The 70,939-nt window shown below is 51.7% G+C and overlaps 1 protein-coding gene across 1 annotated transcript; it reads left to right on the top strand.

Moving 5' to 3' along the window:
• The first annotated feature begins 18,608 nt into the window (after positions 1–18,608).
• On the top strand, positions 18,609–51,998 carry Angpt4 (angiopoietin 4). The gene is made up of 9 exons (XM_041670437.1): positions 18,609–18,917; positions 34,487–34,630; positions 36,151–36,263; positions 37,916–38,154; positions 41,648–41,763; positions 44,057–44,158; positions 46,486–46,652; positions 50,592–50,722; positions 51,755–51,998. The coding sequence occupies exons 1-9, from the start codon at positions 18,609–18,611 to the stop codon at positions 51,913–51,915; spliced, it is 1,482 nt and encodes a 493-aa protein (XP_041526371.1). The 3' UTR covers positions 51,916–51,998.
• Positions 51,999–70,939: the final 18,941 nt, after the last annotated feature.

Here is a 70,939-nt window from a genome sequence, read left to right as displayed (position 1 = left end):
GATAGGATGGAGGCAGGGACACAACCGGTAATTAAATCAAAGACTGTTTGTTGATGCTATGCTCTGGCAAAGACCTTGCCAGAATTTTGCCCATATCCTGAGATTGGGATGATAGGTTAAACATGGCAGAGGATATTTCAAGGTGGCCTAGTGTGGTGGTTTAGATGAAACTGCCCCCCCATTGAGTTGCATGTTTGAATGCTTGGCCCCTAACTGATGGCACTGTTCAGGAGGCTAAGGAGGTAAGGTCTTACTAGAGGAAGTTTGTCAGTGGGGGCAGGCTTTGATGCTTCAAAGCTTCACGCCACTCCAAGTGCTTTCTCGCTCTGCTTCCTGCTGCAGATCAAGATGTGAGCTCTCAGCTTGCTGCTCCAGTTTCTGTTCCCACCTGCTGCCGTGTTTCCCCACCCGGATGGTGACAGACTCTTAGCCCTCCGTAATCATAAGTCCAATTAAACCCTTCGTTCTAAAAACTACCTTGCCCATAATGTTTTATCACAGCAATAGAAAAGTAACTTGAACTCAGCATTCAAACTATGGCATTGTGATTATTGCCTACACTGAACCAAATTCACAGTGAGGATCAACAGTAAAGAGCAAAGGAAGAAGCCGGGCAGTGGTGGCGCACGCCTTTAATCCCAGCATTCGGGAGACAGAGGCAGGCGGGTCTCTGTGAGTTTGAGGCCAGCCTGGTCTACAAGAGCTAGTTCCGGGACAGGCTCCAAAGCTACAGAGAAACCCTGTCTCAAAAACAAACAAACAAACAAAAAAATAAGAGCAATGGAAGAAAGACTGAAAATTTGACAGCTTTGTCAGAAAAGATGGTATAAGACTAGACCTAATTTCACAAGAAATTAGCACCACTAAAGAAAGAAGTCAGGAGAGCTGGAGAGGTGGCTCAGTGGTTAAGAGCACTGGTTGCTCTTCCAGAGGACCTGGTTTGATTCCTAGCACCCACATAGTGGCTCATTGACCAACTGTAACTCCAGATCTAGGGGATCCAATACCCTAGCTTCTAAAGGCTCCAGGTACACACATGGTGCACAGACTTACATGCAGGAGAAAACACACAAAATAGGAGAATAGGGGTAGAGGGACACCTTCAAAGAGTTCTGTCAAGACAGCAAGGGACAGCATAGGCTCAAGCGTACGAACGAGTGCTCACTGTGTATTTCCTTACATGTGTATGAAACACACCTGGGGAGATTCACAGGGAACTGGCCACAGAATGGCCTCCGGGAACAGGGATGAGGTCTGGAGGGCAGAGTCGGGGACATGAGCTTTTCACAATGTCCTTTGTAACACTGAGATGTCCTGCTATGGCTGGAGAGTGCACCCTCTGAAAACAAATAGGAAATGGAAACAGAGGATGTTGCTTCCCCAGAGGCGGCTGTTGGGGGAGGCCCTCTGCCTTTGAGAGCTTCCCCTCCTCCTTCCCAAGATGCATCCATTGGGCAGGCAGCTTGACGCAGAATGCTTTCTCAACTGGGGAAATTGAGCCTCTAAGCAAGATCACTGGGGTTGAACCAAGGTTCTGGGTCAGGTAGCCTCTAAGATCAGAAGGACTGAAAGCTAGTGAGGGGCCCTTAGTTCATCCTGCCCCTGAGGAGACCCTGACAGAGTCACTTGAGGGCCAGCTCAGAGGCCAGCCCATCTGGAAGCTATCCGTGCCCTGGGCAGAGAGGACAGTGGAAGAGGGTGGTGGAAAGGGCAGGAGGGGGGCAGGAGGACCTGGGGTGCGTGCACACATCTGTTCCTCATCAAGCTTGAACTGTGGAGTGCGCCCCAGCCCTGGAAATCTCGTGTACCAGTTACCCTCAGACTAGCCACCCTCCCCATAGGACAGAGCAGCCTCACATGAGATCCGTGGGGGTTTGGAGCAGGCAGCCTGGCTGTAGCCCCATGCCTCACGGCTTCCCAAGTTCCCCTCCTGGGAAGGATTCCATAAGCCAGGCAGACCAGAGGTCCCTGAAGGTCTTACAGCAAGCATCCCCCACCTCCCTCCTGACCACAGGGCAGGTGACCACACTGGAAGCTGAAGCCTCCAATGCAGATCCAAACAATGCGTGCTCAGTCACCCACATTGCACAAAGCCACTGAACCAGGCGTCCCTACTATCTCGGTTCTTCTGATAATTCCACCAAGGCTCTGAGATGTTGAGTAACTTGCCCGGAGTCACACAGCCTGCAGATGGCAGAGGCTGGATATGAACCTGAGTATCTGACTCCAGAGCTCCTACATCAAAGCACTTCTTAACCATCCTAGCCGCCCAGGAACCCGGGTTCTGTGGGTACTTACAGCACTGTGTGGGGATAAAACCTGGTGCCCCTACCGGTGCTGGTTGTCAAGGCCACAGAGGAACGGCCACTTCTAGCAATTGGAAGAGAGCAGGAAGGTGAGAGAGGACTGGAGGTTGGGGAAGGCCAGGTGATGGCTCGTTTTTATTGTCGGCCTTGTTTGGGGATCATGTAGGAGCCAGGGTTCCAAGGAGGACCAAGTAAGGGGAAGACGCACTCTGAATACAGGCAGCCCCGCCCCCACGAGCTAGGCTCTCATAAAGATGAAAAGAAGAGGACTTGAGCAAGCACGAGGTCATGAGTTCAGATCCCCTGGACCTATACTTAAAAAGAGAGAAAGAGAGAGCTGAGCACAGCAGTCTGCATCTATAATCTAGTCCAGTCCAGTTGAAGCTCCAGGCTCAGTGAAAGACTCTAACTCAGAAAATGGGCAGAGATTGAAGAAGATATCTAAAGTTAACCTCTGTTCTCTCTCTCTCTCTCTCTCTCTCTCTCTCTCTCTCTCTCTCGTGTGTATGTACACCAGCACACACACACGTTCACGCTCAACAACACACACAAGTGTTCACACACATGTGCACATATATTTATACACAAAAATGAAACAAAGGAGGAGATGGATGGATTGCACAGCAGTGATCACTTGGCTCTGCTCTCTGATGGTGGAGGCATTGTGACTTCATGCTTCTGCAGTCAGGGATGCTCTGCAGTCAGGGATGCCCTGCAGTCATGGACTGTATCTTGGAGCTGTGCGCCAAAATAAACCCTCACCCCTGTAAGCCACCTCTAGTCTCATGTCTGATCACAGCAGTAAGAAAAGTAACTTATAGGAGCAGGGTGGTGGGGAAGGGTGGGAACCCTACCCTGGGGCACAGTCTGGACCATTCTGCTGGTAGGGTTGATGGAATGTGGCTGACCCCCCCATTAAAGAACGTGGTGTCCACTGCCCTCCTGTCTAGGATGCTCCCTTGGAGAAGCAGGCTTGTGTGGACTAAGTGGCACCAGCAAGGACTTCCCGATTGCCCTGATAGTAACAGGATATTAGCCCCAGATCAGTTGCCCAGCAACGGCAGCCGTGTGGCCTAGCCACACTGTGGCAAACCATGCAGTGATGAAAAAGCTGTGGCCGAGCCCCTGTGCTGACAGGCTCTGTGCAGAACCCATTGTTTCAGGGACAAAGGAAGCTGCTGGCCCATGTGTGCCGTGTGGCTCCTGGGGAACTGTCTGCGTAAGGAGCTGGGAACAAGCAGCAAGAGGGGCCAGGAGTGGCTGCGTGGAAAGAGTCACCACCTTACACCCTTCCAGAGCTTTCCTCACCAAATCAGCAACGGTTATATCAGAATGTTTTCTCAATGGGCGTGTGATAGTGCACAGCTTAAGTCTCTGATGAGGGTGTTTGGGGCCCTTGTAACTATGTGGAAGTACAGCTGCTGGCCAGTGTGTACAGTGAGCATCCTGGGGAACTGGGATCCGGGAATGAAAGAAAGTGGTCCAGGAATAGGTAGATGTATGCACAGAGTTTTAAAGTTTGACTGGAGCTCCTTCCCCAGAGTTCCAGGTATCTGGCGGGTGGTAGTAGCAGGAAGAGGGGGAGCTGGGAAGGAGAGAAGGGGAGTTGGAAGACTGGAGACTGCCAGTGAGTATACTGAATGTTGATGGTGGGCCAGAGTCACTCTCCCGAGAAAGCTTTTCCATCCCATCTTCCAGATGGGGAAGCTGATCCTAGAGCACTTACCTCCCTCGCAGCCAGCCAACAGCGGCAGCTCAAGCCACACAGGCTGGCTGCCACCATAGCCTGTGCTCTCAACTGCTCGGCTCTACCCATGAGCCATGGACCAACTGCCCTCAACTCACAGGCCAAGAGCCCGAAGCCTGACTCCAAGTCCACACTGGCCCCTTCCAGTGGAGGATGAGGGCAGCCAGCAGCCCATGGCCACTCCGCCAAGACGCCTGGGAGTGATTAGGACCAAGCCCAGCGCTCTGGCCAGAGGCGCCTTCTGCATTTTAATTACATTTTAATGGAGCTCCCAGCCACAAAGCCCACAGGCAGGGCCAGCCTTCAGGAACGTGAAGAGAAAGTGTCTCCCTGTGAGAGAAGAGGGTAGGCGCCCAGGTAAAAAGACTTCAGGACAAATAAGAATACTCAGTCCCAAAGGAATGATCTGTCCCCGTCCCCCCACCACTTGAACCGTTCTCCTAACAACACACTGACTACTGAGCCACCTACCCCCATTGAAGCCAGAAGGGACCCAGGTCAGGGTCTGAATGATTATCCTGATGACAGGCCTAGTAACAATGATAAAGAGGCAAAAAATGGGAAGTCCCCACAGTGACTGATCAGCTACCTTGTGGTGACCTTGGGACCGGGCCATCCTCATTCCACAGATGAGATGGGTGTTGAAAAGCTACTCAGAGACAGACAGCGGCCAAATGCAACACCACTCTAGCCCCTGACCAGGGAGGAGGCTGGCCCAAAGAGGGCACAGAGCAGCCGCAGGTCACAAGGCGAGCCAGGGCAGGACTCTCAGACTCTCCCCTTACATACCAGGCTCTTTGGGAAGGTGGGACTGTGGGCTGTGTTCCGGGGGCCTGGATTCAGGCCTGAGTCTCTCTCCTGGGGGGCTCAACCTTTACTTGCCAAGGGCCCAGAGTCACAGAGTGCAAACAAGAGAAAAGGCGGGGAGGGAGGGACCAGCTGGTCACCTGGAGGGGAAGAAGACATCCCTGTCTCTCCAGTGATTCTTCTTCCCTCACCCCCACAGCTGGCCTTCAGGTAAAACCTTCCACTACCACCCACCAGAGCTGTCCTTTGTCACAGCTCAGGGCTGGCGGTCATACACACTCCTGCCTCCTCCACTTGATCACATTGCCCTTCCTTCCATCCCGTGATAAGCTGTCCAACCCCAAGACCTTTGCCCTGGCTATCCCCTCTGCCCAGAGCATCCTCCTCATCAGTCTCCCTGGGGTTCCCTCTGCCGTAATGTCTAGGCTCCAGGACCACATGTGGACCCCAATGTGGAGATTCCCAGACCCCTCCTGTCTTATGTCTTAGGGTCTTCATGACATTCACACCCCCCCCCAAACTCCTAAGGTTCATTTACTTGCCTACATGCTCTGCCCTACCTTCCCCTACTGGACCATGTGCCTGGGGGGAGGTCCAGGGTTCCCTCACATCTTCTCCATACTGTGAGTGTGGCTGCAAAGGTACCCAGTGCTATCCCACAGAGCATGCTGATGGCCTGGCCGTGGGGGTGGGGGTGGGGGGGGGTGGAGAGGTGGGAGAGCAAGGGCAGGAAGCTCAGGGAAGGCTCCACCTACCCAGGGCCTTAAGCTCTCATCTGTGAAATTGGCTGACCTCAGTGCTGTCTTCCTTCTGCCTCAGCCAGGATTGGATGGCCTCCGCCTGCCAGCCCTGGCCCCTCGATGCCCTTGGATGCTGCAGTAGCTCTGTGATTACTACCCTTGTTATGGCTAGTGTCCTGTCTTGTCGCCAGACCCTCTGCCTGCCTGGGCGCCGTCTGGCAGTCCAGGCGGGGGAAAGGCTCTAGAAACATCTGGCCTGGGCTTCACAGAGCGGTCACCAAGGTTCTTGGGGGTGCCTCTTGCCTGCCTGCCCCATTGCTGCCAGTAAGGAGATGCTGGGATGGGCTACTATTGTTCTGCAAACCTTTGAGGGCTCCAGGAAGAGGATAAGGGGTGACACGAGGAAACCTGTGCCAAACTTGCCAGTACTCAGCCCAGCAAGCCCTGGAGAAAGAATTGGCAGCCCTGACAGACCCTAGCCCAAGCCCCAAACTCCAGCACCTCAGGATCCCCCATCTTTCCATGAGCTCCAGGAACAGGATGTGTCTTGGTTAGGGTTTCTATTGCTGTGATAAAAAAATACCATGACCAAAAGCAATTTGGGGGAGCAAAGGGTTTATTTGGCTTACACTTTCCCATCCCTGTCGATCACAGAAGGAATTCAGAACAGGAACTCAAGTGGGGCAGGAATTTGGAGCCAGGAGCTGATGCAGACGCCATGGAGGAGGGCTGCTTATTTGCTCACTCCCCCACAGCTTGCTCAGTCAGCTTTTTATTGTAGAACCCAGGACCACCAGCCCAGGGATGACCCCACCCACAATGGGCTGGACCCCTCCCCATCAATTACCAATTGAGAAAATGCCCTACAGGTTTGCCTACAGCCCAATCTTGTGGAGGCGTTTTTTTCTCACTTGGAGTTCCCTCCTCTCAGCTGATCCTAGCTTGTGTCAAGTTGACATAAAATTAGCCAGCACAGAAAGGGAGACCTGGGGACGGGAGCTCAGTCAGAGAAGCCTCCTCAGCAAGGCAGGCTAGGGATGAATGCCAGGGAGACCTGGGTGGAGTGTTGCTTCTCTAGATTCTTCCAGCACCAGTCCTAGAGCCATAGAGCAGGTTGCTGGGCAGAGTTCAGAGACCTAATACCCTCAGTGCAGCTGTCCTGGGACCTGTAGGGCAGGCACCCGTGTAAACAGGTGTATGGCACAAAAACTGCCCACCTGCATGGAATGGGGGCAGGTTTGAACTCAGGTCCACTTGGCCTGAGAACTATAGGGATGGTGGATTAGAGGGGTGCAAGAAGGGGGTTAGGGAAGGGGAGAAAGATGGGGGGAGTTCAGAGAAGAGATCCTCAGCCTTCAGTATCTCAAAGGCTGAAAAAAAAACCACAAACAAACAACAGCAACAACAACAACAACAACAAAAAACCAGTATGACTCCATGACCAAGCAAGGCAAAACCGAGCCTGGAGGCCAGAACACTGTGCATCTGATTCATGCTATATGGCTCAAACTTTCTTCCCAGGGAAATTCCACCCACAGGAAAAGCCTGGTGGAGCCTGAAGCTAGAGCCTCCACATTCCAGGGTCTGCCATGGAACTGGCAGCCAGGAACAAGGTGCTAACCATCCTGATGACCCAGGACTGGAAGAATGGCCCCCACATCACTACTCTGTGGGAAGATCCTCCCTGATTCTATCCTGGGGACTGTCCACACACACTCATCTCCTCGGCGAGGGTGGCCACTCAGAGTCAGGTGTATTTGCCTCTCTGCAGGTCACATGACCCACTGTCCCACAGAGGAAGGAAATCCCTTTGTTGTAGTGGTGGTGGTTTGCTGTTTTGAGCTAGGCTGGCCTTGAACTTGCTGAGGACAACCTCTACATTTCTAACCTTTCCACCCTCCACCTTCACCTTTGGGATCTAAGACCCCAGGCATGCACCACCATTGTGGAACTGGGGCTCGAACCCAGGACTTCACACTCTACCAAATGAGCCGCATCCAATCTCCCGAAGGACTCACTTGAATAGCACAGGAGGTCAGCATGAGAAAGAGTGGCTGCTGGAACCAATTAGTGTCTTTCTAGGGTTTCAGAGGATTTGAGACAGGAGGAGAATCCCTTGGAATGCTTTCTGTTATCCCCAAGAGGAATCCTGTGTGGTATTGCAAAGACGAGTTCAGTTTTCTCTTAGCTGAGAGTGTGAACTTAGGGTCCAGCAGGTTTTTGGTTTTTTTTATTTTTTATGTGCCCTCACCCCCCCCCCACACACACATATACAACCACTGCCACCGACCCTGCTTTCTGTCAGGGTTGCACGACGGTGTGCAATCCAGGCTGCACGCTCACCTTCAAAGCAAGAGGAAGCAGGAAGGCACAGACACATCTGCTCCTTGGATCTGAGCAGCAAATATCTTCCCTGCAGGTGATGCTCGCCCACATGTCCCAAGCTGACTTGTCATATAGACGACAGAAAAAGGCACATTTGACTGCACAGCCCCCGGAGGAGGAGTGTGCTCTGAGTTAGCCAAGCCTGGGTCCCACTCCAGGGTGCAGGTCTCTGGGCATTCAAGAAGACCTCTCAAAGAGCACACGAGGAGCCTGGGTAGAGGAGCAGGAGAAACGCAGGACCATGATGAGCATAGCCAATGGCAAGCCCAGTCTGGTGTCAGTAGCCTGAGGTGGAAGAAGATGGACCAGGGAGCAGAGCTCGGCAGCAGCTGATGCTCAGCCATGGGGAAACAGACGAAAACAGGCAGCTGGAGCAACTCAGGAGTCCACAAGATTTTGCCTTCTGTTTCAGAAAACCACAGATGCCACGGAGGTGAGCCTTAGATAAACATTTGTCTGTCTGAACTTCTAGCCCATGGGGCTTGATTCTGCCTTCCAAGAGCTTATGGTGCCCCTGTCCTGCACGGCTGCTGCACCTGCCTGCGGATTGTGGGGCCAGCCACAGTCTGTAGCAGGCAGAGACGAGTGTGGGAGATGGGGTGACTTCCCTGGGTTTACTAATCTGGGGGGCGGATGATGAGCCAGGGTGCGTGAATCCAGAGCCTGAAGTACGCCATTATTGGCAGTTGACATGGCGTGTAGAGGTGTGGACCAGCTCGGTAGTGCACACAGAGTCCGTGGTGTGGACAGATTTGGCAATGAGACTTAGTCTGCAGTGTAGACCACGTGAGTCAGTGATGTGGACTGAGCGAGTGCTACCCCTTGGGCCCATTAGGACTCCATCAGTCACTGCATTGTCCTCAGCCACAGAGACCCTAGCCCATGGGAAGTCCTTGGTAAATGTTCTGGCAGCCAAATGACAATGATAACAATGCCCACAGTGTGAATCTGGCCAACCCTTGTTCCAAGAACTGATGGTGTTGAATGCAGATCTAGTATCATCCCTCTGTAATAATATGTGGTTGGTGAGTACAGAACTAGACCCATTTTGCAGGTGAGGAAACTGAGGGTCATGGACACCAAACCTTTCACTGTCTCCCTGTCAGTCTTGTTGTCAGTGTCCGTCACTGACTGTGGGAGTATGGTAAACACCAGCCTCAAGTGTCTACACCCAGATTGTCATCTGAGGGCCAGGAGCTGGAAGATGTCAGTGTCTCTCAGCCTCTTGGCACTGCTACCCTGGCCCCAAGAGCTAAGCAACAGCCTTTGAGTGAGAAAATGGTCTGTGAAGAGGCAGTGAGGGCAGAGCACACAGTACAGGGCCCTGGGCAGATGCAGGAGGCTCCGGGGCTTGGAAGCAGGACAGTTGTAGGGCTTGCAGGGGCCTAGACCACAGCCACTGGCTCACTGGGCCAACCAGAGCCCAGGATAGATTTCTAAAAGTCTCAATAGTTTGGGTTTTGGTTTTTTGAGACAACAGTTTCTCTGGGTAGCTCTGGGGCTGTACTTGCTCTGTAGACCAGGTTGGCCTAGAACTCACAGAGATCCCAAGTGCTGGGATTAAAGGTGTGTGACGCCACCACCCGGCTTGCCTGTTTTAATGGGTTTTTCTATTATTGGATTTGGATGCCTCTTCACAAGTATCTAACTCTCCCATCAGAGACATATTTTTGCAAAATTTTCTGTGGTTTTCCTTTTTATTATCTTACACTAATAATTTTTAAAATGTAAAATGACTAAATTTGCTGAAGTTCAACTCATGAGCCTCTTGTCTTGAGTCACAGGTCCTGTGACTTGATTTTGCGACTCTGAGATCACACCTGACAGAAACTACTTACGGTCAGACAGACATTCCCGCCACCCTCATGACCTGCCTCCACCAGAGAGGCCACGTCGCCTAAAGCCCTGCAGCCAACATAGCACAGCTGCGTTCAAAGCCTGAGCCGGTGGGGCACTTTACAAACTAGGATATGTGATCTGAATTGTTGTTGGTTATGGTTTGTTTAAGATACACACACACACACACTACAGCCCGGGCCGTCCTGGGATTTACTGTGTAAACCACACTGGCCTTGAACTCACAGAGATCTACCTGCCTCTGCCTCCCAAGTGCTGGGATTAAACAATGAGGTTTTTAATTGTGTGATCGATCCACTTGGAGTCTTCCTCTGGGTTACTGAAGGCTCTGGGTTTGCTCCAGTTCCCTATCCCACTGGGAAGAGTAGGCTCCAGGCAGACAACAACCAATCCCCACAGGCATGGGCGGGGTAGTGGTGGGGGTGGGGGGACCCCTTTAGATTCAGGTGACAGCTGAAGAGTCTCCCTGGGGCCATCCACCACACAGGTGTCTCTCAGTGCCTGCCCCTCCCATCTGTGTAGAGTGGGCACTGCCTGGAGAGAGGGCTGGGCACAAATCAGACAGAAACAGGAACAAATGGATATGACAAACCGAGCATGTGCCCAGTGCCCAGAAAGCCTCCCTTGGTAGCCATATTAGTCAGTGGATTTTAGTAAGTCCCTTTCCCAGGCTACCTGACGTGACTGGAGTGCTACCTGAAATGATAAAAGTGGGCTCGCCCAGAGCTTCGGGACCAGAATCCTGTCATCACTCTACGTCTCCCTCTGGGACTCAGCCGGTTCCTCCCTGCATCTTCCCAGCCTCTGGTGGTGGCCATGGTCCTGGTTGCCAATAGCTTGCAGTCATATTGCTCCATCTTTGGTGACATCTTCACAGGGAGCCCTGCCTAATGTCCTCTGTAAGGACACCAGGTGAAGGGTTAGGGAGCTTTTCTGCAGTAGGGGCTGTTCAGCTGGAGGATTTGTCACATTCAGTCTTACAGTCCCATATCCACATCTTCCGAATACTCCGTCAGACTAGAGAGATCAGAATAGAGCAATCAAGAAGAATCAGAGAGGTCACTGGTCATGTCTGAGACCCGACAGTGGCAGGAACTGTGGGGATTGAGTCCTCCCTGCGCGGCACCCACACACACGGCTCATTCCATCCCAGTGACAGTTGGACACATACTCGTGTTCACCCATCTAGACTCTGAGGCTCACAGCCTGTGGACTGGCTGACCAGAGCTGCTTTGGCTCCTGTTTCCTCACAAACCCCCAGTATGGATGTCTTGAAGAACCAGTGTCCTCCTCTGTGACTCACGTGGGCTCCAGAATCCAGGATGATCCAGTCTGTCGGTCTAAGGTGGAGTGACAGGAAGACTTACTTGGTCATATGTCTTGTCCTCTAGCGGGTTAGCTCAGTCTCACTCATGAGGTGGCCACAGGGTTCCAAGGAAGTAGAAGAACAAACCCCAGGCCAGGCCAAATCTCTGTAGGCCTCTGTTTGAAAGTGTCCCTCTGGCCAATGCAGGTCACAGGGCCAAAAGCAGACTCAAGGGCTGTGGAAGAGAGCTTACTTCTTCATAGGTTGAGCTGAGGGCATGGGGACATGGGAGAGGAACTCGTTCCTGGGCTTGTGGGGAGGCCTATCACAGAAATAACCCACTGTCCAACAATAGGGGACACATAGAGAACTCCCCCTGGAGGCGAGGAGGCCTAGGCCACTACAAACACAATGACAGAAGATTGTGCTGAGGAAAGTGTGTCATCCTTGTGTGTCATCAAGTAGGAAGAGAGAGTTAGAAATGTGCACAGGTCCTTTCCCAACCCCCAGATAGTCACAAAAGTAAAACTGGACAATACCAGCGGCAGGTGGAGTGGTGACCCAGATGAATGGGAAGTAGCCTGTAAAGCCACATCTCAGCAGGGACACCCTTCACTCAGTCCCTTAGACACTGGACACTTGCTCTGGGCCAAAAGGCTCTGGAGAGGGAGAGACACAAATTCACTAGGAAAAGCAAACGCTCCTGAATGGAGCCAGCATCCCTCTGCAGGGCTGAAGGAACAGGGGGTATAATTACAGGACACAGCACCTCCCAGCAGGAGGGAAAATGACCTAGGCTTGAGGCCAAGCCAGGATATGCAATCTAGACAGACCTGGAAAGAGTGAGCTGGAAACAGCAGGCAGTAAAGCACATCCCACCGAAGACTGCCTGCCTGCATTCAGAAAATACAAAAGTGCCTGTATCAATTGTTCATATCCATAGGAACCGAGCAGCCTGTGAAGGTGCATGCCTGCATTGCCTTGGCTACTGCAGTCCTCTCAAAGCTGAAGACAAATTTAAAAACTCTTGATCTAAGTGAAGGGTGTGTGCACTGCGGGGTGGTTTGCTACGACGTTTTTCCAAAAGAAATCTGAGATAAGTAAAATAAAATTTAAAAATGGTTTAGAGACTAGCCCTCATGGGTGTGTGTGTGTGTGTGTGTGTGTGTGTGTGTGTGTGTGTATGTGTGTGTATGCATTTTAGGAAAACATCACTGAAAGCCTATGTACATGTAGAAATTGCTCAGGGAAATGCCTGTGGAGCTGACCGTGGACTCTGCCCCAGCTGGGGAGCACTTTCCACCAGGGACATACTGTGCTTGTTAAATGAAAATAAACAGAATCCAGAAGGGGCTGTTGGTTCTCTGGGTCACAGGCTCCTCCAGGCCTCTGCAGGGTCCCAGGTTCCAAAATAGATCTACACCCCCACCACCACCCCGACCTGGCAGGCCTGGTCCCCTCATCCTGGAGGGGAGCCAGAGGCAAGCTGGGCTAAGCTCCTGGCCTGAGAAAGGACAGGCATGGGCTGTGGCCCAGGCTATCCAGGGCCTAAAGGACACACATCTTCCACTGTGGTCCTCAGGGTCCCTGGTTTAACAGGACCGAGGTAACACAATGGCTCAGGAGCTCAGAAGGGAAGGCAGAGGCCAGGAGGACCTTACAAGGAGCTCGTGTGTCTGACCACAGAGGTAGCTGTGTTTGAAGCTCATCTTCCTGGGATGGGGCTGACACACTGGGTGACTTGGGGCAGAGTCAGTGCAGTCTCTGGACCAGTTTCTCCAGCAGCATGCATGGAAAGAATCCTACCTTCTATCACACCTTCAATGTCATGGGGACAATCTGATGCAAAGAGACGCTGGCTCTTCCCGACATCAACACAGGTGACAATAGGCCACCTGGAGTTCTCTGGTGCTAACACTTAAGTTGCACTGCCTCACACCACCCTGTGGTGGCCAACACATCACCCAGGTGCAGTACCTCACATCTTGCTCCTCACTAAGGGGGGGGGGGGGATCTCTTCAGCCTGTCCTTGCCTACAATGCTGAAGGTTCGGGCCTGAGGGACTTGGGTGCTCTCTCTGTCCCACTTTGGGATTCTCTGCCTTGGGAACCAAAGTGTTGCCATGTATATGGAGCCCAAGCCTCTGCATGACTGGACTGTCTCAACCAATAGTCAGAGCTAAGGCTGCATGTAGTGAGGGAGGGAAATGCTGCTTCTTTTCTCTCTTTCTGGTGTGTGGTGTGGTGTGGTGTGTGTGTGTGTGTGTGTGTGTGTGTGTGTGTGTGTGATGTACTGTGTTCTGCATCCCTGAGTGCCGGGCACTAGAGTAGAAAGCCTGTGACATATTGTTGTCTTGGGTGAAGGATTGTTAAGCACAACATGGTGGCTGCTGCAGGAAACTTGGCCCCTGACTTCCTGGGGACACTGACAGACCATCCTCCAGGGTTGTCACTATCCCCTGAGCTTCCTGCCAAGACCTCACCATGCTCACCAGTGCCGTGGGAAGTGCCCAGGTAATGACCTCTGGGAGGTGAGTAGCACTGTGAGGCCAGGTTGGTGGCAGCCCTCACTCGCTACCCAAAGGATGAAAAGCAAGAATCTGGGGGATGTCATCTGGAAGGTGCAGGGTGACCATCAGTAGGGATATAAATGGGTGATATTTATCTCCTTCATGCTCCAGATATTTAAGGAGACCAAATTAGCAAGCGATTTAACAGGAATGGCTCATTTCTCACCTGAGTTCCCGAGAGCGGAAAAATCAGCTATTTTGGACAACTCAGGCCCGCGTTTGACTTTGGTGGTGACTTTCCTCTCCAGCACTGTGTCGGTTCCCTGTGAGATAAGTGCCAGGCAAGGCCCAGGACCCCACAGGCTCACCAGGGAAGCACAATGGCTCACTTAGATGTCTGAGTTCCAGCAGAGGTGGACAGGTGGGACAAGGACTTTGTGCCCCCTTGGGTTTCCTGGAAGACTACCAGGGTCCAGAGACCAGACCCTGTTCCACTGTTCCAGGCTTTAGCATGCAGGGCAGTGTGACTAGCCCATTCAGTCCTCCAGCTATAGCAACTGGGCCAGGAATAGCTATGTGCCCTGAGCTGGGATGTTTCCAAAGCAATTGGAAAAGTGGCTTTCTATTTCTGAGGGATGCTGAACTGATAGAAGACAGTAGTGTCAGTGGCGGGAACTGTCAGAGGATGAATCCAAAAGACAAAATCATCCTGGAGAAAAGGGAAAAAAATCCCTACTACTGTCTAAGCTCCGAGACCCAACCATCTCTAATGCTAGACCCTAATTTCTCAGCTGTATTGCTTACCAAACTCTCTCTTTGACAAACTATTTGAGCAAAAGTTGAAGTGCTAAATATCAAAAGTGCATTCTCCAAGCTCTACCCCTATGCTGGCAAAATGAAAATTCACCTAGAAGTCAGTTAGTCTTCTACACTTGGAGGCCAGACACTTAGAATGGCCGAAATGGAATCTTCCTCCACCCCAGCCCTGAAGGAGAAAGCTGACACTCAAGGTCCTCTTTGGGACTGTACTGAGCCAGCTCCTACCCAACGGTGGGAGTTATTTGTTCAATAACCTCTTATGCGTGCTTCTGTGAAGCTGACCTTGGACAGGCACCAGGCACTAAGGCAGAAAGAACGGCCACAGCCAGAGGGTGCTGAGCCTGGGTCCAAGCACAAGCCTTTACGAGGCAGGGGAGTGCTTTGGTAGGGACACTGTGGCCGGGGCCATTGGAGCAGTAATAAGAGGGGTGGACAAAGCAGGGAAGTGGCACTGCAGGACGTACATGGGGTGACTTCCGTACAACTTCATACAGAAATGTGAGCCTCAGGCCTCAGGCGGCAGAGCACACACAGAGGACCCCATCAGGTGTCAGACCGTCCCACAGGGGTCTGTGAGCCACCAGTCTGGACTTGAGAAGAGAGGGTGGGCCCATGAGTGCACAGGAGAGAGCACTTGGTTACCACACTGGAAACAGACTGGCATGCCTTCCCAGCAAGAGACAGGCCTCCCTCTGTGACAGTCACAGCAGCTTTCTGGTTCACACGGGCTGAGAAGGAGCAAAAATCATTGAGCTGCAGTTCTGGAATTCTTTCAGGAAACCCAAAGCAAGAGGCTAGCCGGAAAGCCATCTGAGAACAACGTTCTGCACTTCAGCAACACCAACTGTCACTCAAAATCAATACACCTCTCTCCTCAGCAATTCCCCCCACCACCACCAAGAACCAAACCCTAAGCTTACAATGCCCTTCTGGACCTCTTTCCAAGGGTGTTAATCCTGTCCATGGGGCCCTGCCCTGTCCTCTCCTCCCTTAGCCTCCTTCCCAAGGCCTTTCCAGTTGATACATAGACTTGAATAGGTGCCTACCTACAAACCCTGGGGACAGTCCATCTCCAGACCACAGGGAGGAGTGACAGCTGGTCATTTATCATGCACTGTGCACTGACATTATCAGGCAATGGTGGCTATTAGCCCCATAAGACAAGAGAAAGAGTCAGAGAGGTAACTTCACTTGGCCATGGCCACAGTCAGAGACATACAGGCCATTTAGAATTGCATACAAGCCAGACCAGTCAGTGGGCTCAGGACACGCAGAACTAGAACAGGGCAAAGCAAAGCGGGCTGGATGTGGGACCGTGCAGAGACACAGAGGGAGATCATGGCTCCTGAGCAAGCCCAGCTACACAGCCCAGGCTCCCACATGGAACCCAAGCCAAGCTCTTTGTGCATCCATTGAGAACTTTTAGACATCATATGGTGTTATGCTCAGCTTGATGGAAACACTTGAAATCATCTCTGAAGCCCAATGGTGAGAAGTAGTTCGGCCTTTCACCTGGCTCTCTGGAGCTGTGTGCCTCTGTATCCCTCAGTGGCCTCGTGAGAAACCTGCATACCTGAAGCCACTATGCTGGTGACGACTCTGAAGAGACCCGGAAGGTCAGCTGCTGACAGATGAGAGAGGAAGCCTTCAAATAAAACCTGACCAACCGTCAGTATGCTGTGGGGAGGACTGGAGCAGAAGGCCTCAGGGAACACCCACACTCCTGACCTGACAGATGAAAGTAGTTATTGTGGTTAAAGCCACCAAGCACTCGGGCCCCCTGTAGGTGCTGTGATGAATGGAGAGGCAGAGTAGGTGGGCAGCAGCGTTCTGGACAGAGAATGTTCCTTGTGCACATGTGCAAAGGCCCTCAGAGAAGACAGGATGTGTCACAGGTAGTGGGGCCGACAGGTAGCCACCCCAGCACAGGCACTGGAGACCTAGCTCTTCGTCTGGTCTTACCAATGCTCTTTTGTGAAGTATGACGGTCACCTCTTTCTGCTGAGAGAGGGCTGTTAGCATAGCCCTGGGTCTGTTGGGCAAACCCTGCGCAGGGAGTGAAGCTGTGTTTCTTTCATTCCCTCGTTCATTTGTTCTCTCCATCACCAAAGGCGTCTCCTGTGCAGGAGACTTTCCACTGTCGTCTGGAGTCCACATCACAACCCACAGTGTGATGAGTATTCACACTGTGAATATTTCCCAAGTCGATCGCAGACAGGCTGGGGTGGCAGAGGGTCTTGCCTACTGCCAGGGCAAAGAGGCAGAGAACAGTGGGACTGGTGAGGGGCGGGGGTAGAGGGGAAGGTAATGGCTGCCGAGCCTGACCTCCTCTCCCTCCCTACCCCCATCCAGCGCAAGGCCTTTCAGACTATGTGTCTTTGAACAAATAACTCAATTGCTCTGGGCCGGGCTTTGTTTTCTCTGTGGTAAAATGGAGAGGAATCCTGCAGGCCTCATTGGGGTCAAGAAGCGTGTCAATCAAGAGTCATGATGACGGCTGCCCTTTAGTCTACATTCCTGTGTATCCGGCACACGCATGAGGCTGTGCTCCTAGTCTGAATTCATAGGTTTCCTCCTCCACGGCCCCATCTGCAGTCAAGGCGAGCAAGGCAGAGGTGGCCCACTAAGCAGGCATCTTGAAAGCTGAACACTGTCCTCATCTACAGCTCTTTTTCCTACCAGAGCCTCACACCTGGCCCAGGGTCCAGGCCCCAATAAGCTCTTGTTCGTCCGTCCGTCCATCCATCCATACATCCATCCATCCATTCAGTCAGTCATTCATCCATCCATTCATTCATTTACCAGGAGTTCACAATACAAAAGAGAAGAAACACTACCATGAAGGTACACTAACTGCACCCTGAGGGGCAGGACCCAAGGACAGCCCATAAGCACAGCTATCAGTCCCCAGTGGCCATGGCCCCAGGGACAAAGCTCTGCATTCTCAGACTTTGACTGCAATATCCGTAGGAGGGAGAAACACAAGCATGTGGCGACACCACGCCTCCCTAGTGTGTCCCTGCACAGCATGGCCTGACTCGATTGCTTTCACGCTCTGTAAAGTGGGTACTGGCATTTTCTTGCTCAAGAAGAAGCCAAGGCACAGAGGTTAAGCGACTTGGTGACAGTCACACAGCTGGTAAACGGTAGGGCTAGATTTTGAACTGTAAACTGAAAATTTCCTTAGTGAGCCAGGACTTACAGCATTCTTCAAACAAGAGCTGGGCTTTGCTCTGTTTTGCAGCAGGAGTGTGAGATTTAGGGTCAGCCACCTCTGATTCTAGGGGTACTGGCCAGGATACTCCCCAGTCCAAGACTTACCACCCAGAACAGGAAGTCCTGGGACAACCTACCCAGGAGACTTCTGATTCCTGGCGCCACCACGAAGCCAGAGTCACCACAGGGCAGAATGCCCCCGCCCCAGGCCCCAAGGGAGAAGGGAGGCCAGGAGCCAATCGTGTTGGGCACCCACAGGACTCTCCTCCAGGCTTGGAAGGCTTTCTGTCTCCAGGCTGCTTCCCCAGCCTCGCCTTGCTCCCTCCTTCTCCAGGCTGCTCTGGGGGTCACTGCCTGTGTTCCAAGCCTAACTTGGAATCAGAAGGGGAAGGTGGTGGAGGGGCCGAAACTTGAGAACCAGTCTTTGGGGGACAAGGATGGGGGTGGAGGGAAGGAAAAACTGGGGAGAGGAGAGGAAGAAGATTCAGACGCTTCCCACTGGGGAGGGAGCCTTGCAAGAGCTGTGGTCCAGTGTGTGCATGTGTGTGCGTGCGTGTGTGTGTGTGTGTGTGTGTATGGGCAGCCTTGAGTCTGGCCAGGGAGGACAGGCCCCACTGAACAATCAAAGCCTCAGAAGCAGAAAGGGACAGAGAGAGGACAGAGGTGCCTAAGGGGTTGGGGGGGGGAGAAGGAGGCGAGGCCTCACAGGGGAAGCCAGCAGCTGTGGCTGCCCTGAGTATAAATAGCCCAGAAGAGCTGGCCCTCAGGACTTATAGCAGTAGGAATCTGCAGCCACAGTCTGTCTTCACAGGCCCCAGCTGCCCAGCTGCACAGCACATCTGGGCAAGTGCTGGCTGTGGGTGGGTGCCCACCCTGGTACCTCTGACAAGATCTTCTCATCACCATTTGTTCTGAGATGCTCTGCCAACCAACCATGCTGCTAGGTGGCCTCCTCCTGCTGGCCACCATGACCACAGCCCGGCAGAGAGGGTCAGCCGGTGGGCGCCGCAATATTTACCGGGTCCAGCACGGCCAGTGCAGTTACACCTTTGTGTTGCCGGAGCCTGATCTCTGCCAGCTGGTGCCTGTGGCACCTGAGACCAACAGCCTCCAGGGGGACTTGCCTGCCTCCAGGCTGCCCCCAGCAGACTTGAGAGCCCAGCGGGCCCAGCGTGTGAGCCAGCTGGAGAAGATACTAGCGAATAACACGCAGTGGCTGCTGAAGGTACAGCTGGGGTTGTGTGGCGGGCTAGTGGGCGGCTAGGAGACTGCCCTGTTATCAGGTGGAACATCAATAGGTGTTCATCCTAAGCCAGAGGGGCTAGGGCTTTATGTTGCATAGAGCCTCTGAGATGTGGGGTTCAGAGAGGACGTGGGATGAGGATGGCTATCAGGCCTCATATGCAAGGCTGAGCACCATGTGGCCGGGAAGCCAGATGTTCGTTCATTCATCTAAGAGGAATTTGCTGAATATGAGTCAGGACCATTCTAAGTGCCGGGCATCCCCACAGGAACAGGACAGTACATTCTTATCTAATGGGCTGAGGAAAGGGCGCAAAAAAGTTGTCTGCTTCTGTGGGGCCTCACACAAGCAGAGATAGGAAGAAGGCACAGGTTGGCTTTCCCAGTCAGATCCTTGGAGAATCTCTGAGGAAGTGAAGAGAGCAAATGGGTACCTGGAGGGCATCCTAGCAGAGGTGAGGCTAGAAGAGCACTTAAGTTGGGGTGGGGGAAGGGACATTCATGGAGGGATGATGGGGCCGCAAAGGCCCTTTGGGATTTTGGTGTCTAAGTGACTTGGCTACCACAGTGTTGTGAGCAGGCTGAGACTAGTAGATTTGGTTTAAGTAAAAGTCATACTGGGTAGAGTGGCCTCTGGGAGGTGTGAGGTCTCCATGGATACTGCAAGCTCCGTACATGACGTTCTAAAGTCTATAGAATGGTTATCTGGTTCTGATTCATGCTGAGGCTCCTTGATAAACTGAAACTAAAGAACCAAGAACCAAAAGGTGAGTACATCGCTGCAGTTTGGGCCAGGACCAGAAGGGTACCTGACAGTCCTCTTGCACTTCCAGATGGTGCGAGTGGTGTCAGTCTAGGTAAGCACTGGGTACAGAGTCGAAGACAAACTGGTCTACGAGCGTGTGGGCAGGATCCTGTCCTGTGGGACCTGGATGTTGTCACCCACTAAGAAAGAGAAGGAGACCTAGAACCACTGGGGGCGGGGAGAGTGGACTGAACCAATCCATGGAGGTTTAAAACAAGGCAGACCATAGACATGCCTGGTAGACAATGAGCCAAACAGAACAATGGCCATCCAGAACGCCTCTCTCACCCCTGTGGTTTCCAGACTGTTGGTTCTTTTTACATTGTTATTACATGTGTTAACTTATCTGTGTGTACATGCACATGTCACCTATGTGAAGGTCAAGGGACACTTGTGGGAGTCACGTCTCTCCTTCCACCACCTGGGTCCCAGAGTTCAAAGTTGGGTCATCAGGCATATTAGCGAGTACCTTTATCTGCTGAGCTGTCTTGCTAGACCCTGAACTTCTTAAATCATACACTCGGTAGGAAAGGTTTGCTCTCATGTAGAAGATGCACATTTGGGATTTACACACACAAGCCTATATCAGTATAATGCACCTGGATGACCCCCCTGTAATGAGCAGGCTATGCTACATGTACTGAAGCCCTGTCCCCACATGCTTTTACACGCCCACCCACATCACACATGCAGCCTCCGGTCCCTGCTGCATCCCAGATGCTGCTTCTTGCCTCCTGCCCCTCAGCATCGCTAGCCCACCCCCATCCTGTGTCCCTGTCCCCATGGAAGGCTTTCTCAACTTCCCACACTGGCTGCTCCCATGCTGCTCGAAGCCTGGTTCTGTGGGCAGCTGTCCCCAAGTTCTATGAGATGTCTGAGTCAAGCCTTCCTCTCTAACCTTTCCCTCCCCCTCCCCATCCACCTCGCACCAGATGTGTCCCCTGTTCTAATAAACCGTAGAAGCTATGGGGATTGTCCCATGCCTCCCAGTCCCTAGGCCTTCCTCAGGCTCAGAGGGAATAGAGGCCCTCAACCTCCTCATCTCCACCCCCCATGTCCCTAGGGACTTTCCTCTCTCTGTTGGTCTGCTCCTCAGTGTTTAATCATCCCCAAAGCATCCCCCATGCTCAGGAAATTGGAGGTATTGGGAACAGCAGCAGCTATAACCCATACTCTGCCTCCTCTTCCTCCTCAAGTCACTTCCCAGGTCCCAAATCCTATGCCCACAACTCAGCTCAACTTCCTAGACTTCAGGGCAGTGTTGGCAGCCAGCATCATCCTCTCGCTCAGGTCTGCCCAGAAGCACTCTCCCTATACCCAGTCTATCCCTCCTGGCTCCACCTGTACCAGCTGTTGGCTTCTCTGTGCTCACTTACACAGGACTTGCCATCTCTCCTTTAAACACCGCCTTTACTTCCTGCTAGCTCCCTACCCCAAGTCCCAATCTCTCGTATCTTGAACCCACTAGTACTAGCGTCTGGGAAATAGTGGAGTCAGTAGAAGATTTTGATTTGATGATCACTGAGACCCGTCACTTGACCCAGGTAGAGGATCCTACCTGGGTGTCACCCACCTAGATTCATAATCCAGGGAGTCCTGTGGGACTGAGGAATGATGGGAGAGTCCTCCAGCCTGGCCTCTCATTGGTGGGCCAGGAATCCCTGATTAGTTGTAGGTGAACAAGCTTATTTCCTTATCTCACAGTAGGTCAGGGGGCCCTGAGAACACCATGAGACTCTCAGGCACCCTTTCTGCTGTGTCCCAGTGGCAGGAACGACACCAGCACCATGCAGTTGGTGCAGCGGCAGTGGGTTGATGGGTTTGTAGTCTTTCAGCACAGTCCACACCTGAGTCACCCCAACTCTGACCTCAGTCATGGTCCCTCTTATCCACATGGAACCAAGGGCGGTGAGCATCCCTTCAGGCAAGGAATGTCACCCACCCATGCTGGATTCTCAACAGGTTCCCAGCCTGGACCAGTCTCTGGTCTCTTGTCATCTTCTGGGTGAGGGGCCTGTTGGGTCGAGCACATTCTTTCACAGCACTTAGCATTCACACCCGGTCACCCAACCCCTGTAAAACCTGCTACGTGTCAGACCCATGGACCTACACCTGCCTAGAAGTTTCTTGGCTTGAATGTGTTACCTCCTTGGGTGGCAGCAGAGCCCAGAGAGGAGAACTTTGACTCTGGAGTTTCAGTTATTCCTTCCCTTCGTGACTGAGAGAAGAGGCCTTGCCTCCCCAGGCTTCACCAAGTAATAGCACTGCCCTCTTCTAGGAAGATTTAGTCTGACAATGCCCAGGGCATTCTCTTCTCAGTGGGTCCTAGGTGAGTCCAGGGTATTTGCTCCAGGGTCCTCTGCAAACAGACGTGAACCCTGAGCCTTTCATTGCCCCCAGTTGAGATGTGTACCCCTCCCTTGAATAATCACACACACACACACACACACACACACAACATTGTCCCACACACATTCATATCCCTTGAACATGCTTCTCATCCCAGGCAGGGAAGTTGTGCCTTCTGTGGCTGCAAGCTGGGACTTTCTTTCGGCTCCTGTCCCTTCCTGGCATTGTCTTGGGGCCATCAAAACTCCAAGTTTCCTTTTTGGGTTTTTTTTTTTAAGAGTTTGGAAACACTCCCTGATCATGTCTTCACAAAGTGCTGCTAAGCCTGCCCAAGTGCTCCACCACAAGGTCCTTCTCTTGAGCTGCAAGGGAGCCCCTCCCTGGTGTAGGCTTAAGCAGCCAGCACCGACCTGCATATCTCTAACTCCCTGTGTGTTCCTGCAGTTTATCTATGAGGAACCTGAGGCAGGAGGGGTCGGCAAGTGCACGTCCAACTGCCCTATGTCTTCTCCTGACTGTGGAAGCTGGACGCTGGAGGGCAATGCTGAAGGGAGCCTGTAGCCACCACCTCCCCACTGTGTGGCTGCTGGGGTCCTACCACCCAGTCGTGTGAGCCCCAGCCTCACCTTCCTTCTTGCACTCTTCCTCCCTGCACCCCTCCTTTGCCTTTCTTTACCCTACTCACCCCACCCCTCTCTCCTCCCAGAAAGCTTCTGTTCAGTGGCTCGTGACCCACAATGCCTATCGTGGGCTGGACAATGCTCACTTCAGCTCCGTGCCTCTACCTGGATGAACTGCTGTGACCAGGAGGGATGGGGGGGGGGGCATGGACAGTGAATGAAAGGAGTTCCTGCTGAGTAGTGTGGCACAATGGTTAGCCACAGACCTACCAGAATGACCAGGACCTTTGCTTGGGACAGCAGATATGAAGAGCAGGAAAGGTCTCCTCGCCTGAGACCTGGCAGGAGAACGCCTGACCATAGCTGATACCCCATAGCCCTGCCTTTCCTTATTGGGGTTCTCCGTTACTTCTCACGGTGTTTACCAGTCTTGGGTCTTCCAGCCATAGAGTGCCTTCCTTGGCTTCTCTCTGTCCCCTCATCTCTTGTCTGTGGATGAGGAACACCCACTCCAGACCCCAGTGCTGGGCCCTAGCCAGTGTCCACTGTCAGGGAGCAGCATGTCTTCCCTAGTCTCTAAGGCCACAGGGGAAGAACAGACATCACCCATAGAACTCAGGTCCTGTGCTTCCTCGTCTGCTCTGTGTGAGCACTGCCATAGGGTTCTGAGGCCTACCCCACGATCTGTCTCTGCCTCCCTGTTCCTAGCTTTCTTTCTGTCTCTGTTTCTGTCTCTGTCTGTCTGGTCTGTCTCTGCCTGTCTATCTGTCTCTCTTTCTCTATGTCTCTCTGTCTCTTTCCCTCCATCCCTCCTTTCTTCCTCCCTGTCACCCTGCGCTTCTCTCTCCTTCTCCCTGTCACTTTCTGTCTCCTTCAGGCTCTCCCCCAAAGTTCCTAAGCCATCTCTCCTGCCTCTACCTCTCTGGATGTCCATTCTGGAGAGTTGGACCCAGGACCCCAAGGTGCCCACCCTCAGCCCAGCTGCTTGGCTTGAGTCCCTCTGCCCCCTCTGTCCTCAGCCACAGGAAGAGGAGCTGGCTCCACCGGTGTGCAGGCTCCTGGCAGCAAACAGATTATCTGGGCCCCTCAGCCCGGTGGCCTGGCCTGCAGGCCCAGGGTCAGGAGGGCATTCAGCAGGAACCTAGTGTGGGGTCCTGGCCCCACCCAAGACCCTCCCAGGCTGACAGGGGCTCCCAGAAGCCCTGGCCTCCCCAGGCTGCCTGTAAATTCTTGGCATTTTCAGCCTTCGGTTATGCAAACAAGAGATAAATCTCAGTTGCCACAAGAAATAAATCTTGGTTCCCGAATGAAATAGCTTGGGGTTGGTTTCCTAACCTCTCCACTGGCTTTCTGGGCAGTCAATGCGGGGGATGGGTGGAGCAGCAGCCTCTGCTTCTGAGAGGAACGGGATGACTTTTCCAAGAAGGGCTCAAGAACTGCTTCTCCGGGAGTCCTGGCCCAGGACGAGCAGTTGGCTGATACTCAACTGAAGGCAGCAACAGCGGCTGCCTAAGGCCTGTCCTGCCCCCAGAGGGACAGGTTTATTTGTTCATGTGGCTTGGCCAGTCAGCCTGTGGGCCAGGGCCACGTGTGTCTAGCTCTGTCTCCTCCAGTGCCTAGAGAGCTCGAACTAGGATGCACATCCTCCCTGTTTCCTGATAACAGGAAGTGCAAGCCCCAGACGGGTCCATGAGCTGTACTTCCTCCACGACATTCGGTCACCTCAAACTCAGCCACATTCAGTTACTTCAGCCTCCGAGGGGCCCTGGAATACAGCTTTGCTGACCTGAAGGGCTCCCCAGGGCCTGGAACAGCTGTGGTGAGGAGCACGTCCTGAGGGTGCATTGAGCAGCTGAGGGCCTCTGGGGGAAATCATTTGTATGGCTGGTTTCTTTAGGAAGTGAAAGTCAGCGTACTCCCTGGCTCCCAGCATAACCAAGGACAAGGACAGGAGAAATTCAGGTTGACATTCACGGGGCACTTTCTGTGTAGCACACATTTGTGCTGTGTACTTTGTGTAGATTTTAGCATTTCCTTCTCGTGGTGACCCCAGGAGATGAGACTGTCAGTGAGGAGGAAACAGGCACCGGGAGATGGGGTGACCCATCCACAATCGCAGGGTCAGGGAATGTAGATCAGAGGAGAGCCATGCTCTAAGTACCAAGGCCAATTTCTCATAGCTGCAGTGGCTTGAAATCCAGGGGGTGCAGATCCTCTGTCTGGGATCCCGGCTGTACTGCTCCATCCTTGGCCAGGCCACAGGATGACTTGGGGATCCCAGCTGCATGCCTGCCAACTGTCTTTGCAGCAACTTGTTCTGTTTTCAGGAGGGGAGATGGCACTAAAGTGTGGATATCAAAAAGGCTGATGGACCGGCAGGGCTTGTCTCCCAGGAAACACCACCGTGGAGCTGGAGAAGGCAGGGGATTGGCACTGGTACCCAGGTCAGCTCAGGTCTCTCCACTTACACAGAGTCTGTTTTTTAAAACTCCCTGAGCCTCAGTTTCCTCATCTGCGAAGTGGGGATTATAATAAATTCCTCTGGTAAAGACAAAGTAAAGTGAGACCCGAAAACTATCTGGTGGGGTCTCAAGATAAAGAGATACCTTGGGGACCCACTTCCCTCAGGCAGTTAGACCAGCAGAGCCTGTGGACCCCTACTCCTGGCGCTAGCCCAGCCTCCATTGGTCTATAGCACAGCAGGTCCACCGTGCAGGGGTGAATAAAGAAGAGCATTTCTGAGCAACTGTGGGCACCTCCCTCAGAAAGCTCTACAGCGGTGTGATTTGATCTCAGAGGGGGCCAGCACTGCCCATGAGCCTGGCATAGTCTGCTCCTTGCCAGCATTCTTGCCCATTTGCTCAGCTTGATAGGAGACGCATAAAACCTTTCTGGGCCTCCTCATCAGCTCCAGCTTGGTTTCCTTGCATTCCTTTGGGCCCTTTAAGTGTTTGCTGAAATGGTTCGTGTATATAAAACGACAGGGAGAGGAAGCATCCCGCTACAAAGACAAAGCCTCACCAAGGCCATCATGCTCCTGCCTCTGCCCCCTCCTCCCAGCATAAAAAGCCATTCTGTATTTTGTGCTGGGGTGCACAGCCTCTTCTCATCTCCTCCAAGCAGGAAATGCAAGCAGCTGGGCCCAAACCCTGCCCATCAGCTATACATCCTCTGCCACATACGGTCAATCAACCTCCTCCGTGACCCTGTACCTGGCCCTGCTCTCTTCTCCCGTCCCGCTTTCAGAGTCTGCCTCAGACTGCTAACGACTCAGGCCAGGCCTGCAGAAGCAGTTCTGCTTACCAGCTTCAGGGGCAATGTTGGGCTCTCCCAGCTTCGGCTTACTCATTTGGGGGGACCATCACACTCCCCTCTGGGATGCTGGGGACCCGATTAGGGAAGAGCCATGCACTGCAGCTGAGCAGGGAGGAAGAAGAGTGCTGGAAGCAGCTCTCTAGATCACAGCCCAGGTGATGTCACTACAGGTGATATCACAAGCAGGGTGAGGAAAGGCAAGGGACTCCTGTTTGAGTTCTTTTCACAGACCTACTCAGGGGAAGCTCGGATTCTTGACTTTGGTGCAGGAAAGAATTCAGGATGAAGCACTGTTGGATTTTATTTTAATAAGAAACTTGAAGCACAGGACTAGCAGAAAGACACACTTTAGAAAAGGAGACTGCACCCTCAAGTGTGGATCCTTTAGGTCTCGCTCAAGCGTCTCAGCAGAAACCATGTTTTCGGTTTTGATTTTGATGACTCTAGGGTTACGTCTCAGAAGGTTGCATAGAAACTTTTCTCCTTTTTCCTTCTTTATAAAAAAAATGGGTTTATAGGATAGTTCTAGGGCTCTTAGAATGGGAAACAATCTCATAAGATAAAACCATGGGTCATATGGGTAGAAGGGGCCTACGACATTCCTTTGACTGTAAATGGCATTTCTTGAAGATTCCTCACAAATTGCAGGTTACAGTGGGGAAAGGAGGGAGGTCTTCTGTGCTTAGACCTTAAGCGTGACTCATCGCTATTTTGACGTTCTTCTTTGAAAACATCTTGATATCAAGAGAATACCGTCTGTGTGTTGGCAGCCTGCACAGTCAATATTCATTGTGCTGGAACTGTCGGCTCTCGGGGGAGGTAGAAGGCAAAAGCTTCTACCAGATTCCAGAGCGAAGTGCTCCCTTCCTTCTGTACCACCCAGTGGTTCTGGCCCAGGGGTCCTTGCAGAGCATGGCCTGGAGGAGCATTCCTGTAACGGGGCCATTCCCCTTGGAAGGGAGCACTGAGTGAGTTCAGAGCAGGGGGTGTAAACAGACTCAGCTATGTGGATGGCCACTGGGACCTCTCTCCCAGTGGCCACAGCAAGAGGAATTGCAGCTGGACAGGGATGGAGGACTTGCTGTTCACACTACTCCTCTTGGCTCCCTGGAAGTTTGAACCATGTGTTTTTATATCTGCCTTCAGAAAAAGTTAAAATTGCAGCCAAATGTGGAGCCCATCTGTAATCCTAGCACTTGGGAGATAGAGACAGGAGGAATTGGGTGTTCAAGACCAACCTGAGCTACATAAGAACCTGACTTTAAAAAAGAAACACATTAAAGAGTTAAAATTAGAGACATGTGAATTGAAACTGAGAGAGAGAGAGAGAGAGAGAGAGAGAGAGAGAGAGAGAATTACCTGAGGAGAAACATCTGAGTTGACCCATGGCCTCCACACTCAGGCCCATACACACGCAACATTAAATTCAAAACAAAGGAAACAAATTGTCTTGTGAGTTCCTAGAAACACATCTGTGTCTGGTACAGCCAATCCTGCTTCTCTATTCATCCTTGGACTACGTGGTTCTGGTAGTAGAGCTGCTCCGTTCTGTGCGCAATATCACAGGCGCACGATGATCTAGCGAGGGACTCACGTCCCTTCTGTCCCTAGGAGCTGGAGGCACACCTCCGTCGTAATACCCACAGGTATGTGACACATGAGTATATCTGTCATTTCCGCTGGTGACCAGACCACTCTGGTCGCTCCTGGCCTAATTCCATCCACATAAGAAAAGTTCGCTTTAGCAAGAGATTATTTGGAGGGAAAATATCATTTTTTTAGTGTGCAGATTCCCTGAATTCTACTAAGAGATCCTTTGGGAGCCCAAGGACACAAGTGAAAACTTACTAGTGGAGGAGCTGAAGAGATGGCTCAGCAGACAAAGGTGCGTAATTGCTCTCCAAGAGGCCCGGAATTCAATCCCCAGCACCTACATCAGCCAGCTCACAGTTACCTGGAAATCCAACTCCTCGGGCCTCTGTGGGCACCTGCACTTGTTCTCTCTCTCTCTCTCTCTCTCTCTCTCTCTCTCTCTCTCTCGGGCCTCTGTGGGCACCTGCACTTGTTCTCTCTCTCTCTCTCTCTCTCTCTCTCTCTCTCTCTCTCTCACACACACACACACACACACACACACACACACACACTTAGAAATAAAATAAATCTTTGAGGAAAAAAAATGAACACCTGGTAGTGTCAGGCAAGGTGGGACACTCCTATGATCCCAACACTGAGGAGGCAGAGGCAGGAGGATCACATGTTTGAGGCCAGCCTGGGCTACATAGTGAGACTGTCTCAAAGGAACAGAAGAATATCTGGCATATATGCTAGCTGCTAAATACATTAATTATATATTCAATCACAATATAATTTTGACGTTTATTTATTTCGCGGTGTGTGTGTGTGTGTGTGTGTGTGTACACACGTACATGTAAACACGAACACACATACATATGTGTGGAGGTCAGAATGTAACTTGCAAGAGGTGGTTCTCTTCTGCCATGAGGGCTCCTGAGATCACAGTCAGGACATCGGGCTTGGCTGCTCCTTTACACACTGAGCCATCTTTCTGGCCTTTCATTGCACTTTTAAACTACAAACATATTTGAGATGTGTAATACAAACCGAAGATGGCTGTCCCCCCACTGTCACTCCTCTCCAGAGGTTGGTCACGCTGGCTAACAGCTTGCCGTCCTTGTCTTCCATCTGTGCACACACAGCATGCGTCACCCGCATCTTCCTTCCACAAGAGAAGGGCCATGTCACGCAGGAGTGGATCTCCACTGTGGCAGGAGTGAGTCCGCAGTGTGGATGGTGCTCTGGTCTGGCCATGGCGATGCTCACTCACGCACATCTGAAGAGCACGGAAGAGGCTCGGCTGTGGTGTCAGCCAGCTTTGCCAGGAGGTAACTAGCATACGTGTACTAGGGTTTGTCACCTGCTGGTTACACAACCACACAGAGCTGTTTACCCAGTCATCTCAACAGCACTCCTAGAAACCCTGGGGGTAGAAGCTGTGATTATCCCTGCTTCAGTGAAGAGTCTCGGGTAGATGGAAATACTTGTCTGAGGCCAAGTGGTGGCCACCGCTGATCCAAGGCTTGACCCCCTTTCTATAGCAGTGGCTTTTCTGAACCCTGAGCCTCATGCACCTCAAAAAGACACATGGAGTATATAGCTCTCACCAGCCTCGACCTTCAAATCCCACACATACTCCCATCTGTTTTGGGGCCTTCATCTTTGCCTTCCCTCCACCCGAAACCTCTCCATCCTGACTTTTCTCTAGCTATTGGGATCTCTTCCTCTTAGCCCAAATGACCCTGGCCAGCTTGCCTTGAGTGTTTGTCCTGCCTGGTTTTGTTCATGGTGTATATCACTACTGCAGGTTGACTTGTTTGCCTAGTAGGGGCCCTGAAAACAGAATACTTGTTGATTTTGCTCATCCCTGACTCCCTATACTAAGGGCAGGGCCGGTTATGTAGCAAGGGTTCAAAAAATACTCCTGAGTGGGTATGTGCTTGAAACCAAGATCCCATGTTGGTATAAGAAAACAGTTCAAATTATAATGCATATTTATCTGGGACATTTTCTAGAACCTTGTGTTGGGTTTCTTTTTTTATTGAGGCATAATCCACATATAGCAAAATCCATGTACTGCCATCTCATGGTATAAGGTATTGCCAGCAACCCTAAAAGTTCTTGTGTCCCTTTGAAGACACACATGCCCACTCAAGGCCTGGTGAATGGAGATTACGACTTGCTCAAATGCCCCACTGGTGGGGTCCCACATCTGCAGACACTGAGTCTGTGTTTTTCGCTTTGGAAGCCTGTCACTGTGGCTGGGTACACTAAGGACTCGTTTGTTCCTTCTCTTGGAGTGGAGCCCACAGGGTGACTGGGGCTCAGCTATTCAGCTCTTAGCCAATTAAGATACATCTATATAGATAACAGCAATAAAGCAGGCTCACTTGGACCTGCTCAGTCACCAAAACTACATACTGGGGTTTGCATGGAGGACCCTTCCTTTCTTCCTTAGTCTCTGCCTGCTGAGACATCTCCTTTCCCCTCCTCTCCTCTGCCCTTTCCACATGCCTTCTTCCAAAGAGAGGACTGTACTTACTGCCTCCATAGAACATATTTGGGAAGTGAGGTCCAGGAGCATCCAGAACGCTTCCAGGGCGCACAAAGAGGAAGGCAGCAGAGTGGGGGCTTGAAGGTGAAGGAGTGGTGCATGCTGGGAATAGGGAATGCTGTGGCTCGGATCTGAGAATTGGCTGCTCCGAGGGGCTAGGAAAGGTTCTGATGGTCTGATCCTAGTGGAGTGATACCCGGATAACAGCAGAACCCTGCCTGGGTCAGGTTCTCAAGAGGGTTTCTTTCCACATCCATTGACTGGTGCCTCAGCCTGGCCAGCCCTGGCTGCCTGTCTAAGGTACCCAGAACCCCAGCCTGGCTGACAGGCCATCTGGCTGGGATTATCTGCTGAGGGCCCAGGCCAGTGGGTGGGCTAGCCGACTGGATAACAGGATGCAGCTGTGGATGGCTTAAGCCCCGCCCAACTACTTACAGTCACAGGCCCAGTGGGGAAAATCAGTGAGTCTGCTTTTAGGGAGCCCTAATCACTCAAGAGGGCCCTAAGTCACCCTGAGTCCTCAGCCCGGCTCTATAGACTGAGGGAGGCCTCATGGAACCGGGGCTTTCCTATATGTGAGTTCTAACTTGAAACCTACAGTGTGCAGAATCCACATCAGTCCTGACGTGTAGAGAGCTCTCTGGAAAGTTCTCTACTCAGAAATAAACTTGCTGCTGACTGTCTAAGTAGAAGCTCAGGGCCCTGGAGTCTGCATCTGACCCAAGTTCTAGAAGGTTCATGTTGAGCAGAGTCAACAGGCAGACCTGGCACTGCTCCGTGCACCCTAGCCACTGGTGGGCCCCAGTCAGCCACCCAGTAGTGTCCCTGGGGAGCTGAGGGAGGAGGTGAACAGACTGAAAGTTCTTCCTGGGAGCTCAGCAGATAGACTTAATAGCAGGATGTGTGGGATGAACAGAAAAGAAGTCAAGATTAAGGTCTGGGTTTGGGCCTTCAGGATTGGGTGGGGCCATTCGCTGAGAGGAACAAATGGGAGAGGACTGAGATCCAGGGACAGGGAAAGAGGGAGGACTCAGGCCTCTGCTGGGCACGGGAAAAGCTAGTTGTTTGGTGCTCGTTTCTTTATTTCTCTCTCTACTCATTTGTTTTTGAGACAGGGTCTCAAGGTAGCCCAGGCTGGCTTTGAATTCACTAGGTAGCTGCGGATACCCTTATATTACACAGCCCCTTGTCTACCTCCAAGTGCTGGAATTCCCATATCCAGTTTTAGAGATGCTTGTCTGAAACCTGTGTAGCTATGGAGAGGTGTCCAGAAAGAATTCCTCATAGGAAATGGTAAGTCATGAACTATGAAAGTCTCCAAAGCACACGTGCAGTATCCCAGAGCTTTGGAGCGCTGAGTCCTTCAGTGTCTGGCCCCAGAGAGAGCCTATGCATTTTCTTAGAAACATATACAGTCAACTAGGGATGGTGGTACATGCCCTTGACCCCAGCACTCAGGAGGCTAAAACAGGGGGGTTGTTGTGAACTCAAGACCAGTCTCCTAAGTTCTGGGCTGTAGAGCAAGACCCTGTCTCAAAAAAACACACAAACACACACACACAAAAGAAAAACTAAAATCAAGGCCCTTAGAAGAGCATCTACTAATACTGTAGCTATAATCTAAATATTAAAGACCAAATTGACAGTGAAGCTGTTGCTCCATCCAGTGGTGGGTTGGTAACTCCTATAATTCCATAGTCATACTGGTGGGGGAAGGGGGTTCTGTAGATATCCGGCTAAGGATGCAAGCATTCAGAATTTCTCTTTGTCATGGAGTCACAGGACATGCTGGGCCAGCTCATCTTTGTGGCCTGAACTACATTTGATGGAAATGTCAAATTGCAATTACAAATCCATGTCCAGTGTCACCTAGCACTCACTCAATGCCGTGGACTCCTGAAATCTCTTCACAGACTGTCTGGTCCCCTATCAAGGACCCCTGGCCTACGGAAAGAAAGGCAAAGAGACCAAGACTGAACCATGAGAAGGAGGATTCAGCAGTGGCCGGGTTGTAAGAGGAGAGTGTGTTTGATTGTATGTGTGTCCTGCAGCTATGCTGGTGATAGTTACAATATGAGATAAGGGGTCAAGGAGATCACGACAAGGTAAATTAAAGGATCTTGGCAGGACTAGGGATGGAACCCAACAGACAGAGCCCTCGCCACACAAGCCTGAGTTTGGATCCCCAGAACCCAAGGAAAGCTAGGTGCTAGTAGCACATGTCTGCCATTCCAGCCCTCCTGCAACAGGGGAGACTGAGACAGGAGAAATCCCCCAGTAGCTCTCAGGCCAGTTAATCGGCAGCGGTAGACAAGAGACCCTGTCTCAAACAAGACAGAAGGTAAAGACCAAGACTCCGGGGATAGAGAAACTGGGAGGCAACTGGAGGGAGCAGGTCCTAGTTATTAGATGGATCTGTGAGCACATATCCTCCATGTGCTACAAGAGAGGGTTAGGGGGGGCTGGAGAGATGGCTCAGTGGTTAAGAGCACTAGCTGCTCTTCCAGAGGTCTTGAGTTCAATTCCCAGCAACCACATGGTGGCTCACAATCATCTGTAATGAGATCTGGCGCCCTCTTCTGTCGTGTGGGCATACATGGAGGCAGAATGTTGTATACACAATAAATAAATGAATCTTTTTTAAAAAAAAAAAGTGATGATGCAGAGGAAGAAGGAAGATGAGGGCAGAGGCCTGGCGATGCTCCAGGCTGCTCCAGCTCCAGGCTGCTCCACGCGTCTTCCTTGTGTCTCCACTTCAAGGTCTCAGTTTTTTTTTAAATATTTATTTATTTATTATGTATACAATATTCTGTCTGTCTGTATGTCTGCAGGCCAGAAGAGGGCACCAGACCTCATTCCAGATGGTTGTGAGCCACCATGTGGTTGCCGGGAATTGAACTCAGGACCTTTGGAAGAGCAGGCAATGCTCTTAACCACTGAGCCATAAGGTCTCAGTTTTATAAAGAACACACAGCTGCTCCACGTTCGGTAGTATTGGATCAGGTCTGGAAACCCACGTTTCTAACCAGCTCCAGGTGAGGCTGATCCATGGACCACTCTCTAGGCTTTCCCAGTGCTCTTCCTATGCCCGCTGGGTCTTGGCAGTGGAGCATACACGGGAAGTGCTCATGGGCAGAGGAGAGACGAGAGAGGGTGGGCAGAGGAGTCAGAGAATGAAGAAAGAATCAGCCCAAGGGAGCCAGACCCCCATTCAAGATCCCCATTCCTCCTTGAGAGCCCTGGCCTTCCAAGGGCCCCTTTGAGTGGCCCCTGTGGATCTTAAGGAAGCCTGAGTTCTGGCCTGAGAGACAGAGGGACCCAGTCAGTGAGTGCAGCCAGGAGCAGTGAAGCAGAGGCTCAGCCTGGGGACTCGCTGTTCACCTCTCCAGCTTGATCTTGGCTTCCCAGCACACCAGCGCCGTGGCCTCTCAGGAAGAATAACAGCCCTGCCAAAGAAAGCAAGCCAGCTCAAGGCATTCAGGGCCCTTCCTTGGATGCTATGAGTTCAGCCATTTGGCAGACAGCCAGACTAAAAGAAAGTTCGGTTTGGCAGATGGACACGGAAACCTGTACAAAGAAAAGATGTGAGCCCACCCAACCCTCCTCTGCCATAGGCCAGTTCTCCCCTAGGAAGCTGGGGAAAGGCAAGACATGAGGGCTACACTCTGACCCTTGCTGAACCCCTTTTCCTATCACTTCCTTGAACACAATTATTGAGTAGCCACTGTATACCTGGTGGTGTGTTAGATATTGGAGATGAAATATTGAGCAAGACTGTATCCCTGACACTCTGGAGGGTACTAAGGACTGGTAAGTGTGATGTCAGTGAAATGACATGAGGGAGTGACCGTGTGAGTGGAGAGGTTCTGGAGAGAGTACAGGGGACGTAGCATGTGGAAAGGCCTAAGGTGGGCAGGTGGCTGTCTTGGAGGGATGCGTGGAGCACAGCCTCTGGAGTAGAACGAGAGATGAAGGGAAGGATGGAGGACGGAGTGGACTGGCTCTGGAGGAAACAGCAAATCCAGATTTTTTAGCTTTTCCTATAAGATGGGACCCTGGGGTAACGTAGAGCAAAGGAGGGGTGTGGCTCACCTAGTTTCAACAGGACCCTTCTGGCTGTCCAGCGGGGGACAGATGGTTTGCAACAAGAATAAAGATAGAAGCCAGTGGGGGAAACCTAGGGAAGGGAAACACTGACCTGACAGGGCACAGTCTCAGCCAGGGGTCTACCCTAGCTGCTGCTCCGTACTCTGCCATGGAGCTTTGTGGGAGGGAGCGACAGGAGGCTCCTCCCAGCCCCTGCCCTGTCACTGCAGCCCTCTGTCTCCCTACAGCTGGAGAAGTCCATCCTGAGGAGTTTGAGGTCAAACCTGGTGCAGGCCGAACAGCACACAGTCCCGAACCAGACAAGCACCGTGCTAGCACCGGGTGCCGACGTCGTGAACCAGACCCACAAGTTGACTTCTGTGGAGGCCCAGGTAACAGGAGAGCCACCAGAGGGCTTCCTTTCTCTGCCACTGTCCCAGTGAGGCCTGAAGTCCCCTGGCCTCCTCTCTCTGATGACACATCCACAGAGCCGGTCATCTTGTTCTAGACTGCAGTCCTGGGTCGGACTTCTCTGTGAAAACTCAAAGACAAGACTGGACTGGGCTCTTGGGAGCAAAGGAGGGAGCAAGGGAGTGGGGAGGAAGGAGCAACTGTTTGCTAAAGCCCTTGTGTGTGTCAGATACCACGTGAGACCCCAGATCCAGGCTAGAGCCGTAAGCAAAACAGTCAAACTTCTGTTGACCTGGACCCCACCAAGAAGGATACACGGCCCCTGTGTGTTACTCAGTGGCGGTGCCAGGGAGCCAGCATGGCACAGAGAGAAAAAGGGGTGTGCTGGGTGCATGGGTAGAATGGGAGGCTATGAGTCCAGACAGCAAGGTCAGAAGGACACCGGGATATAGTGCTAATAGGATGTGTACCAAGTTGCTAGGAAGAATACACTAAACAGGGAGAACAGCATGCATAAAAGCTCAGAGGTAGAGGCTGGGCTGCTCCAGGAATATGGAGGAGGGCAATGGCCTGAGAGACAGAACAAGGAAACAATAGATGGAAACTGAGTCAGGGGCCCAGTGAGGATGAGCTTTCCATGGAAGGGTTCTGAGCAGAGGGGCCACAGCATGAAAGGCTGCCTCAGACCGCTTTGTAGGAAAGGGATGAAGGGGGAAAGGCAAGGGCAAGGCACCCGGTGAGGCCAGCACAGGACACTGGATGAGAGGCAGCAGACGGTGAGCTAGCTGGCTTTCTGTTGCTATGATAAACACCATGACTAAAAGCAACATAGGGAGAAAGAGTTTATTTAACTTTTGCTTCCAGTTAACAGTCCATCATCGAGGGAAACGAGGGCAGGAACTCAAGCAGGAACAGAGGCAGGAACCATGGATGAATGTTGCACAATGGCTTGCTGTCCACGGCGGGCCCAGTTTGCTTTCTTATATGGCTCAGGACCACCTGCCCAGGAGTAGCATCATCCTTAGAGGGCTGGGCCCTTCTAAGTCAATCAACAATCCAGAAAATGCCCCACAGACATACCCTCAGGCCAATCTGAGAGAAGCACTCTCCTAACTGGGACTCCCTGGAGAACTCTGGGCTGTCAAGTTGACAGCTGAAGCTAACTAGGAGAAGCCAAGATGCAACGTGGCCTTAGGGGGAAAGGAAGTGTTGAGGGGCCATTTGGAAGATGGGGCTGATAGACCCATTTCATGTGGGGTCAAGGATATATATGCCTCTGGAGCCCAGACGGCTAGAAGATTGGCATTGGCGTGCAATAGCAGTAATGAGGAAGGGCAAATCAGAAACTGGATGAATGAGGGAGGGCCTGTGAATAGTAGTTAGCTAGTAGCTATGGAAACTCATAGCTTAGGTTGCAGTGGGTTAGTAAGTTTCAAGAGTGGCAGCAGGCCCTTGGGCCTATATAGCAATGCCCCCACAATCCTCCTGCTTGTTGAGACAGGTCCCAAACCAGACATCACACATAACGCTGGAGAACTCACTGACCACCAACAAGCTGGAAAGACAGGTGCTGATGCAGAGCCAAGATCTGCAGCGGCTACAAAGTCGCAACAGGTGAGCGAGGGCGGGGCTGGAGCTAGGCGAGAAGCTAGAGCTCCCCAACATCGGGATGGGGCCGGGGCCTGGATTTGCACTTGGGTGAAGGACCACTGTGGCATGGAGCTAGGATGAGGGACAAAGCTGGGGTAAGGTTGGGATAAATAAGGATCAGAACTAGGTTTGGCATCCAAACAAGCCCTGGTGATGATAGGGTGGGGCTTAGCCCAGGCAGCACCAGGCCTGGCTCCCAGATTTGGTATTGACAGAGACTGTCATTTTCCTTTGATTCTTTCACTTTCCACTCTCCTTCTTGTCATGGTGCTGGCGATAGATCCCAGTTCCTTGCACATGCTAACAAGCTCTCCACCTCTGCATCAACCCTCAGTCTCCTGCCCCAGCCCCCACACACTGCCCTTGTTTGGAGTTCATGTTGTTGGTTTTGTTTATTTGTTTGTTTGTTGGTTGGTTGTCAGTTTGTTTTGCTTGAAGTGGGTTCTCACCATGTAGCCCAGCTGTCTTCAAACTTACTATGCTCCTGCCTCAGCCTCTGGTACTGGCATGATAGGCTTGTGCCCCCCCCCCCCATCTCTCTCTTCCTGTTTTAATTTGTTTTTATTGTTGTTGTTGGTTTTTCGAGACAGGGTTTCTCTGTGTAACAGTCCTAGCTGTCCTAGAACTAGCTTTTGTAGACCAGGATGGCCTCTAACTCACAGAGATCCTCTGCCTCCCGAGTGCTGGGATTAAAGGCCTGCACCACTACTATCTGGCCTATTTTAGATTTTCATTACTTTATTAAGATAGAATTTTCACACCTTTCAGTCCACATTGTGAACTTTAACTGGCTGCCATAACTGTCAGTACACAGCCTGACCTGACCATCCACACCCCCGTCCTGGAGAAAGCAGTCCCCAGTGTCTGTCCTCACGGTCAGTCTGGTGCTCTGGACTAGTGTGCACTGGGGACACCTGAATTTACACAGACAAAAACAGCGCTGGGGTAGAGACAAGGCAGGGAAGCCCAACACCCAAAGCCCAGAGCGTGGTTCTGCAGTTGAGTGATGCACATGTTGTTCCTTTCTCCAGCTTCCCAGAGTTGCTCCAAGTCTATTTCCCAGTCCCCATTTCCAGCTTCTCACTAATCCGCCCAGAGATGCGACCAGTGCTCTCATACCTCACCTCCCACAGACAGAAGAGAACTCCTAGAGGGGAAGAGATGACTGGAAAGCTTTCTTTTCTTAAATGTGTCTTTGCTTTTTATACCAGGTTATGCCTTGGGCTTATTGTGCTAATGGAGCTGTATGAGGCTCAACTCGGAAGTGGAATACTCACTTAGTATGACCCAGGGCCTGACTTCCACTCCAGCCCTGCAAGTGAACAACTAAAGAAACACTAGCAATGCACCCCAGTCATGTGTCCCTGTCCCTCTACTCACTCCTATTCCTGTGACTCCGTGGCCTCTCTCTCCTCCTTGATCCGAGCTGCAGGGGACACAGACTACAAGGCTGTGTGATCCTGCAGCAGTCCCAGACTGAGCGTGTCTGAGCCACTGCACTGTGTGTGTAGCTGTCATACTCAGCCCCAAGGAAGCAGTGGGTGGGATGAGCGTTGGGGGAAGAGACCTTGCATCCCTGCCAAGAGACATGAGCCTCCCTGTGTCCCACCTGGCAGGGCACTGGAGAGCAGGCTGCAGGCTTTGGAAGCTCAGCACGAGGCCCAGATGAACAGCCTCCAAGACAAGAGGGAACAACTGCAGAACCTCCTCGGCCGGCAGACAGGGACCCTGACTAAACTAAAGAACAACCTGCAGGCCCTCATTAGCAACTCCAGCTCCCTGCAGCAGCAGCAGCAGCAGCTGATGGAGTTAGTACAACGCTTGGCCCGCATTGTAGCCCAGAACCAGCGCACTGGTAAACAGCAGTGGGTGTGCATGGGTTGGGATAGAGATCCAAGGAGGGGAGGGAAGAGACCTTAGCTATACCCCTGTTCCACTCCTGTCCTCAGTTTCCCCATCTGCTGAATAGAAGTGAAGTAACAACACAGACAACCACAGCCTATGCAGACTAGTCTGTGTCTCGGTTCCCCTTTTTCTTTTCTTTTTTTTTTTTCTTTTTCTTTTAAAACAGCTCTTAACTGATAGCTCTGGGTTGGAACTTGTTATGTAGACCAGGCTGGCCTCAAACTCACAGAGATTCACCTGCCTCTGCCTTCCAAGTGTCAGATTAAAGCCATGTGCCACTATACCCAGCCACCCAGCTCCTCTTGCTTCGCTTGCTACATGCCTCTCCAGGCCTCAGCTTCCCCATAAAATGGAGGGGTTGGACACAATAAGTCCCAAGAGTTTGCTCCCCTTAGCGCTCCTGCCGCTAGGCCTGGAGAGCCATATGGAGCTGGGAAGAATGTGGCAAACCCAGGCTGCCTCAGAAACATGCCCACCTTGCTCCACGGTCCTCTCTAGCACGTCCAGTTCCATCTGCGGTCTCCCAGACAATAAGCATTTATTGAGCACCCACTGTGTGCCAGGCAGAGCCTTGGGTGGCAGGAACTCAGCAGCACACAGCTGTCACGGTCACTGACTCCTGCAAAATTTCCTACCGCTTGGCAGGTCTCAGGGGAAGGAGGACTAACGCTTCTCCATTGAGGGCCCACTGTATGCCAGGTACTCTAAGCTGTCCACCGACAGCTTCCACAGTTCAGAAGGCTAAGGGACTGAGCCAGGAAGAGGGTACTTCAGCCTAAGGCCAGCAGGGGCACGAGAGGGGCTGGGTGGGGTGGGACTTCTTTCAGAAAGCACAGGTTGTATGGAATGGATACTGGCTTGGTAGTGAGATACCAAAGGGCCTCCTGCTGTAGGGCAATCAGCAACCACCTTGGGGGAGGCTGGGCCTTTGGTAAGGTACCTAACTTTAAGCACTTGGAGGAGTTCCAGGCTGGTAGAGAAGTGGGGCAAAGGATCCTCCTGGCTTCTCCCTAAGCCCAGCAGGCCAGGGAAACCTTGAGTGGGAGAAGTAGATGCCTTCTAACCCACAGGATATGCAATGACCAGAGCCATTATGGGGTTGTGCACAGCCTTGGCAGCGAGACAATCTGAGTGAGTCCCATGTGTGGGTTTCTCACAGACAGGGCCAGGGCCAGGGCTGGTGCCTTTCCCTGCAGGCCTGCAGCTAGGCTGCTCCCACTGTGGCTGAAGGTCTATTCTCTGAGCCCTAGGGGAGGGTGTGTCAAGCACCCACCCCTTGCTGTCCAAACACCTGCCCACTTGCCTGACTGTCACCAGGAAAAGACTTCTAGGAGTTGCTTTTGCCCTCCGTACAGATGGAGAACCCATGGGAGGCTGAGTGAATAGGAGCTGAGGGAAGGATGGGACAGCATGAGCTGAAGCCGGGTGGGCAGCCAGCCTCTTGCTCTGCAGAGATTCCTCCCAGCCAGTGATGGCTGTGGAGAAGAGGGGAAAAATTCCTGGCTATCTCAGAGACTCAGAGTCACAAAGTGAGAACAGGGACACAGCCCCCTCCATGTGATAGCAACCCCCGTGCAGCAATCCATCTGCCCAGTTTCCCTGTACTCAGATGAGACACCCAACCCCAGGAAAGGGTGGAGAGGGGAGGGGCTAATCAGTAGAGGGAGCAAAGTTCAAGCCTGGCTACTTCCCTCACCTCATAACTCACCCAACCTCTCTCACTTACATGATAGGACAGGAGCCTCCAGAAGCTCCTGTGCAAAGAACACACCAAAGACCACAGGGGCTTCGCATGGCGCCTACAACCAGAAGGGGGTGGAACCGGACAGCGTTAGCACCGGATACACATTCCACCCAACTGTTTCACTGACATATCAGTCCCATTTTATTTTTATGCTGTCCCCTGAATTATTTTTCTGGACCCCAAGATGCTCTCAGCAGAAGCTGACTTCCTAGGAAACCCTCCAGCACAATGGTTCCAAGTAAAGGCACTGTCATTGGGCTGCTCTTGTTGCTCACTGAGGAAATGGTCGGTGAGCAGAACCCTGGAGAGAATAGCTAGAGAACCCAGGCCAGCTCCCACTCTGCCCTGATGTGTTAGGTACAGCATGTCCTGTCCCTGCTTACTTCTAAGACAATACCTCCCCTGTATTTGTCTGGCCTCCCAATTCCCATGGGCTGTGAGGGTCTGGGGGCTGCTAACATGTTGGCACTGGAGACCCCTGCTCAGGAAACATTCTGGGATTTCATTTGTGGTATGGAACGGCCTCCTTCAGATGTCTTCCAATGCCAGAATTTGGGAGCCACCATGCAGGTGTAAGGCCCAAAAAGGAATTCCCGCCCCCAGTAGCAACCTGTCTTTTTATTTGTGTTGATAATCACCCCTCATCAACTTCAACTCCATTCTTCGGTACCTGCCTCCCAGAGAGATTGGGATCTAGTAGAATCCCATCCCAAGCCTACTACGTGAGACAGACAGACGATTTTTAACTCCCTGTGTGTCCAGAGGGTCATGATAGATTCTAGTCATTAAATTAATAGCCTTCTGGTCTCAAGAACACATTGCTTAGGGAGTAGGCTGAGCCCTTGAAGACAGGAAGAGCAGAGTGAGTGGTCTCTAACTGGGGCTGCAGGGGATCCAGCCTGTCCGTGGGCCACAGGAAAGCCCAGGCTCCACAGGAGGGAGAGGCTGAGAGCCCGTGAGTCAGTCCTCATCCTGTGCTTCACCTTCCTGCCCTGTGATGTAGGAAGTGTCTCAGTGGGTGGCAGGTGTCACCTGCCCTCTCCATGTGCTGGAACCTGGCAGCCCAGCTCTAGTTTGCCTGCTTTGGGCATCCTGCTCCAGCCAATCCACCTAGACAGAGCACTGTGCCACAGCCCTGCAGCCAGGTTTCTCTGGCTGGCATTTGAAGTTGCTGAGCCTGCAGAAACCCAGGCTTCTTGCTGTCCATTCCTTCCTCACCCTGTCTGTGCCAGTGTCCCCTGATCTCACAGTGGACACAGATAACCTTTCCTTCGCCCCATCCCCTGCACTGAGAGCTGTTCCTATGTGGGGATATTGATAACATGTTGTTCTCCTCCACAAACCCCCCCACCTCACGTGGATGGTCCCAGCTCACCATCCCCTCCTGGAAGAGACCTTCATCTTCCTGTCTCCATACCACCCCAGCCAGAGTGTACACAGAGCAGGCAGGTGTGGCAGCCTGGTCTCCTCTCTCTCCTCGCTCACTTCCAGCTGATGTTTTCTTCTCTCTCCCTCTCTCAGTCTTCCTCTCTCCTTCTCTTCTTCCTTTCCCTCCTTCCTTTATTTTGAAACAAGATCTTATGATCCAGGTAGGTCTCAAATTCAAGATGCTCCTACCTCTGCTACCCAAGTGCTGGCGTTCCAGATGTGCACTGCCATGCCTGGCCCTCCAGCTGACGTTTGCTTTGTCCCGCTGCAGTCTCCTTAAAGGTCCCTAAGCAGCTGTTCCAGGACTGTGCAGAGATCAAGCGCTCCGGGACCAACGCCAGCGGCGTCTACACCATCCATGTGGCCAACATGACAAAGCCTCTCAAGGTTAGGGGCTCCTGGAGATGGTGCTGAACTGAGGGCTTCTCTGACAGACTCTCCCACCCCACCCACCCCATCAATACTAGGCTTTATCACCATCTGAGAGCCCAGAGAAGGAGGGAGCCCTGCTTCTGGAAACTCTCACCAGGCAGGTTTCTGAGGAAGGGAGGAAGCAGACGTTGACAAAGCCGGCAGTATAGCCTTTATCTCCGTCTTCTCCAGAAGCAGGCTTCGAAGCAGAATCTCAGGAAATTGTTCTTTGTTGGTAAAGATGGCCAGCTGCTCACGTAACTGACAGCCCTAGGCACTCCTGTTTGTCTTTGTCCAAGCAAGTTATTCCATTTACACAGTCCAGGAGAAGCAGGAGTTGGGTCTATGAAGCTGGTGATGGGCTGACTGGGGGTGGGGTGCCATCTGGTGAGAGGCTCCAAGGTAGCCCTGAGCTTGACACTCATCCACGATAGAGAGTCAGAGGAAGTACGGATGTCAGGAGCAAGGTTCAGGGCAGGCGAGAGGGAATGGGAGTGGTCCTTTTGCGGGACCAAACTGACTTTTCTGCATATATTGGAGGCAGTAGCCTGGTTTGACCCCAGACTGACCTCTGTGTTTCTATATAACCTGCCACACTCCCCTCTCCACACAGAGATCAAGGCAAGGAACTTGCTCTAGCAGAATCTAGCTGTTTCTTCACAACACTCTTGCTTTCCTCACTGTTCACTGCCATCCAGACAGAGCGAGTGTCTCTGGCTTTCCCTTTGCAATGCTGAGAAGTCTTCCTTTCCGATGGCTGTTTACCCTGTGAGTGTGAGCCCAGAAATGCCAGCACTTTGAAGTAAATGTGTCGTGTGAAGTTGAGTAAGTTGTGGTAGAATGTGGGCAGGTGTGAATGGCTGGAATTTGGGACCCCTGATGGAGACACAGGAGCTGGCCTGGAAGGGAAGCCTTCTGAGCTCAGACCTCAGTGTGTCTTTGGTCTTGCTTAGCTGCACACCTCTCTGGGCTTCCTGTACCCTTTGTGCTCACCACAACAGGTGTCCTGCCTTCCCTCCTTCCCTCCCTCTGTGGACCTGCTGAGCCCCACTCCTGCTCTCTCTCTCTCCATCCATCTCTACTTCTAAGCACATCATCATCTGATACCCCCTTCCAGAAGCACCTCTTCCAGGAAGCTTTCCAGGAGTCTCCAGGGACTGTCTCCTTGTAGCTACTCAAGCAGTCCCACTCCCAGTAGTCAGCCTGCCCTGTCAGAGCCTCCTTCAGAGCAGCCAACTCTGCGAGTTGATCTATCTATCTCCCATTTACCAATAACACCCGTGCTCATTGTTTGATGAACATGGACTGAACCAATTGGAAGAGTGTGTGAGCAAAGTCAGGCTTGAAAGAGTCAGCTGTACTAGGCTGCAAGCCCTTTGGAAGAAAGGCCCTTGTGTCTTATTCACACATCCAACCCCTGTCTTAAACAGAGGTTAGCATGAAGGCGCTCAGAAGACCTTCATCCAGTCTTTCCATAGGAAGAGCACTTCCGAGTCTACATTGTATCCAAATTCCCTCTGCTTGCTATGGTTCGACCTCATGAGGTCGTGAGCTGAGTACTTGGTTTTCAGCTGGTGGTGCTATTCTGGAAGGTTCCAAAAAGCACAGGCAGTAGAGCCTAGTTGGAAGAAGTCAGTAGGAGCACACCTGTCAAACCTCAGTCCTTCTTCACTCTCTGCTTCCTGTCTACCATGAATTGAAGCAACACACATGCACATAAAACACACAACACACATGCACACATACACACAAGCACGTGCACATGCGCACACACACATGCACCTGTCGCATTTTGTCCCAGGACAGAATGCCAAGCAATTGTGTCCCTGAAAACACTCTTAAGCCATGAGCAAAATAAGTCCTTCCTCCCTCGAGTTGTTTCTGCCAGGTGTCTAGCATGAACTCTGACCCTGGCTGCACCCCTGCAGTACTAACAACTGAGAAGCACCCCGTGTATGTGCAGCCTCTATTCAGAATGTTTGTGATAGTTTGCATTGTTTGTGGAGAACAGGGACGTGAAGAGGTCACAGTATTAACACCCCACTTGGCAAACGAGGAGGAGGCTCTGAGAGGGTATCTCTCACCCGCCTCCTTGAGAGATGATGGCAGTTGGGTGGGGAGTCTGGGTCTGTATTTTCCTGATGCTCTTGACCCCAGGTTCACTGCTGCTGGAGAAGAACAGAGTTCAGCCGAGTTACTTTTAGGCTGGCTGAGAGTTGGCTGGCAGCGCCTCCAAGAGCTTCCAGCTGTGTTGTGTTTCTCCCGCCAGGTGTTTTGTGACATGGAGACTGATGGAGGCGGCTGGACTCTCATCCAGCGCAGGCAGGATGGAAGCATGAGTTTCCAGAAGACCTGGGAAGAATACAAAGAGGTAATATGCTGTCCCGGGGGCTCCCAGCCCAGAGTTTGGGCAAGGGATGCTGTGGGTGGGGACTGGTACACCCTTACCTCTCCCCAGGGTGAACGCCCTGCTCACCTAAAGTCAACTGTCCTGGCTCATTTGTTTTTCCAAATCCCGGCCTCAAACTGAGTCCTCTTTTGACATTTCTCATGCACCCAAAGAATGTACTTTTATTTTTGTTTTAATATTTGGAAAAGTATCACATGCATGTTGGTAACTCTTTTCAAAGACCCCAAAGGAGGGACTGGAGAGGCAGCTCAGTAGGTGAAATGCTCGCCAGGTGAACACAGGAACCTAAGTGTGATCCCCAGAATCTATATAAGAAAGCCAAGAAGGGTGGCACACACCTGGGGTTCCAGATCTGGAGATGCAGACAGACAGATCTCTGGAGTTCAAGACTCACTAGCCTAGTGAACTGTCCAGCTCCAGGCCACTGAGAGATCCTATCTCAAAACAAAGAGGAGAGCACACACACAGACAGCACATGCACACAGCACATGTGCACACACGCACATAGCACACATAAACACACATGCACACGCATATGCACACACATATAGCACACAAACATACACACGTTCATATACACAAAAATAATGCAAAGAATAAAACAGGAAAAAAACTCCCCATTATCCCTGACTATATGGCTTAAATAGATTTTTTTGAGACAGTATCTCTTTACATAGTACTGATTTTCCTGGAACTCATTCTGTAGATCAGGCTGGCCTTGAACACACCTGTCTCTGCTTCCTGAGTACAGGATTAAAGGTGCACGCCACTAGCCTCTACAAATTTCTTCATCTTTGTACACATCTGTAACACACCTACAAGACAAATTTCTCCTCCTCCTCCTCCCCTTTCCCTTCCCCCTCCTCCTCCTCCTCATCATCCTCTTCCTCCTCTTCTGGATTTACTGTATTTCAAGTTGACCTCAAAGTCTCTTTGTAGTTGAAGATGACCTTCAGCTTCTGATCCTTCTGTCTCCACCTTCACAATGCTAGGCTTATAGGGGTGATTCCCCAAGGTGGGACTGCTGCCTCAAGGAACACACACGCTGTATAGGATGGCTCAACTGCCTTCCAATTTTATGTTTTCAGCTAAATTTTGAACACAGGATTTTTGGCAAGCTGACTTAAAAGCCCTTAAAGTTTTCAAAAGCAAAAGAAATAGAAAAAGATATTCACAAGGACTCAAGCAATTGGTATCCACCAGCCAGTAGTTGACATTAAGCAGCCAGCAAATCAAGGGCACAAAGTACACTGTGTAGCCCTGTCCTTGGTCCTGAGAGAGTTCTCTGCCAAGGTCATCGGTTTCTTGCTACCCTGGAGCTCAGATCACAAAGACACTCTGAGAATGTGTAGCCTTGCATTTCTCTGTTGCTGAAACTGTCAGGTCTCTCTCCTGCCTCTGGGGAAATGTGCTCCTGCCACACTTGCCTGGCAGCTGGCTCAGCCGCTCAGCCGTTTCCTTCCTGCTGAGGCTTAACCTGCATGCAGCTGAGTCCACAACTAGAAAGCAGAAAGCTCCGCGGATTTTCCCACAGGCTCACCCGTGTGATCTCCATGCACAGCTAAATACCCAACCTCCTGGAAAGTCCCCCTGTGCCTCCTCTCCCTAGCTGTGTCCCCAAAGTAGGGTTATTCCTTTCTTACGTTTATCTTATTGTCTGTGGGTGTGAGTTTACCTGTGTGGAGTACCCACACATGTGGGTTTGTGTTCCCAGTCATGCTAGGAAGCCAATGGAAGATGTCAGGTGTCCTGCTCTGTAGCTCTCTTCCTCACTCCCTTGAGTCAGGATCTCTTACCTAGAGCTAGACTGGTGGCCAGCAAGCGACAGTGATCCTCTTATCTCTGCATTGTCCAGGGGTGTCGGGGGTTCAAACTCAAGCCCACATTCTCAAACAGCAAGCCACAGTGATCCTCTTGTCTCTGCAATATCCAGGGGTGTCGGGGGTTCGAACTCAAGCCCGCATTCTTACACAGCATCTGCTCTTCCCCCACTGAGCCATTCCCCCAGCTATTCCTATCTCTGTCACCACGAATGAGTTTTGGGTGTTTCTGCCTTTAGAGGAATGTGATTTCGATTATTTTTAATGGGCTTACATTTCACAAACACTTTATCTTTGTTCCCTGGAGGGATCTTCTGTCCCAGGGCTGTGCACACTGTTCTTATGAACTTGCTCATGAGGCATTGACTTCGGATAAGTGGCCACGGAGTCTGGGCTGGTCCAGCTCCTCAGCCACAGACAGCACCTCCCTCTTCAGCACACAACCACACTTTCCTCTCCTCCCCACAGGGCTTTGGTAACGTGGCTAGAGAGTACTGGCTGGGCAACGAGGCTGTTCACCACCTCACCAGCAGGACGGCCTATTTGCTGCGTGTGGAGCTACGTGACTGGGAAGGCCTCCAGACCTCCATTGAGTATGAGCATTTCCAGCTGGGCAGTGAGAGGCAGCGGTACAGGTGGGCTTGGGGCCCAGGCTTGTGGGTGGTTCGGGGCCCAAGGCAAGTGGCTTGCAGAGTCGGCACCATGGGTCATTCCCTGGGCGTCTCCTGCTTCCACCATCTGGCCCCTATTTGGGCGCACGTCACGGGATCTGGAGGTGGCTGCTTAGCACTCAGCACATCTCGGCCACTGGGTGGGGTGAAGAGACTGTCAGGGACACCACCATGCCTAGAGCAAGAAGGGATCTTCCAAGGTTAGTCAGCCTACTTACAGGCAGCAGGAGCGGGGGTTGACTTCTCAGTCTGTGCCCTGTGGTGAGGTGCGAAAGTCCCCACACTGGGAGAAAGAACACTTCCCAGCACTGCTATCTGCAGCTCTGAATAAAACTTGGGCCCATCCATGTCTGCATTCTCTGGGCTCCTTAGCAGTGCTGAGCACAGGGGTAGGGTCAAGTCATCAGGGTCTCCTGCCCCTCCCTCTGTCTGGTTTAAGGTATGTGATCAGGAAGAGCAGCAGGCATTTCCCAGGCACCTGCTGTGTTCTGGGCACAGTTTAGCTCTCTCCTCAAGCTAGTAAGGTGGACATTACTTTCTATGGCTTGGTGATGAGGGAACTGAATCTTTAAAGTGACAAGTTGGGTGGATCCGGGATTTGAACTTAGTTCTCGTTGTTATCAAACCCACTGTGTCTCCACTGTGATGTTACCTCTCTGGGGCACTACTGATCTTCAAATGAAGCCAGTATCTTAGCTGTCTTTGGATCAGGCTAGAATAAGCTTATGGACTCGCCCACGGGGTTACAAGGGTGTCCCCTGACACCTGGCGCCTCTACAGCTGCAGACAACTTCCACAAAGCTGGGGAGGCTCTTATTTCCTCCCAGGGAAATCTCTAAATGACTCTTCATGGAAATGTAGTTCTGAGAACCTTCCCTGGCATCTCTCCCCCATGCTTCCCTTTTCTTATGAAAGGTCCTTGCTTCCTCCAGCCGAGTGGGCCTGCCAGCCTCCCTTGTGGGACCCACCCTGAGGCTTGAGGTGCAGGAGGCAGAGCTGAATGGAGCATCCCTAAGGCTGAGCTGCGCAGGGCTGAACCAGGAGCTCCAGATCCTCAGGGCTTTCCAGGGGAAACTTGGCATGCCCTGCGTGTGCCTACTGATGCCGCTGACCTGTAAAGAAAAGCCGTGTCCCACCTGTACCCCTTTCTGAGTGACTCTGAACATACTTCCCTACCCAGTTCAGGGGGTATGGGCTCAGATGTGGGGTTCCACCTAAAGCACCCTCACAGTACCTGGCAGGTAAATGGTGTTGTAACAGCTGTTCCTGTTGGCAGCCCTCATGTGCCATTGGCCTGCTCTGTGAGAGCTGGAGTCTGGCATCATAACCTGTGGTAAAGCTCCTAGCAGACAGTGAGTGCTGGGTAAATGCTTGATTCAAAGGCGGAACTCCACCACCCCAACATCTGTCTAACAGTGTAGGAGGTTCGCGTTTACCATACAAAGTTGTGCTCAGGTCCCCGCCCTCCTGAAGTTCTTACATGTAAACTGGGTGCTTTATATATCTCCGGCTTTGCCTCTGAACCATGAAGGGCTCCCTGCTACTGGCTCTCAAAGAGCAACATGTACTTAATAGCTGCAGAGCCCTAATGACAGGGTATTGAAACTTGCCCCGTGCCAGGCATGTGCTGGTCACTTAGGAAAGACTCCGGCCTGGACCGACTTCCACAAAGTTGCTCATATCCCAGTGTGGTGATGGTGTGGTGGGGGATAAACATGTCCACAGGCAACCCACTTCCTCCAGAGAGGCAGTAGCTGGCAGGGACAATATCCAGGGCCATAGAGATCCTGTACACTCAAAGAGGTTTTCTAGGAGAGGAAAGGTTTGTGGCAAATGAGTCTCTTTTGGAGGGGAATCCCAGAAAATGAGATTTTCTCCAAAACAGCAGAGAGGGATGGAGAGATAGCTCAGTCAATAGAGCCCCTGCCTTTCCTGCATAAGGACCCAAGTTCAATCTCCAGAACCCAAATTTTTAAAGCCAGGCATGATGGCACATGATTATATGCCCAGCGCTGGAGAAAAAGTCAAAAGGATCACTGAAGCTCACAGAGCTAATGAAATAAATACCCTGTTTCAAAAAATAAAACGTCTAAGGAAGGACACCCGAGATTGTCCTCTGGCCTCCATGTGCACACAAACATATATGTGCACTTGTACACACACACACACACATTTGAAAAAGGCAAAGAGTTGACATCCAGCTGGGTTACACATTCCCCAAGCCCGAATAAGATGTTCACTAGGGCTTCTGGGGCCAGGAAGACTTAGGGTGGGCATGGGGGTCCTAGAAACTACTGAAAGGTCTGAAAACTACCAAAGGAGGAGCAGGGGAAAAAGATAACCACTTGCACTGGAACCCAGGTCAGCAGCTAAGGTGGGAGGACCCGCAGGAGAGCCCAGAGGGATGAAAGGGCTAGCAGCGACAGGCAGGAGGCGCCCTTGTATGTCAGATGCAGGGACAGGACTGCTCAGAACATAGTGGGACACCCTTCATGCTCTCATTTTGGGGATTCACTAGAGACTCAAGCATCTGGGTTTCTTCAGACATATGTGATCAAAGTGAGGTTTTCCGGACCCTGAGGTAGAGGTACCCAGAGAATTATTGACTCCCATTCTGGTTCCCAGAAAGAAGAGGGACATCCCCAAGTTTAATGGCCAGAGGAAGAAGCCAGAGCCTATCAGTGGGTTGGCAACCTGTGAGTCTCCACCCTGGAGCCCCTAGCCAGTCACAACACTGGTCCCTGGAGCTAGAGTAACATGGTTAAGGGCCTTCGTGGCTGGTTATGAATACCCTGCCTTTCCACAGAAAGATAGAGCCTGTGAATGAGAGGCATGGATTGAGTCAAGCTGCCCTGGCTGGCCCCCTCCATCTGCTTCCCTCTAGTACAGAAGCATCTTAGTGGTTCTCAAGTCAGCTCCTGCCTCAGCTGCTCAAGCAAGCTTCCCCTCATTTTTTCAGTCAGGCTGACCTGTCCCCAGGACTAAATCACCAGTCCTGAATGTATGGAGTTCTCACCAATGGCCCCCCCAACCCCTCAGCACACTTTGCCTGCTGATGTCACTAAATCACAAGGTGAACAAAGTCACAGTAAGTCTCTTGTCACCATTTACATAAAAAGTGAAGGCGCCCAGTCTCAGTGGGGTGAAGATGCCTTCCCAAAGTCAGGCAGTGACCAACTGGCCATGCTGGGGTTTGAATCCAGGCACTCTGTCCTACCCCATTCCCATGGCTATTATTACACCTTAGGCTTTGGCATAGTTACCAGGGATAGAGAGTCTGGCAAAGAATCAAAAGCCCTCTGTCCCCTAGCTGGGGGTTTCCTGAGTGTTGATCGATGGGGGCTGGTGTGTCCTGTCCAGGGAAGGCTTTCAGGAAGAGGTGAGGGATAGAATGGCTGCGGTACACCGAGGTTGCTGGGCTGTCAGTTGGTGGGCAAAGGATGTAACCGGGCCCATACCAGGCCACTCCAGACAAGAGTCTAGCTCTGATGGCTACTGATTCTGAGAACTGAACATCCTTCTTTGGCTCTTGCTTCCCCACGTCCTCATGTAGAACAAGGTATTGTGAGGTTTAAATGAAAACAAGTTGGCTCTCTCAAGACACTGTAACAATGTCTGGCCCAGGGCGGATGCTCAAAAGGCTGCTAGCTGCTGTCCTTATTCTGTGCCTCCCACCCAGAGCTCTTTAGGACTCAAATTCAGCAAATAAGGAAGAGCCAGCAGCAGTAAGTGCTGTGACCCCAGAGTAGCAAGTGAGGAGGGACAATGGTCTGGTCATCCGAGCGGGTTGTTTCCCCTGCAGAAACATCAGGAAGGAAACTTTGCCAGAACAAAACTCTTTGGAGAACACCAACCTGACTCTGCACCCCTTTCTTACCCTACTCCCTTCTCCTGGGCCTCTAGCTTCTCTGTAAATGCAAGCAGCAGCTCATCAGGGTTCAAGAACAGCCTGGCTCCGCAGGGCACCAAGTTCAGCACCAGCGACATGGACAATGATAACTGCATGTGCAAATGTGCTCAGATGATGTCTGGAGGTGGGTGTGCTCAGATGATGTCTGGGGGTGGAGGAGGGTATTTCCAGATGATGTCTGGGGGTGGGTGTGTCCAGATGATGTCTGCTCAGATGACATCTGGAGGTGGAAGAGGATATGTCCAGATGATGTCTGGAGGTGGGTGTGTCCAGATGATGCCTGGGGGTAGATGTACCCAGATAACATCTCAAGGGGGGAAGGGTATGTTCAGATGCTATCTGGAGGTGGGCATTCCTGGTGAGGCTCTAGCCAACCCTCCCTCTTTCAGATCATTAGAGTCCCCATGGGTACTTCTATAGCAACACCCCTAGAATTCCTTAGAGATTAGCTGGGAGGCACCAAGAGTAGCTCAAGGAAAGCACAATGCCCATCAACGCCACTCTCTTGTCTGAGGATTTCCCCACTCCCCAGGCCAGATGGAAACAGCATCGGGGAGACTAGAAGCAAGAACGGCAGGTCCATTCCACACGTCTATGTCAGACAGTGCTCTGGTAGGGACAAAACTCAGAGGATGGAGATGGGAAGGGGAAAAACAGAAGAGCCTCAAGTCATAGAGACAAGGGCCAGAGGAGGCCAAGAGTGACACAAAGTGGTAGAGGCAGAGAGGTGCAGGTGACAGCAGGCTGAGGGAGGAGACAGACGGGAGGTGTGCAGAGTACACTGGAGACAGAGCCCCAGGGGAAGGACAGAAACCGCACGAGCCAGAGGACACAGACAGAGGACACAGAGAGGGACATCCACAAACAGAGACCTCTAGAGAGAACAACAGGAAGGTGTGATAGAGCATGGTAGGAGCTCATCAAGGGAAGAAGAGGGGATAGGGTGTCAGGAAGACAGCAGGAAGTCACAGAAGAGCCTGAGCCGTGGCCAGAGCCTCTGCTGACCTCCAAAGCTCCGGCTTCACCTCTGTCCATACCCAGTCCATGACCTCCAGCAAGCCAGTACCCCAAGATGACAGCCCACCAGCCCTACCCTCCTAGAATCTAGGCCAACACATCCCACCTCCTCCAAACTCTGTCCTCCCTCTTCCACTAGGGTGGTGGTTTGATGCCTGTGGCCTCTCCAACCTCAATGGGATCTACTATCCAGTTCGTCAACACTTGCACAAACTCAATGGCATCCGCTGGCACTACTTCCGGGGCCCCAGCTACTCATTGCAAGGCACACGCATGATGCTGCGGCCAATGGGTGCCTGACACACAGCCCTGCAGAGACTGATGCCATGGGAGGACACTCAACCCAAATGGCTCTGTGCAAGCTTGGCCCCGCCCAGAAATCAGTGCCCAGGGCTCATCCTTGACATTCTAGGACATCAGAGCCAGCTTACCTTGCCCCCAAATTACAAAGAGTCGCCTGCCTCCCTGTGGCCTCCATTGTGAAGTGCTGGGTGCCTAAGGCACTATACACTACTTCCTCCCACCACCTGCAGGGACTCGCCACAACCAGAGGAAGACTGAACTTGACACCTCAGAGGGCAGGGTTACAGCAGATGGGAAAAGCTTGCAGACTGGGGATGCCCTCCTCCTCTATTCCCCTTCTCCAATTCCAAGTTTCTCCAGCCTTGAGATGACTGCAGACTTTCTTTCCAAGGCTTAGACACTGTTCCAACTCCCCTACCCACACCCCCAGTGCTAGCCATTATTTCCCAGTGTTCCATGACTCCTGGACTTCAATGGCTAACTGTCAGACCTGGTTTCTCAGAAGGTTCTAGAAGGACGAGAGGTATCTTTTGACTCCAGCGTGCCCTTGAGTGTTTTCCACAGGTAATAACCAAGGCTTCTCTCTAAAGTACGTAGGAGGAAATGAGAGAACCAGCAGGTCAAATAAAAAGAATAGGTTTCCTTAACTGCATTACTTGTCAGAATCTTGTGTTCCCAAGCCTTGTGGCCACCCATGAAGGGGTAGGGGAAGCAGCTTTCTCCAAATGTACTTACTTGAAAATGAGGGCTGGCAAGATGGCTCCATTGGTAAAAATTCTTACCTTGCAAATATGAGGACCCAAGTTCAGACCCCCAGCACCCACGTAGAAAGCCGAGTGTGGCCATGAGGACCTATACTCAGCACGAGGGAGGCAGAGACCAGTGACTCTCTGGAGCTTGCTGGCCAGCCAACCTAGCTGAACCAATGAGAGAAAAAAATAAGGTGGAGAAGCGGCTGAGGAAGACCTGAGTTGACCTCTGGCCTCCACATGTATGTTTTTTTTTTTTTTTTAATAAAGTCATATTCTTTCTATCTCAGGGCCATGAGTTCCCTTGGAAAAGCTGGCCCTTACCTGACATGGGGAGGGTCCCTAGGGACAAGTTCTCCACTTCACTGCTCCACCTTCGCTGGCTACAAGGACCATCGGGAGGCCTCAGACGGCCCCTAAAATACAACTAGCAGGAAGCTTGTATTAAAATAGACACGTGCCGTTAAAGATGGTTCAAGAACAGAGACCCTCTCTGTGCTAGGAGTTCTTCTCCTCCAGGGTTCCTTCCGACCCCAAGAAACTGCCCTTGGGGCTCCTCAGCCACCCTGGTTCACTCCGGCAACTGTCAGGACTGACACCAGTGCCAACGGATCCTTCCTGCCTCGTCCAATACAGCGGTGCCCCTCTGTCTCTGGAGGAGGTGAGGACTCAGCAGTCACAGCGCCCCCATGACCTCTAAGATGCTCTAACTGAAAAGGGGACACACAGCGTGCTTTTGCCTGATGTTTCACTGTGCCCCCTTCCACAGTCCTCACAGAGCTGCTAACACCCCTGACACCCAGCCCAGCCAGGAATCACTTTTCTGAGTTCTCCCGGGCAAGGTAGGTCTGCAGGGATAGGCTCCATCCTCCCTGGAGTCCAACAATGCAGGGGCATCTCTGGCAGAACCAGAAAAGATCTAGGAACAGGCTGCTGCACAGAAAGCTCAAATTATCTTACTCCGCATTTACCCAGCAGAATTTTACTTAGCACATACTATATGAGACTGGGAAAGGTAGAAAGAGGTTCAAACTGGCTCTGAGACCCTAAGCCAGTGGTTCAGCTTCCCATGGCCTTTATTTTCCTGCCAGAGAAATGGACCCAGTAATGTTCCTTTCCAGCTGTGCTGTACTATGGAGGAACGACGCCACACGTAACATGTCCTGGTCTCCTGGCAGAATGTTAGTTCCCGAGCTGAGGAGATGACCTTGTCAGTAAAGTGCCCATGTGGACACATCATGAGAAACTGAGCTTAATCTCCAGAACCCATGTGAGAAGATGGGCACAGTGGCTGCTCCTGTCATCCCAGCGCTGAGGAGGCAGAGACAGGTGGGTCTCTGGGCTCACTGGAGAGTCAGTCTGTGGAAGCATCAGATCTGAGTGAAAGACAAAAAGGGTAGCCCCTAAAAAATGACATCTGAGGTTGACCTCTGCCCTACACACACACACACACACACACACACACACACACACACACACACACCACACTAGTTCCCCAAAAGGCCAAAGGACAGAGGAAGGCTACCTCTTTCCAGTGTGTGCTACTACTCCTGATCCCAGCATGCAGGGAGCATCCGGATCAGAGATGCAGATGTGGTTCTGAAGAGCCCTGGTCCTCTCTGAGCATCAGTGTCTCGTGAAGCACCCACCAACAGTCCGAGGACGGCAGCGCTGGCTCACCACAGCTGCTGAAGGAACCCCGCAGGGACAGAGGTGACTTGGGGATCAGGCTCCATCTCCTGGGGCTGCAGTTTCTCGGAACTGGATCGGGGATATTTGTTCCTGAAATTCCTACCCAAAATCTTTGTCACCTCTTCTTGCCTTAGCTCAGAGTCCTTCCACGTCTGAGGTGAAGGAAGAGAGCTTTGTCTAGGTGCATAACCTCTCACTTCGGCACACATGCAGCCCTGAGCTGCCCCCTTCCTTGAGCTCTGTGGAGACATGTGGCCACCTACCATAAAAATGCTAAAGTGTTGTCCTTGCTGCCCACCACAAGAGCTAAAGGAACTTTCTAGAAAGACCTCCAAGACCAGCTTGCCCTCACTGGTGCCTGGGGAGTCCTGGTAGGTCCTGGTGGAGCCAGGCAGGCAGCACACACTGTTCCTAAGAGCACCGTGTGGGACCAGAAAAGGCTGTTTCTATACCGGAGTTCACTGTGTTCATGCCAGGGACCTAACAAGGGGCAACAGCTAAGGTGGCCCTTGGAGGAGCGAGATAGGAAGCAGGCAGCCCTCGTGGAAGGGTTCAGGAATGGAGCCTTCTCTGGGTTTTCCTTCCCATCACAGGCTGTAAGCCTTTGCTTCGCTTGTAAAGATGCTTTGGAAGGCAGGCAATGTTGCCTTGGCAACAGTAGCAGCAGCAGCAGCAGCCTCTTTAGTGGAGCAGCTTTTCAGCATTGAATCAGCATTGGACATCAGTGTTCACATGGGTGAATTCACTTGCACAGCTGTGATTGGTTGAAGACCCACCTGGACCAAGGCCTGGCTGGGTGGTGGGGCTGGGGCAGTGTGTGAACAGATGTCTACAGCCCACCCCGCTGAACTGAACAGACTTAGGGGAGACGGCAAAGGAGCAAATTAAACGTAGTCAAGATGAAGTGAATAAAGAATACACCACAAAATGTAGACAATACACAGGACAGACCAGAGAGAATTGCAGAGAAAACAACTCAGGGACTTCTAAGGAGACAGAGGGTGTGTGTGTGTCTGTGTCTGTGTGTGTGTTCCCTTTCATGTGTGTGTGTTGGGAAGGTCAGAGGATGACATCAGGTGTCTCCCTCAATCGCTCTCCACACTGTTTTGAGACAGGATCTCTCACTGAACCTGGAGCTCCCAGACTGCCTGGACAATTAGCACCAGGAATCTTTCTGTCTCTGCCTTGCCAGTGCTAGAATAACAGGCGTGCACCACCATGTCAAGCTCTCAATGTGGTGGTGATCTGAACTCAGGCCCTTATACTTGTGTATCAAGCACCTTACTGACTGAGCCATCTCCCCAGCCCTAAGGAGATGATCTTCTTCCTCCTCCTCCTCCTTCTCCTACTTTCTTCTTCTCCTTCTCCTCCTCCTTCTTCTCCTCCTCCTCCTTGTTCTCCTCCTTCTTCTCCTCTCTCTCCTCCTCCTCTTCTTCTTCTTCCTCCTCCTCCTCCTTCTTTCTTCTTCTCCTTCTCCTCCTCCTTCTTCTCCTCTCTCTCTCCTCCTCCTCCTCCTCCTCCTCCTCCTCCTCCTCCTCCTTCTTCTCCTCTCTCCTCCTCCTCCTCCTCCTCCTCCTCCTCCTCCTCCTTCTCCTCTCTCTCTCCTCCTCCTCTTCTTCTTCCTCTTCCTCTTCCTCTTCTTCTCCTTCTCCTCCTCCTCCTTCTTCTCCTCCTCCTTCTCCTCCTTCTTCTCTCTCTCTCCTCCTCCTCCTCCTCCTTCTCCTCCCTCATGCAAGGGGCTACAGGGACACTGTAGACCCAACCCAGCTGCTCCAGAGCAGATCCTGTCTCCATCCCACTGCCCTGTGACCTGCTGAAAGGGACGCAATTGAACACTGGGTGTTTCCTGGACGCTTTCAACCAGCACTGGAACTTACCACAGAAAACAAAATTCACTGCCGGGCCCTCTTGCCTCACAAGAGATGGGGCCTTTGTTTGGATTTCTGACTTCCTGACTGTCCTGCCATGGTTTCAGGACACATGGGAACACACCAGGCAGGAATTCTGCTTCTGCACTATGTTCCCAGCCCTAGCTGGGCAGCCTCTGTGTTGATTCTGGTCGGGGAGCAGGGGAGGGTTGTGGGATCCTGAGTGCCCCCTGGCTGGTCCAGTTCTTTCCTGGGTGGCCAGTACCTGCCCTGTTTCCCATCCAGGATCTGGGAGCCATTGTGCCTTGGGATAGAGTAGATTAAGGAAACAGTGTGCTAGGACCCACACCGAGATGCAGTTGGTGACCACTGTGCTAAGGATGGTCTAGGTGCAGCTGTGTTTCCCCCATCATCTCCTTCTTCTTGCTCATTGTCACTACTGAATCTCAGATATGGGCCTCAAATGCTCTTGGGCCCATTTCAAGCACAGAAGCCAATCCAGGAACCTGCTCTTCTCCTGCTGTTTGGGGAAGGACTTCAGGGCTCCATGGGAACACAGTTTGAGAATGAGCCCAATAGAAAGGTCAAAGATTATCTAACACCCCTACCTCTGTGTCCCTGGGCCAAAGGGACACAGGAGTCAGAGGGCGGAAGGCACATTAGCCTCTGAGAAGCATCAGGAGGAAATGAGTGAATGGTGGTCAATTCAGTGGAAGGGGTGCCCATGGTAGGAGGCTTGGAGTAGCGCCCAGGGTCCTGGGAACTTTCGCCTCCCAACCTCCATGAGGGCTGCAGCTGTGATCAGTTTGCAGAACCCCCATCAGGTCATGCAGCATGCTTACACTTTTCCCTAAGTGTGCCTCTATATAACAGCAGGCATGTGAGGAGGAGAGACCAGATGTATTCACACACACTGAAACTAAAAAGAAAGCTGTGCTGGGGAAAACACGATTTTGTAGAGGAATTCTGAGGCAGTTACACTCTATATGCCTTTCCCAGTGACGTGGGTATCCCAGCTTCTAGGATCCTCCCGATACCTCATGGACACACTGTGCTTCAACCCAGATGAATAAATTATACTGTTTGTGCATATCCCAGAACTCCTGTCTTAGCAGCAAGAGCAAGCACTCTGTATCCTGTCCCACTGATGGATTCCGTGGTAAGGAGAGCCCATGGGCTCCAGCACAGCAGCCTCTACCTAGGTGGCCACCACACACTACCCTGTGCTTGATTTGGGTCTCTCCAAGTGTCCAGGCACACGAGCTCCCCACAATTCTATGCTTGCGGGGAATCGTGCTCACCACCTGTGAGCTGCAGGCACCCACTTACCTCCTCACGCGTACATCACGTCACCTGATCAGACCTCACTTCTGACATCAGGTTCAAATATAAGAATTTCCGCATGATGACAAGAGAGCCTTAAAACAAGAGAACGGCCCTTCCTACCTGGTGCAAGGCCAGGGATCATGGAGGTCCCCAGTTGGCAGAGCTGATCTAGCGAGAAAATGCAGGGCAAGAGAGGATGCACGTGTGTCCGCCGCAGTGTCTCGTCAGAACAGTTTAAATGAGGTAAAAATCCATCTCTCATGTAAGGTGGGCAAAGGTTGACAGGTCACCTCCTCCATGAAAAGAACCCCAAACCTTTACAACCGTTTTGTCTCGGTGTGGCTCTAGATCCCCTCGTGCTGGGCTCCAACCATCACACTGTACCTCACATAAAAGGAAAAGGGCAGTGCCAAGGGCACACAACACCATCAAAAGAGATACCATTTTGTGATTGATGAACTGGACAGAAACAAGTCCTCTCTGTCACTGTGTCTGTACAATACCCAACATGACCATGTCTAAGCCAGGAAGCTGGCTTGATTTCTCCAAATCGTGCCTAAGAAGAGAGACCACTGTTTCCATGTGGTTTAGTGCTGGTCTAGATCCTGTCCTGTCTGCCTCTCCTACAGAGGTTTACTAAGACACCACATTCCCCCAAATCTCAATATCCAACCCAGAGCAAAGCTCATCCGCAAACCCTCTTTACAGTCACCTAGTTGGCCCAGATCCCATCACAAACCTGTCTTATGGCCACTGACAGGTCCCCAGACAGCAGCCGCTTGCAGCTGCAATGATCTTTGTTAAAAACTGTAAGAGTGCTCCCCGGGGTTTTAGGCTAGAGCTCTCTAGACTGAAAATAAAGTAATTAATATATATTCAGAACTATATTGCCGGGCAGTGGTAGCACATGCCTTTAATCCTAGCACTCGGGAGGCAGAGGCAGGTGGATCTCTGGGAGTTCAAGGCCAGCCTGATCTACAGAGCAAGTTCCAGGACCGGCACCAAAGTTACACAGAGAAACCCTGTCTCGGAAAAAAAAAAAAAAGTGTATGCATAGTTATGGATAATTATCATTACTGACTCGCCTCACCTCTGCACTCATACTTTCCTTGCTTCAGGAAGTCAATTCTCAGAACTCGCCCTCCCTGGAGGAATGCAATCCCCTCCACTTACCATTAGGCTGGGTCGCATGTAATGGAGCATGAAGGCAAAGGTGACGGCACACACCCGAAATCCCAAGCATTCAGGAGGCTGAGGCAGAAAGATCTCAATGCAGGCTAATCAGAGCTACATAAAGAGACCCTGTCTTCAAAACAAAAAGGGAAATTCAAATAGCCCTCGTTTAGCAGTTACGCTTTTGCTATATTTAAAAACAAAATCACCTGCCTCACTGGAACTTAGATGGCTTATGGTGTTTAAAAAAAATACATACAAACAAAACAAGGTGCTATAGTGTGTGAGGCCTAGGGTCTGACCTCTGGATTTGCCTGGTCCTGTTGGCTGTGTGGACAGGCTCTGTAGGGGAGGGGCCAGCAGGTTCTGACCATGCATCTGCAGCAGCTGCGGTCAGCAGGCCAGCTCGGCTGCTGTGCACACAGCCTTATCCTCCAGCACCCTGGCTGGGTTTAATGGTACTCGCCTGTGTCTAGCTTGGGCCTTCCCTGTTAGTCAGGGTGATTGATCCCTCCTGTTAGTCAGGACAAGATAATATGAAGGTCAGAGGGAAGAGATAAAAAATGCCAGGCTTGGACAGGCCTCCATGGTAGGGGAGAGGAAGGACTCTCACACGGCTGCTGGGAGATGCCCACCTCAGGGAGTTGCTCTCCCACGTCAAGGAGTCTGCAGAACCAGTCGAAGCCCTAAAGACCAGACAGCATCATTTGCACAAGCCCGGAGGGCAGCGATGGACTCCAACTTTCCAGATAAATATGTATGAGTCATTGTCTACATAAACCAATTATGAGATATGAAGAAGAGATAAACCCCCATGAAGAAGCACTCTGCGTGTGCACCAGGGGCTACCCAGACCAGTCCGATGGAACTGCCCACCTCCAAAACATGGACTGCACTTAGGATAGAAGAGGATGAAAACAGTGTGGCAATTGTGACAGACAACCTGCCAGAGGACTAGTAAGTCCTTCTAAGAGCACACCCAAAGGCCGCAAGAGGGGAGGGTGTGGCCAGCGCTGGTGCCCTTCACCAATCACAGAGCCCAAACACCGGGAAGTAATCTGAAAGCTCACAAAGTATGCCACATCCCAGAGGAGCCAAAGGAGACACGACAGCTGGGTGGGAAGCAGCCCAAGACCCAGGGCCCTAAACATGATGTGGTGTAAGCGTACAAGCTAAGGATAATGTGATAATATTGGTTAATTGGGATACATGCGATATGATGTTACTGATGGATGCAGTATATGGGTTCTTAAGGTCTGAGCATGGGTTCTGAGTCAGGTGTGGACCGCCATTCTCAACAGGCCAGTTAAAGAGAAAGTCATAGTGAAAAGCCGAGAAAGGAGATGCATTCAGTTCCCACTGGGAAGAGGAACAAAGACATCAGGGACCACTCAAGTCCCCTCCCCACAAGCCCTTCTTGGGGTCCCGACATGAGGCTTATGTTCAGATGGAAGGGCAGAAGTACGCATAACTGAGCAGTGAAGTCTCTCTCCTGTAGACAATTCCTCCTTGGCTAGTCTGCCTGTATCCTTGTCCTTTTCCCAGCATGGGACTCCTGGGGAGATCCCACTTTATTAAGGGCCATGATTTTAATAGTGTAGCAGCCCAAAGGAGAGAGACAGGTGTCTCTCCTTAGAATAGCTTCACCCCTGGGTGAATAGCGCTTCACCCCTGCCGGGGCCCTTACATACTAATAGGCCAACGGTTGGGGAAGCGCTGTGGAACGGGCAGAAACTGCACTAGCTTTCAAATAACTCTTTGGTTGTCGTCTGTCTGGCTTCTTTCTTTGAATCGGGGCTTCCTACACAGTCCTGGTTGTCCCGGAACTCACTCCGTAGACCAGACTGGCCTCAGATTCAAATAAAGCCACCTTTTCTGCCTCCCGAGTGCTGGGATTAAAGGTGTGCACCACTAGGCCTGACTTTTGGAATAACTCTTAAATGCAAAATTGCTCTAAAACAAGTTTTCTGTTTCTGTGGGGGGGGGGGAGTGTTTAACCTGCATGAGTGTCTGTGTACCACATGTGTGTCTGGTGTCCACGGAGGCCAGAAGAAGCCATCAGATCCCCTAGAACTAGAGTTACAAACAGCTGTTAGCTGCTATGCAGGGGCTGGGAATCAAGCCCCCGTCTTCTGGAGGAGAATCCAGGGCTGTTAGCACTGAATCAGGTCTCTAGTCCATCACTGGGAATTGCTGCCATTTTCAGATTTATGTGTATAAGCTCTTGTCTGCATGTATGTATGTGCACCATATGCATGCCTGGTGCCGTGGAGGTCGGAACTAGAGTTATGGATGGTTGTGAGCCACCCCACCCTGTAAGAACCCAGGTCCTCTGCAACACCAACAAGTGCTCTTATCCAATGAGCCATCTCGTCCCCAGCTGTTCATTTTTTTTTTCAAAAAAAAAAAAAAAGAAGTACAGAAAGAATCTGAGCAGAGTTGATCCAATCTCGGTGTGTTGTTCCTTCCTAACCTCAGGTTGCTTCAGCCTGACTTAAGTGATCCATTTTTAACTTCTTGATCCAAGATGGCGACTGGGCTCTAGCCATAATGCCTGAGCCCTAGGCAAGAGGAGAAAGAAGCAAAGGGCTTTCCCTCTCGCAGTGCAAGCCTCTCCTAGGGATATTTTGGAGAAGTCTCACCTACTGATTTGCATTTTTCTGGCGGCCAGTAGCTTCAAGAGTGGCCGGCACTATAGTCTACTGAGGAAGGAAAGGACAGATTTGGGAAAACAAAGAGGCAGAGAGTAGGGTAAGCACAGAGGCAAGCAGGAGCCCTTCAGGGCTGGTCTAAATCTGTTTTGGAGATGAACTCTGTACTGGTTGAGGTTTTTGTCAACTTGACACAATCTCGGGTCATCTGGGAAGAGGAAACCTCAACTGAGAAAATGCCCCCGTCCCATTGGCCTACACGCAAACCTGAGGAGACTTTCTTGATTAATGACAGATGTGAGGGAGCCCCGCCCACTGCTAGTGGCACCACCTCTGGTGGTACTGAGCTGTATAAGAGAGCAAACTGCCAGGAGGAGCAAGCTGGTAAGTGGCACTCCTCCGTGACTTCTGTTTCAGTGCCTGCCTCCAGGTTCCTGCCCTGCTTGAGTTCCTGCCCCGACTTCTCTCAGGCAAATAAAGCTCCTTCTCCCCAATTGGTTCTTGGCCATTGTTTTAGCATAGCAACAGAAACCAAACTAGAACAAACACACTGAGGGTCAAGAGAATGAGTGACTTTCCCATAGCCTGAGGTCCAGACAAGGAGGATGTCACATCCAAAGCCAAAGCCCTGACTCTTGGGGACTGGGGAGAGGGCTCAGCGGGTGAAGTGTTTGCTAGACATACATAAAGACCTGTCTGGATTCCCAGCACCCACGTAAACAGCAGGGCTCAGTGCACATCTGTAATTTCAGTACTCGGGACTATGGAATAGAGACACAAGTGGATTTCAGGGGTGCTAAACAGTAAGCTTCAAGTTCAGAGGGAGACCTGCCTCAAAAAATAAGGTGGGTGCCAGGTATGGTAGGATACCCTTTTAATCCCAGCACTCAGGAGGCAGAGGCAGTTGAACCTCTGAGTTCCAGGTTGGCCTGGTTTACAGAGTGAGTTCCAGGACAGCCAGAACTACACAGAGACACTCTCCACACATGCATAGTGGCACATACCCACATCCACATACCCACATGCACACGCACACACACATCATGCACATACATTTAATAATAGATTAATTAAATTAATTATTAATTTAAATTATTAATTACTTAATTAAAATAGAGTGAAGAGCAGCAGAGAAAGACATTCAACATTAACCTCTGATTTCCATGTGCGCACATATATACACCACACACTGGTCCCGACTCCTGAGCACATGGCCCTGACCATTGGACCATGCTGCCCTATCTTCTCTGTGACAGGGTTAGCCAATGTCATGGTGATGCTGCTTTGCTGAACCTGAACTACCACCCGTAGTGTGAATGTGGGGCGGTCAACAAGATGCCATTGCATCCCAGGTCATTATCCCAGGTCATTCCACCTTCCACCCAACTGTGCCGATGACTCTGTCCTTCCACCATGCAGCTCCATCTCACCCACAGAGAAATGTCTTCCAATCTCCAGCCTCTGCAACACACAGCTTCTCCTCGGTAGGAATTCATCTGTGCATAGCAAAGCCACCCCCAATCTTTCCTCCCCACCCTTGAGCCAGGGACCAGTGGTGGAATCCACTAGTCCCTGGTTTTAGATCTCGGCTATTGAATCTTGATGTTAGCACCTCAACCTCTCTGGGCCTTGACTTCCCAATCTGGGAAGTGAAAATGTTAGCAGTCTGAGAGGGTTGTAAGGCTTCGGTGAATACAGAAGAAAGGCACAAAGCATGGTGCCTAACCCATAGTTCACACACACACATGCACACACCACACACATACACACACACACACACACACGCTTGCACAGCAGGACCCAAAATTCAAATGCAAGGCCAGTCAGATGGGATCTGCCCACACTTAGCTGACAGTGTGTCTTGACGGTCTTTGTGAGTTACTGTTTCAGGGATCAACGCTTCAGAAGAACAAACCATTTCAAAATTCTTTGGTCAGGTTCACAAAGCTCCCCTCACATCCCAACTCCCATTTAAGTTCCAAGCAAAAAGCACCCACTTTTTGGCTTTGCCTCAGACTCTAATTCAGCCATGAAGTGGCAGTTTAACACTGAACATGTCCTTGCCCCGTCTGCCCAGCCAGATCATGGGACATTGAGGCAATTGCCAGAGCTAGGAACTGCACAGGGACCAGGGTTTGGGGGTTCAGGGAAGAGCAGGCCCCGGAGATAAAGAGGAGTAAGCTTCCCAACCCAGGAGGGGGTCTTCAAAGGCAGGTGTGGCTCTCCAGGGTCTGCCCTAGACCCCTCCCTGTATCTTTCACTGCATCTGCTCACCGAGGTTTCCCATTCCGCCCCGACTGCTCCATTCCACACAAACAGTGATTTTTTTATTCCCCTAAACCACTTAGCGGTATGTTCTGGGGAATCAGATTCCAAGGTCAGTGCTCTTCCCAGAGATGTGTGTGACTGCTTACCCAGGCCAGAGGCCACCAAGGTTTCGCACAGTGCTGCTTCTCTGGTTACCTTGGCCAGGGGGAGTTGAGTGACAGAGGGAGTAACCCAGGAACATGGCCAGTATTCCCAGAAAGGATCTGGGTGAACCCTAGGGGTCCAGCAGGCTATTCCTCCTGCAAGAGCAGGATAGAGCCCCTTTGGAGACTAGCCAGAGCCTGTGGTTTTCCACTGCAGGGCACCAGAATGTCATGGCTCTAACCTCCTCTGCCTTCCTGTCCTCACTCAAGACTCAAGTGCCCAAGAAAGAGAGAGCTGGCATCTGTGGACATAGTGAAGCAGCTGGGGTTAGCAAGACCTTTGTGGTGACATCGACCCCATGTGTTCAGCATGTACACAGGTGATTGTGTTCTCGATGGAAGCAGATGAGCCTAGGAGTTAAGGACAGTCTGTGTCTTCTCCCATACTGCCCCTGTGCTCTGACTCCAAGCGCTGTGACCCCCCCAGGCTAGCTGCACAAACAGCCAAAAGGCTGGAAGGAAACTAGTTAGTTTAGTTTTCCCAGGTCTGGTCCAGCCCGGCCCAGAGCGCTTGTCGCCATGGAAACAAAACTTCTCTCAACCTGGGAGGTTCTGCTCACTGTTCCTTCTGGTGGTGTGATAATGATGACACAGCTAGCTGACATTTTCGGACATCGTACCATCTGACCTGCGTCTGTTATGGTAGGTGTTATCTCATGTTGTAGCGAAGAAAATTGGGACTCAGAAAGCATGGTGACTTCTCCAAGGCCACACAGCAAGCAAGAGGCAGAAACAGAATTCCAGTCTTCAGACAGTCAACTGTTGAGGGGTAAGTCCTGCCCTGAACACGAACTCTTTAGCAAATGTAGAAACTTGGGCTTGTGGCGAAGTCTGGTGCACACATCTATGTAGGTCCCCAAAAGTTTTATCACCTGAGCTCCACAGGCAGGGATTGTCACTGCTTTATACCCTCGGGGCCTATTTGAGAGGGTACCTTACTGAGGACAGGAAAAACGGAAGGGAGAAGGAAGGAAAGAAGGAAAGAAGGAAGGAAAGAAGGACGGGAGGACAGACCGGTGTGCACAGAGCTCCAGTGGCAAGTTGGGAGCCTGTGAAAAGTGGCATCTCTCCATCCCTCTGGCTCAAACTGCATCATCCCTCAGGTATGTAGACCACGCCATTCCTGGGACTTCGTCATACCCACAACCAGGCTTGGCGGGCACCCAGCACAGAACCTGATGCCCATTGGCTGGGCTTCCCGTGGGTGTGAAAACCAAAATATTACTCTAGAAGTGGAGCCGCGTAGCCAAGCTGGGCCAAACCCAAAAGGCAGCCCAGGCATCCAGTTGGGCCTGTCTGTGTTGGGCTTCTTGGCTACTTCCTTTGAAATCTATTTATTTTTTCTGCGTAGATAATAAATTAATATATGACTTATAAAAATTTGGATTCCAAAGGCACAAAAGGGAGAAGTCTCTCTCCCACCAGTAACCCCAGTCAGCCAGTAAATTCCATCTCCAAGGGTCGGGGGAGAGCATTTATTGGAGACCCCCCATGTCTTTGCAGCCGTGCTCCCGTCCCCACAGACATCTTAACACTGCCCCTGAACAGTCTTCTGTGGTTGCAGACCGAATGTTCATAGAGCACTTTTGATGGCTGCAGAGCTTCATGTACAGCGTGGCCTGAATTTAGCATTTTCTCAGAGACGGCCATTTTTCATTGCTAGCACAGCGGTGGTATGAGGAAGAACAGCCCACAGTTGCTGGTGGGATATCTGTAGTCTGTTTGTGCTCAGCTGCTTGCCCACACTGAAACTGTGAGGGGACACCAGGCTCTGAGCCTGCTCTAAAGCCCCACTTCTCAGGAGACTGGGTGCTCTCGGGTGGAGACGGTGGGCTGGGGTAGGCCTCTTCATTTGCCACTGTCATACACCCACATCTGTGGAGGGATCACAGATACCCAGATAGAGGGACCAACTGAGGCAAGGTGTGTGTAAGCTTTTGCCCTACCTGTTACCTCAAGCATGTGACTTCCTCTTCTGAGACCATAATGGAGCCATATCTGCTTCTTGCTGATCCTGTTTCCACCCTGCTCTGTGGGTGTCTGTGGCTACAGAGGGATTTATTACTGAGTGGGTATATGGTTTTCTTTCCAACAATTCAAGTGTTTAAATATTTAGGACAAATCAAGGTTGAAAACTCCTGTGTAGCACTAGGATGCTCATCCTGACAGTGCCAGGGATGGTGACACCTTTCCTTTGCTGGGCTGGACAGCAGGGGTGGCCAGTGAACCCTCTGGGGAGAGACCAAGATGGGATTGGAGCCTGAACTCCCCGTGACTCCATGTGCTCTTGGCCCTGAACCTCTCCAGTCCCAAGTAACCACAGAGAAGAGGGCATTATTTGGAAGCAAGACACAGACATATGCACACATACCCATCCACTGGCAGGGGTGAGCAGGCCTGCCTGGGCTCCCATGGTAGCAATGCTCTGTCCCAGAATGCCACTTCAGTAAGGCAGACATCCTAACTAATCCCATGTCTCCACCAGCCAAACAGTATAGGAGTGAAGTCAGGCCCCAGGCAAGAGCAAACTTTTCAAACTGCAGGATTGAGGGATTATCCCACCCATCATGGACAGAGAGGGAAGGTGTTCAGTGGGGAGGAGGCCAACTTGCCTGGCAGAGCCTCAGAACATGGCAGCTGTCGGGTGACCTGGCTCCAGCAGGCTCCAGTTTGGTGCCAGGCAGGAGGCTCCATACAGAGCGGCCCCTTCCCCTGCTGCAGCAGGACACCATAGAAGGGTAGGGGCCTCACCAGGGGCCATGCCATGCTATTTTCAACTCCCAGGGGCCAGACAGAAAGCCATCTCTGTCCTGCCACTGATTCTGCTTCTCAAAGTTGGGGCTAAGCATCCCAGTCTAGAGCTGCTCTCTCGCCTCAAGACACAACTGGGAAAAGAAGAAACAGGAAAGATCCAGATAGAACCTGAAGCCCAGAAGCTGGGGACCCCACAGCAGGGCAAGTCCCTGTCTCATGGAGCTCCTATTCTGGTGAGGTCACAGCATATGGCCTGTGTGTAACACACCACAGCACGTGGCCTGTGTGTAACACACCACAGCATATGGCCTGTGTGTAACACACCACAGCACGTGGCCTGTGTGTAACACACCACAGCACGTGGCCTGTGTGTAACACACCACAGCACGTGGCCTGTGTGTAACACACCACAGCACGTGGCCTGTGTGTAACACACCACAGCACGTGGCCTGTGTGTAACACACCACAGCACGTGGCCTGTGTGTAACACACCACAGCACGTGGCCTGTGTGTAACACACCACAGCACGTGGCCTGTGTGTAACACACCACAGCACGTGGCCTGTGTGTAACACACCACAGCACGTGGCCTGTGTGTAACACACCACAGCACGTGGCCTGTGTGTAACACACCACAGCACGTGGCCTGTGTGTAACACACCACAGCACGTGGCCTGTGTGTAACTGAAGCAGGAGAGGGGCCCAGAGGCCTCAGCTGACAGCTCTGCTGTGAACTCAGGCGTGGACAGGGAAGGGCTCTCAGGGAAGGTATCACAGACAGACACTGAACAGCGGAGAAAATGAGTCATGTGTGTCCCCAGCACTGGTCAGAAAACAACATGTGCAAAGGCCCTGCGCAGAAATGTCTAGTGTGCTCCTAGAACAGCAAGGAGGTAGCATGGGATATGGAGGAGAAACAGGACCCAGGTCATGACAGCCTTGCCAAGCACAGGGTGAACTTGAGGGTGTAGTCCAGGCTGTCTGGCAGGATGAGCTCTCCCATTATTCAAAGGCTCCCACAGCTCCTTAGAACCCGGCTTGGTGCTCCAGGTCCAAACCCACCTTTTCTCTATACTCCAGCTACAGGGCCCTCGCATGTGGCATCTGGAATCCTTTTCTGTTTCTACCCTTCATCACGGTTAGCTCCTACCTAACCTTAGCTTCACATTTTAGCTCAAATATCTCAGACTTTCCTCATTCCAGCCCTAGGAACAAGCACTCGGTCCGTCCTTCCAGCATGGAAACAAACCCTCGGGCCTATCTGGCCTGCCTCTTCTCAGGGTTCCCCTGTACCCATTCCCCACCTACCCCTGCTCACTTGCCTTTTACAGCCTCCTCTCTATCCCACACCCCTCTCTGAAGTTCCCCCAAAGACAGGGCAATCATCACACATGTAACACCCAAAACACAGCCCCAAATCCTGTGATCAAGGAACGTTTGCACAGCGACAAAGTGATCCCCATTGTACATATGGTTGTATCTGGGTTCCCTGGGGACCTGAGATTCCAGGTGGATGGAGAGGTGCAGGGCAGGGGCCACAGTGTCAGTCTTTACCCATCTTGGAGATGCCCTGGCCAAGGCCATGGTCACCCATTTAGCTCCCATCTGCTTGGTCCCCAGATCGGCTCTTAGCACTCGTGGGCTCTCGCGGATGCTTTTCTTACAAGTATCCTACAGGTTCTATTTTTAAGAGTGGCTCCAATTTAAAGGACACGAGGACGGTTTGTCCAAAAGCATTTGAAGAGTTTCTGAAGGGAGACTGAAATCAATAAATGAGCGGCCGTCTGTCATACAACTCTGGGAAAACTGAGGGAATTGTGGCCGGGTTAGGAGGCACCAGGCAAAACAAGAAAAGCCAAGCAAACAGCAACTGGTGGGAAAACAATGGAAGGAAACACGAAGGAGATACGCAATGTGAGACAGCCTTTGTAGAGCTGTGACCGAAACATTGTATAATCACAATGAAAAACTGGGGCACACCAGGTTAGAGAAGCACGCAAATAAAAGGCAACTTCCTTGGTATTAATCAAAAGGAAGTTTGAACGCCTGCCAGGCTCATGCATCATGCTAAGCACATGAATGCAGGTCTTCCCAGCAGCTCAGTCATCTGAAAGGACAGGACTGCTTTCGAATGAGAAAACTGACCCCAATGGCCAGTGAGGGGAAGGGTTGAGCCATGCCAGGCCAGCAGGCTGCTGCCCTCACTATAAAGGCACCAGATGGCCAAGCCAATCGATATTTGCCCCAAATCAACCAGCAGCAAGGGGGGAAAGCTCCCTAGCAATACAAAGGCAGATACCAAAAAATTTAAAAAAATAAAATAAAAATACTGAAAAAACTGAAATGGTTGCTCAAGAGGATCCAGGCTGGGAGGGGAAGGATGCTTTCACGGTGCCTGTTTAACCCATTTATAAGCAGAGAGGAGTCTGCAGGTGGGAGCAGGATGTGGGAGGGGAGAGACACGGTAGCTTTCCATGGTGATGGTGGCAGGACTTGGGGCACAAGACACACTAGGCTAAACTCAGAAAGTGGTGGCCTTTTAAGAGCTGTGAGTTTCACTGTTATTAAAAACAAACAACAAACAAACACACAAATGACACGAGGGCTGAGAAGCTGGCTCAGGATTGTGTACAGCGTATGCTGAACAAGTGTGAGGACCTGAGTTCGGATCCTCAGCAGTGCAGGGACACGCACAAGTGGTCGGGGACATACACTGGGTGTGGCGATGAGTGTCTGTAGCCCCAGTATGGCAGGGACACACACAGGTGAATCTCCAGGGCTCGCTGGCTAGCCAGCACATCTGGACATGGGGAACTCCAGGCCCAGTGAGAAACCCTATCTCAAAAAACAAAACAAAACAAAAAAACCCACCACGGAGAACAACAGAGGCAGACAACAGATATGAACCTCTGGTCTCCACGTGCACATGTGCAGGTAAGTTCACCTGTACAAACGCATGCACACAAACATCACATACAATAATATGTCATACCCTGGAAGGAAGTGTGTTGATACACTTTGAGAAGTTTGTTAAGAAGTGTTGATTTAATGGATGGGGGGCTGCAGGGTAACATTAAAGTGCATTTGGAGGTGGGTGAGTTCATTTCTAATAACAAACTGGGGGGATGGGCCATTGCATTACTTGAAATATATAATATTGTTAAAAACCTAACCGGGGGCCTGGAGAGATGGCTCCGCAGTATAGAGTACTCGTTGCTCTTGTAGAGGCCCTGGGTTCAATTCCTAGCAACCACATGGTGACTCACAACCATCGGTAATTCCATTTCAAATGAATCCAGTACCCTCTTCTGACCTCCACAGTCACCGGGGACCCGTGTAGGACCCATACACACAGGCAAGCAAAACATTCATATATACAAAATAAAATCAATCTAAAAAAGACAAAGCTAAGAAAACAAAACAAAATACCAAGCTAGCAGAAGAGCTGTCCACACCTGGACAGACTGCCTACCTTCTGGGTAGGAGGGGTAGCCGCCACTAATGTCCCCACTGTACTCTGAGAACCCAAGAGGTCAAGGGCCGATCGCCTAACTCCTCACTGCTCCGGGCTCCCCTACACCAAAGATGCTAGGACAGATGGGGAGGTCTGCCCTGAATCTCCTGGGATGCCTTGCTTGAAGAAATAACGACGTCACCAGAGACAGCCCCTACAGTCAGCTATATTCCACTCTCTGCCAAAGGGTAAACTGAGGCCGGTCTATAGGGCTTTTCCCAGGGGCCGCTTACATCTCCAGTACTGGAGTGGATCGCCGAATTGCATTCTCCCAAGCTGTCATGTCAGCTGATGGGGAGGACCAGAAAGGAGGGCTCATCTCTGCCTAATTAGGGACCGGCAGCTGGGGCCAGGCTGGCTGGGAGCGCCAGCAGCCAGGGCAGCAGCTGCGGGGCCTCTGTAGGGCGGAACAGCAGCAGCACTTGGGCTTAGACTCCTGATTCTCACACTACAATGGAGGCAGAACAATGGAGGAGCTGCTACCCCAGATCCTACAGCTGCCGTGAAGAGGGGCCCCTTAGAGCCTGTTGCTCCCACAGACTCTTAAAAGACTGAGAGGCCTCTCCCAAAATCAGGGAGCACCTGTGGGAGAAATCAAGCCTGGTCCAGCCCCATTGCCACGTCCAGTAATACTTTCCAGAACTGAGGTTCCTGGACATACCTGCTTTATATTCCACCAGATTTCTCATCCTCTCCACACACTGGCATGGGGATCGTGTCTGACATAGGTACCCAGGAGATGCTCAACCATAAGAGTGGTGAGGAAGAGAGCTTGGGCACATGCCAAGGGAGGAGGGCGAGGGTGATGCTGGCTGTGGAGTGTC

This window comes from Microtus oregoni, unplaced genomic scaffold (assembly GCF_018167655.1).
Source record: "Microtus oregoni isolate MIOR12 unplaced genomic scaffold, Mior012 000020F_ref0000438, whole genome shotgun sequence".
NCBI lineage: Eukaryota > Metazoa > Chordata > Mammalia > Rodentia > Cricetidae > Microtus > Microtus oregoni.
Note: the sequence above shows the minus strand (reverse complement) of the source record. Positions and strands in the feature narration are given on the sequence as shown.

Excerpts from the sequence above, each read along its gene's own strand:
- Angpt4 (XM_041670437.1), top strand. The coding sequence starts at position 18,609 with ATGCTCTGCCAACCAACCATGCTGCTAGGTGGCCTCCTCCTGCTGGCC. Across the intron at positions 34,631-36,150 it reads TGACTTCTGTGGAGGCCCAG|GTCCCAAACCAGACATCACA; the intron begins GTAACAGGAGAG and ends TTGTTGAGACAG. Across the intron at positions 36,264-37,915 it reads CGGCTACAAAGTCGCAACAG|GGCACTGGAGAGCAGGCTGC; the intron begins GTGAGCGAGGGC and ends CCCACCTGGCAG.